The sequence below is a fragment of the Apium graveolens genome, chromosome 5 (assembly GCF_009905375.1).
Source record: "Apium graveolens cultivar Ventura chromosome 5, ASM990537v1, whole genome shotgun sequence".
Classification (NCBI taxonomy): Eukaryota; Viridiplantae; Streptophyta; class Magnoliopsida; order Apiales; family Apiaceae; genus Apium; species Apium graveolens.
The window spans coordinates 40,414,522-40,486,610 of record NC_133651.1 but is presented as its reverse complement, the minus strand read 5'-3'; the positions used below and the strand labels follow the sequence as shown (position 1 = coordinate 40,486,610).

Genomic DNA, 72,089 nt, shown 5'->3' with positions numbered 1-72,089 from the left:
AGCATATTTTGTAACATTCTCTGGCCATGACCTGATCACCTCTAATCTGTTGTGTCCCTCAGGGTTTTGGGAACTTGACAACTTGGTGAACAGTTGACGGTATCGCCCTCATGTTATGTATCCAAGCTCGCCCAGAATTATGTTGTAGGTTGAGCCTGCATCGATGACTAAGAACTTTTGAAGTAAATTAATTCCACCAGCATATGTGGGTAGGTGTATTTCTCCAATAGTCCTTTTCGTTTTTCCACTAAAAGCCACCAACGTCGTATATCGTTTCTCTATGTCAGTTTCTGATAATCCCATTTGCTATAGCGTATTAAACATCATTATGTTTGCAACACTTCCATTGTCCACCAAAATTCTCTTTATCAGACAATTTCCAATTGGTAAAGATATTACCAGTCCATCTTGCTGTGGTGACTGGACATGTTCCATGTCAGATGCGTCGAATTGTAACACTGAAGAGTCGTCAGTCACAACCTCAGCATGTGCAACTTGTATTCCCTTTCCTCTAGCCCGTCTTTTGGCTTGTGAGTACATTTCCCCACACATTTCTGATCCTCCAACAATAAAGTTTATGACTTTGTGATGAGGTGGAGGAGGAGGTAAGTTCGCAGGTGTCTTCTCTATTCGGACATGATTACTTCTATGTGATGATATGTACTCCGTCAAGTATCCCCTTTTGACCCTTTTTGACCAAAGCTTCAATTTCCCTTCTCAGATCCACGTAATCAATAGCTTTGTGAACATAATCTCCGTGGAACTCGCACCACAGCTTTGAATCTGGATTCGACTTTGGCTTGTTGGTTTTGGCTGGCCATTTCACCACATCGCCTAACTTAGCGAATTCCTTAACGAGAACTGTAGGGGTTACACTAAACCCATAGCTATCAAACATTGAGGGTAGATTTGGGTCTCTTATCCAATCTGGACGAATTTGTGATGAGTTGACATGTTGTTCATCTCTTATCATCCTAACGTATGGCTTGTTGTCGTTCTTGTAGTCTTTATTTCTTGTTGACGTGATTTTCCTGTTTGGCCGATAGTATTTGTCGTCGCCTTCTCTTTTGTCCTCCTCGAGACGTATTTGAGCCATTGCCTTGGCTTGCACATCGTCCATTGTTTTGCACGGATACATCGTCAATTCATCATAGAGTGGCGAATCTTTTTCCAATCCTCTTCTAAATGCTTTTATTACAGTTGGGATGTCACAGTTTGTGATTGTAACCTTTTCTCTGTTGAATCTGGTCAGGTAATCTCGTAATGGTTCTCGATACTTCTGATACACCTTATAGAGGTCACTTGTGGTTTTTTCAAACTGTCGGCTGTTGGCAAATTGTAGATTGAATGTGTCAACCAAGTCCGCAAACGTGGATATACTCCCATTTGGTAAAACCATGAACCATTATAGAGCAGGTCCTATTAGTGTTGATCCAAAGCCCTTACACATGCAAGGCTCTCGATATTCCCTTGGAATTGGCACCGTAAACATTCGTTGTTTATACTGAGCAATATGTTCTTGTGGATCAGACGATCCGTCATATTGCTTCATGTGTGGTACAGTGAATCTTTTTGAGATCTCGACTAAAGCAATGTCGTCAGCGAAGGGCGAATCAGCATAACTTGTGGGATTTGCCTTCTCCAATGGCTTTGGAACACCAAGGATACGTTGAATCATATCGTTTACCGCATGCAACTCTTTCCTTACTGACTCAGGAATTTCTGAACGTGACTTAGATTTTTTTGTGTCTGTGACTTCTTTTTCCGGTACTCTTCTCTGTTGTACCATCGTGTGTGCTTTCTCCATGTTGGTCTACGTTGGTGTGAGTCTCTAAGACATGTGCATCTTTTTATGTTATGATGATCTCGTTTTCATGCAGCTGTTCTTTCTCCTTTCCGTCATCGTCGAACAGTCATCGTGCAACGATCTTTGTTGCTTGTTTAGTTTTGCCCTTGTTGTTGGACTTGATCGTAGTTATTTCATTCTTCAAACTGTCGTTCTCAGACCGTAGAGTCTCCATGTCAGTCTGCAACTTCTTTATAGCTGCTAGTAAGTCACCATTGTCGCCTTGTTGAGACCCTTCTCTCTACTGTTGCGGGGTGTCGTCGTCCATAACTGTTAATCGAGTTAATTCTTAGAAAAATTCCCAAAGACGGCGCCAAACTGTTTTGGTAGAAAATTGTAGGTTTTAATTCTAAGAATAATTTAATCGATCAATAATATGGCACAAGTATAAAAGACTAAAGACACGAGAATTGTTGACACGGAAAACCTCCGTTAAGAAGTAAAAACCGCGGGTGGGACTTTCCCCAACCAAAAGTAGAGTTTCACTATGTAATAATTATGAGTACAAGAGCGTATATTCTATATTTTTCTGAGTAGATGTGGTGTATTTTATGTCTAACACTTAACTTGTATTTAGAGTACATATCAACAACTAAAATCCCTATTTTTACTCTATGCTCCATGTTCAAATTCCAACTGCATGCCCTCCTATTTTTTCGGGTTGGACTCCTTCTTCAAATATGTTTGTTATTTGACCCTTTCTTAATCCTTATCCTTATCTCTGTTATTTTGACAATTTCCCAGCTTGTTCCTATCTAAACCTTCTTGTCTTGCCTAGCTGTCGTCATGTCTTCACGTCTGAACTGGTTATCGTCAAGCCTTCACGTCTTAGAAGGTTGTCGTCAAGTTTTCTAGTTGTCGTCGTGTCTACAAAATCGTGGTCATAACTGTTAGTCCCTTAACAATGTAGCAAGAATTACAGAATGGGGTTTGAATGGAATTCTTGAAACTTTTTCACAAATAAAATTGTTCTAACTTAAATATGTATATATCAGTGTGAGTTAATTTGTAGAGTGCTGAATAATAACTTGAAGTGAATCAAAACACAAGTAATTAAAAACACATGTCTTTAAAAACTTTTTGGTGGATTTGAATGTATCCACCAGAGATATATAATATATATCGAGATAACTCTGTGTAGCAATTAGCTCACAGCTGCTTACAAATGAAAAACTAAGAATACAGAGAAATGCTAAGAATTCAGCTTACAAATGTTTCTCTCCTTGGTTGCTTAGTTTTTGTTAGTTGTTCTATTTGCTGCTTCTTGGTTTATATATCACCAAGATTACAAAGCAATAAGACAAGATAATAAAACAAAAACTATCAAGTCTAATACTATGTTACTTCATTACTCTATTCCAGCATCTTTGAATATCTTCATAATAGCATGGAAATGGCAATGCTTCTTTGTTCTCAAAAACCCAGTTGAATAGGCTACCACATTCCATTTGCATACACTCGACGCATGTGACTGTGTTGTCACTGTCAACAGATGTTTGAATTATTTATCCGTCGGGTTCATAATCATCCGTCGGGTTGTCTAGTTGATCATCCGTCGAATGACATTGTTGTTCATCCGTCGGTAGAGCTGTTCACGAACCGAGCCGAACCGAGTTTTGACCGAACCGAGCCGAGCTTTCATTTTTTTTCTGACGAGCCGAGCCGAGCCATGCTTTCTTAACGAACAAAAACTCATGTTCGAGCTCGAGCTGTTTAACGAACGAGCCGAACACGAGCTTTTATCGAAAAAAATCGAGCCGAGTCGAACCGAGCCGAACACGAGCCGAACACGAGCTTTCTCCATCAAAACGAGCCGAGTCGAGCCGAGCCGAGCTGAATTAAAAAAATCTGGTCAAAACATCGGTTGACTGTTAAAATAACGAACCAAATACTTTTATTTTTTTCGAAAAATTTTGTCATATCACTAAAATATATTGATCTTAACATCCGTACGGTTGGATCATTCATAAATATTTTTAAAAAAATCGAAACATTAATATGATACTAAACACTAGTTACAAGTACAGGTCAAAACACCGGTTGACTGTTAAAATAATAAATCAAATACATTTATTTTTTTTAAAATTTTTTGCCATATCACTAAAATATATAGATTTTAATATCCGTACGGTTGGATCATCTATAAATATTTTTAAAAAATCAAAACATGAATACGAGACTAAACACTAGTTACAAATATATGTCAAAACACCGGTTGACTGTTAAAATAACAAATCATATATATTTATTTTTTAAAAAAAAAATCATGTCACTAAAATATATATAGATATTAACATCCGTACGGTTGGATCATTCATAATTTTTTTAAAAAAAATTGAAACATTAATATGAGACTAAACACTAGTTACAAGTATTGTTCAAACAATTGGTTGATTGTCAATATAACAAACAAAATAAATTTATTTTTTTCTAAATTTTTTATCATGACACTAAAATATATAGATATTAACATCCGTGCGTTGGATCATCTATAAATATTTTAAAAAAATCAAAACATTAATACGAGACTAAACACTAGTTACAAATACAGGTCAAAACACCGGTTGAATGTTAAAATAATAAACCAAATACATTTATTTTTTTCTAAAAATTTTGTCATGTCACTAAAATATATAGATCTTAACATCCGTACGGTTGGATCATTCATAAATATTTTTTAAAAAATTGAAACATTAATACGAGACTAAACACTAGTTACAAGTAGTGTTCAAACAATTGGTTGATTGTCCAAATAACAAACAAAATAAATTTATTTTTTTCTAAAATTTTTATCATGTCACTAAAATATATAGATATTAACATCCGTACGGTTGGATCATTAATAAATATTTAATAAATTAAAACACCAATCAGGAAATAAATATTAGTTACAAGTAGTAGTTAAATCACTTGTTAATTATTAAAATATCAAATTAAAAAATTTATTTTTAATATCTGAATTTTATCAAAATATAGTTTGACATTCGTATAATTCAATAATTTAAAAATATTTATAAAAAATCTGAATAAAATTCATAATAATTAAATATATAAAAGATAATTGTTTTTTTAATTTTTTTTCGAGCCGAGCCGAGCCGAGCTCAAGCTCGTTTTCTTAACGAAAACATTTTTGTGTTCGAGCTCGAGCTCGAGCCCTTAACGAACCGAGCCCTAAACGAGCCGAGTCGAGCTTGTTCGCGAACAGCTCGGTTCGCGAACAGCTCTATCCGTCGGGTAGCAATCTGGCACTTGACTTCATTTCATTTATGCAGGATTACAAGATATCATCTATGTACAATTAATCAACCTATTCTGCATATCTAGTTAAAGTCAACATGACTTGAGTACTACTTACAAAATCTAAATAATATATATGCAGAAATGTGTTACAGACTTATTGTTACATAAGCTACTCACTCGATGGATAATAAATCATCATCCGTCGGGACTATATTGAGTCATCCGTCGGGACTATAATCCTTATCCGTCGAGTGCTACATTTTTTACTAAGTAAAATCAACCAAGGTATTTTGTTAATGAAATCATCAAGTTCACAACATATACACAATAATCTCCCCCAATTTATGTCTACTAGAATTGTAGCCATAAATTAAGAGAAACTTGATGATAATAAAACACCTTAAAAATACAACTTTGAAAGTAGATAGATAAAACTGTAAAGTGCTTCATTTAACAGAATGTACAAAGTTTAGCTCACAATCATTTTCAAGGTGCTCCTCTAGCCTGAGCAGATTTATCTAGTTCCTCGAAGGTCTGGATCACTTTCCAAGCTTTCTGTTGTTTTTTTCTATCTGTATTTGGAGTTGTTTGTGGAATTCCAGTTCATCAGATTCTGAGAGATTTAGCTTTTCTTGCATCTTCAAGAGAGTCTCATTGCTAGAGATGCTCAATTGGTCTTCTAATCTGAAGAATCTTCTCACTCCTTTGTCATCCATGAACTCCATCAACCAGTAGGGCCTTAGATGCACTCTTCTCCCTGTGTAAGGGATAATTAGAGTCTTTGGGAGTGCATCTTTAGCTCTAAAACTCCTGAGTTCTTCAATCTTCTTTAGAACCAATCTTCTTGCAGTTACATTGAACCCAAAGTTCTTCTTGAAAGATGAATAAACCTTAATCAGTACAACTTGGATTTCTTGAAGGATCCTGTGAAGTAGCCATTGAATCTCCTTTCCTCCCTTGTATTTGAAAACTAACCTTTCAGGTAGGTTTCTGTATGCATCAATCCCTCTCACTTCTTCTAGTTCATTTAGATAGATATTTAGATCATAGAATTTCTTGATGTCACATAAGTACATGTAATCTCCCTTATTGACTTTGAATTGAGTTTTGGCTAGAGATTTGGATTTGAGAGGTGACAACTTCACTTTCTTGACTGCTCTTGACTTTGTTCTTTTTGGATTGCTAAGGATTGGAAAATTGAAGTCAGGAATTGGTAGGCTCTCCCAGTCTATTAGTTCATCCTTAGGCATAATAGGTTCACCATGAATGTTCCTATAAGGATCCACCACCTTGATGTCTTCAAATACCACAGAGGGTTTTGATGCTTGAGTTGTAGTTGAAGTGGATTCCTTAGAAAACTGATCCTCCAATTTCTTATCAACAAAATCCAGTTTCCTTTTGGTTCTTTTGGCCAATTCCTTGTATCTTGGAGATTTCTTCTGTTCTGATTCAACTTGCTTCTTTGGATCTTGAGATTCAGTGATTCCAGATGGCTGAGAAGGAATTTGTTGTGTTGGTTTCACAACTTGTAGCTTGGCCAAGACAAAAGCTTGCTCTTTCTTTTGCTTAGCCTTTTTGGCATTTAGAATAGCTTGCTTCTTTTCCTGCTTCAATCTTGCCTTTTCTTCTCTCTCTTTGCTTGAGCAAATTGAGGATGTCCAGCCACCACACAAATTTCTTTCCCATTCCTGAAAACTTTAGCAATTCTTCTTTTTAAAGCTGAATCAGCTGGATCCTTGTAGAATGCAATTGACCTTGACAGAAGCTTCTTCTCATCAGGTTTAAGTGTCTCATACACTGTATCCAAAGGGTTCTTTAATGATGATTTTGGATAGTTCATCCTTGGCTTCAGAATAATTTCAGCTTTTGGAGATTTGATGGAGGATGGTTGTCCTCTTTCCAGATAGTTCATGCTCATTTCATTCATAGAGATCTGTTTGACTTTAGAGTGATGAATGTCTGACTTTACTGGCTCCTTTACTAGCCCAAACTTCCTTTGTATGTCCTCATCAATTTTCTCCCAGTTGATTGGCTTCAACTGCTCCTTTTTAGCTTCTCTTAAATTGGTTGTTGCTGCATTGATCAGATCTATACTATTTATTACTGGTGGCTTGGTGAAAGCAATTGTGGGCACAATTACTTTACTGATTTGAATTTGAAGCTTTTCCCCCTCACATGGTCCTTTCTTCCCCCTTTTGTTATCATCAAGTTGAGTAGAGGAGGAGCAGCCACCAGTTTCTGAAGTAAATCTGTCTGTTGGGCTTGATGAAGATGAATGGATGTTAAATAGGCTTCCATAGCTGACATTCTTGTATCCAAAGCATTTATCTTTGTTGCAAGATCATAATTGTTCCTTAGTTGCCTCTTGATGTCAAGCATTGTAGCTTCTGGAAGCTTAGAATCCATTTTGTCTGAAATGGCCTTCTTCATCTCATCAATATCACCCTTGATGGTGTTAACATCTCTAACATGTTGGAAGCCTTGAATCTATTGTAGTTACAGAGAAGCAAGATGTGCTTGAAGGAGCTTCTTGGTGTTGGCATTTGTAGTGGTTTGAAGGGCAGAATTTGTCTGATTGATTAGTTAAATCAGGGTTATCTTGAAGTAGTGCTCATCACAGTGCTTTGAAAATGCCCATATTGGCATGCCTGATCTTGAACTGGAACCTACTTCTCCCCCTATGTCCAATGCCTCTTCTTCACTATCTCCACCTTCATCACCAAAGAAATCTGCTGAACCACCAGTCTCATAATCCACATCACCAGCTGTAGAAGGCAAAGCTGTGATGGCATCCTTAGCTCTTAGCATTGACTGAGTGGTATGCACCAAATTGAGCATCCTTTCTACATTGTCATTGCCATGTTCAGCTAAAAGTTGATAAGCTGGAACAGGGTGAGTAAATGCCTCAGCATCAAGGGAGGTGGAATCTATGACAGCTTGAGGTTGCTGAGATAGTCCCTCCCTGTCTGCATCCTGGACATTCATTAACTCACTAGCAATGACATCCATCCTTATAGCTCCTGTACCTGCATTTCTCTCTTGTTCTCTCTTTTGTTACATCAGGGTCTCACCCTGGCTCCCCACCCTCACACCCTCACCTTCACCATCTAAGGTGGGACTCCTCTCACTCTCTTTTTCCAATCCTGAAGAAATGGATTGCATAGTTTCATTCTTTTCCTCTCCTTTTTCCTGGGAGCAACCCAGACTCTCACTCATAACACTCTCTTCCCTCAATCCTAAGAGTGACTGGACAACCACTAAGTCTTCTGCACTTGAAATAAATGGAGTTTAAAGCTGTGCAGAGACACTCGACGGATGAGTAATATCCATCGGGTTAGTGATTTTGCTAACCGACGGATAACTGCTGTTAAGCTTATCCGTCGGGATACAGTCACTACTCGACGGATGAGCAATATCCATCGAGAGAGTAGAAATGAATGAACTTGGAATAGAAACTATTGTGGACTCTGTGCTGATTGATGATATTTTGGGCACATATGATTTAACAGTTCCCGAAAGAATTGGCAAGTGAGCCAACAAATCATCTAAAATATGATGCTCACTTGTATTAGATTTTGGCTTCCCCAACAAAGTTAAAGAAGGGGAATCAGGAATTGATTTGTTGATCATATCCACATCCAAAGAATTTGTAGGAGAATTTGGTGTTTGAGGTGCTTCTATCACTAGAGATTTTGGCTGTGACTCCACATTTATTGGAGCCACATCAAGCTGAATTTGTGAAGGTGCAGTGACTGTGTCTTTAGCACCAGTTTGCACAGTGTGTGTACCCTGTGCATCCCCAAGGGTTTTGGATTTCTTCTTTCTGGCATAAGTTTGGGGTGAGCTTGTGTCCCTTACCCTCTTGTCTTGTTCTCTTGGTTGAGAGCTTTGTTAAATAGTTACATCCTTTTAGGAGGATGCAACTAGAAATGAGCTTTTATCCTTTTTAAGCACTGCAGTTTGTTGGGAAACTGCAGTGTGGCTAGGCTGGGAACCACTCAACTCTCCATCCTTATCCTTAGGGTTTCTTTTATGTTCACCCTTTCCCTCACCTACCTTGCCCACCTTCACGCTCCCCTATTTGGTTTTGGTGTATTTTGCAACTGGCATCTTTTGAGAGATACCAGAGGGGGCTTTCTTTGATTTGGATTTTGAAATTTTTTTTGGTTTGGTAGCTTGGTTAGGCAACTGTTGGGTCATTGACATAGTTGCCATAGCTACACTAGAACTCAAAGAAACTAGTTATGTTGGAATAGTAGTAGGGATAGATGAACTTACCTCACTTACCTGAGGTGCATCCATTACAGGGAAATAGAAAAGTGGCACTTCTCTATGATGATTTTCCCTGTTCAAATCTGCAATAATTCTTCTCTCTTGAACCCAACAATCTAATTTGTTATTTGGGTTCTCAAGCACAATTTCCTCAGAGAGGTGGTTAGCTAACATCATGAAAAATCTAGCATAATAAACACTTTTACCCCTCTTATTTAACTCTCCTAATTTAAAACCCAACTCAAACAAAACAAGGTCACTGAAATTAAAGTACTTATCTGTAACTAGCATGTAGAGCATGTTAAGCATGGAAATATTAACAGAATTAAAATTACTGATTTTACCAGAAAAGACCTTGGTCACTATATCACACATGAAACTCCATTCCTTCCTAAGACCCAATCTCCTAATGTCACTCAACTTGGAAGTAGAAAGAGCATAGTTCATGGAATTAAGCATATTAACTATATCAGTGTCTGTGTGTGGTGAGGTCACATTATTATCAGGAATCTTGAAACATGCTTTAATAACATCACTATGAATACATAATTCATTACCTTTGATAGTGAGTGTGATGGTCTTATCAGTTGAGTTGTATGTAGCAGTGGTCCACATCTCTTCAACAACTTCACAAAAGATGGTGGGTGATTCCAGCATGGCATAGCTAAGCTTGCAGTTCTTCAGAAAATCCATCATTTTGTGGTAGTCACCAGAATGCTGAATCCCCTTGTTCACTAACGTTGTGAAGTTTCTTTTCATAAATGAACCCAGTTTGAGACATAATCTTGATAACAGGCGCCATTGTTAGAGAATAAGAGCTTGCAGGGAGAGAGTAAGTGCTTTGAAAGAGAAAGAAATTGGAGCAGATAATTTGAGAATGATAAAAGAAAAGTAATGGAAATGAAATAGGCTTTTATACTATCTCAAAAATAACTGCCAAAAATAATAAAGTAAAATAAAGTAGCCAATTAAAATTGCCTAAAATAGCCGTTTAAAAATTAACTGTAAAAATTCCACCCATTATCCGTCGTGTTATGCTTACAAACTGTAAGTATACTCGATGTATAATGTTCAGAAAATTAACGGCTAAGACTAAGACAATTCGACGGATGAGGATAAACTGTTATCCGTCGAGTCATAAGGTATTTTATAAAAATAATTGATTTTTATTAGCAAATAGTATTCCGACGGATGATCAAACTCGATGGATAACGATCATCCGTCGAGATGTAAATTTTGACTTAGCCAAAATTTCATCCAAGACTGAAAAATTAATTAAATTTTTGGCTGCATTACAACTTGCAAATTATCTCATAAGGATTTAAGAATAATTAAACATACCTAACTCACTTACCAACCTTGAGAAGGTGGATTCATTCAGTGGCTTGGTAAAAATATCTGCAAGCTGCTTCTCACTTGGAACAAAATATAGTTCCACAGTACCATTCATTACATGTTCCCTTATGAAGTGGTACTTGATGTCTATGTACTTTGTCCTTGAATGTTGTACTGGATTTTCAGCGATGGCAATTGCACTTGTGTTATAACAGAAAATAGGAATCCTTTCAACTTGCAAACCATAGTCTAGCAATTGATTTTTCATCCACAAAATCTGTGCACAGCAACTGGCAGCAACAATATATTCAGCTTCAACTGTAGAAGTAGAAACTGAATTTTGCTTTTTACCGAACCAGGACACAAGCTTGTTTCCTAGAAATTGACAGGTTCTTGTTATACTTTTTCTATCAATTCTATAACCTGCATAGTCTGCATCTGAGTAACCAGTTAGATCAAAACCAGAATCTCTAGGGTATCAAATGCCAAGTTTTGGTGTTCTCTTGAGATATCTGAAAATTCTCTTAATAGCTACTAAGTGAGATTCTCTAGGGTCAGCCTGAAATCTAGCACACAAACATGTAGCAAACATTATATCTGGCGTACTTGCTGTTAAGTACAGAAGTGAGCCAACCATGCCCCTATAACTTGAAATATCCACAGACTTTTCAGTAGTGTTTAATTCAAGCTTAGTTGCAGTAGCCATGAGAGTTTTTGCAGATGTGCAATCCATTAGATCAAACTTCTTTAGAAGATCAAAAATGTGTTTAGTTTGACTAATGAATATTCCATCACTAACTTGCTTAACTTGCAAACCAAGAAAGTAAGTTAGTTCTCCCATCATACTCATTTCATACTTACTTTGCATCAATTTGGCAAACTTTTTGCAAAGTTTCTCATCTGTAGAGCCAAAAATAATATCATCTATATAAATTTGAAAAATTATGCTAGAGCCATTAACATTTCTAAAGAATAAAGTCTTATCTACAGTACCTCTTGTGAAGTGATTTTCCAAAAGAAACTTTGATAAAGTGTCATACCAGGCTCTAGGTGCTTGCTTTAGTCCATAAAGTGCTTTCAAAAGATAATAGACATGTTCTGGAAAATTTGGATCTTCAAAACCAGGAGGTTGACTGACATATACTTCCTCCTCCAAATCTCCATTCAGAAAGGCACTTTTGACATCCATTTGATAGACCTTGAAATTGGCATGCGCTGCATAGGCTAAGAAGATTCTGATGGCTTCAAGTCTTGCAACAGGAGCAAATGTTTCATCAAAATCTATTTCTTCTTGTTGACAATAGCCCTTAGCAACCAATCTAGCTTTATTCCTGACTACTATGCCATTTTCATCCATCTTGTTTCTGAATACCCATTTGGTGTCTATTGGATTCTTTCCTTTAGGCTTGGGCACCAGCTTCCATACATTATTCCTCTCAAATTGGTTTAGCTCCTCCTGCATAGCTAAAATCCAATCAGGATCCAACAAAGCTTCTTCTACCTTCTTTGGTTCTTCCTTGGAAAGAAAGCTGTTGTATAGACATTCTTCTTGAGTTGCTCTCCTGGTTTGAACTCTAGAAGAAACATCACCAATGATGAGCTCAAAGGGGTGATCCTTTGTCCATTTCCTTTATTGAGGTAGATTAGCTCTAGATGAAGAGGCCTCATTGCTGTCTTGATGTGTGATTGAGTTTTGATTATTAGGAACTCCCCCTGAGTTTGTGGATCTTTGATTTGAGAAAGGGGAACTTTTTATAGGTGATCTATTCTGATTTCCAACTTCTTTTGATAACCCGACAGATGGTGAATTTTGAGTTCCGACGGATGAGGCTGGTTATCTACCGATAGTTAACGTAGATTGCCTCCCGATGGATGAAGCATTATGTAACTCGACGGATGTTGAATTTTGTGCTTCATTGGTAGTGGCTTTTTTTGCATTATCTTTTGATACTGTTTCTTGATCACTTTCATCATCACTGTCATCACTAACCATCTCCACATTGTCAAATTTGAGGCTCTCATGGCAATCTCCATCTTGCAGTCCTTCAATCTTTTTATCATCAAATATAACATGTATTGATTCCACAGCAATGTTGGTTCTTAGATTGTAGACTCTATATGCTTTACCAACAACATATCCAACAAAAATTCCTTCATCTGCTTTAGCATCAAACTTCCCATTCTGATCAGTTTGATTTCTCAAGATATAACACTTACAGCCAAAGACATGAAGAAAATTTAGAGTTGGTTTCTTGTTCTTGAACAATTGATAAGGAGTCATGCATCTTGCCTGATTAACCAGGGAAATCTTCTGAGTGTAGCATGCAGTGTTTACAGCTTCAGCCCAGAAATATGTTGGCAATTTAGATTCTTCAAGCATTGTTCTAGCAGCTTCAATAAGTGATCTGTTCTTCCTTTCCACTACTCCATTCTGTTGTGGGGTTCTTGTTGCTGAAAACTCATGCAAAATTCCATTTTCTTCACAAAATGCTCTAATGACTGAATTCTTGAACTCAGTTCCATTGTCACTCCTGATCCTTCTAACTTTGAAATCAGGATGATTATTGACTTGCCTTATGTGATTGCTTATGATTTCACTAGCCTCATCTTTAGACTTTAGGAAATATGTCTAAGAGAACTTTGAGAAATCATCTACAATTACTAGGAAAAATCTTTTCCTTGAAATAGACAACACATTGACTGGTCCAAATAAATCCATTTGTAGCAGTTGCAAAGATTCTTCAATTGTTGAATCAAGTTTCTTTCTGAATGATGCTTTAATATGCTTTCCCTTTTGGCAGGCATCACAATCCATCCTTAGAAAACTCTACTAGAGGAATGCCTCTAACCAGTTCTTTCTTTACTAGCTCATTCATGACCTTGAAGTTTAAATTGGATAGCTTCTTGTGCCATAACCAACTTTCATCCTGACTTGCTTTGCTGAGAAGACAAGTAACAGATTCTGCATTAGATGAGTTGAAGTCAGCTAGGTACACATTTTCTTTTCTCACACCAGTGAAAACCACTTTGTTGATCCTCTTGTTAGTCACAACACAGGCTTCTGAGTTGAAGGTTACTGAATTGCCTTTATCACAAAGCTGGTTGATACTCAACAAATTGTGCTTGAGACCATCCACTAAGGCAACTTCTTCAATGATGACATTATCTTTTGAAATCAAGCCATATCCCAAAGTATAACCCTTGCTGTCATCTCCAAAAGTAATACTTGGGCCATCTCTCTTCTTGACCTCTGTGAGCAGGGTAGAATCACCAGTCATGTATATTGAACAACCACTATCCAAGTACCATAGATTCTTTCTGTTTCCCTTCACACATTAAAATCAAATCAAGTTGATTTTGGTACCCAAGTTTCCTTGGGTCCTGCCTTGTTAGCTTTCTTTTTCTGTTTCTTAGGCTTTATCTCATTTGACTTGGGGATATCAGATTCATCCTTAGTCATTTGAGTTGGGCCTTTGAAGCCATTCATCATAACAAAATTATCATGCATACTTTGATTAACAGGGAATGGCATGCTACTAGTGAACATGTTATTCCAGTAAGGCATGCTAAATGGCATTTGTGGCATACTAAATGCAGCATAATAAGGATTAGGTGCAAATGGCATATTAGCAAACTGTGCATTCATATTCTGTGTAGACATAACATTCATAGGCATAAGAGGCATGGCATTCATGTTGGGAAAGTGAGGTGGCACAGATATGGAAGTAGGCATGGCAGACTTGCAATTAACAGACAAATGATTTACACTACCACACTTGACACAGATTTTTCTAGGAGCATATTTATCAGGTGTATAGTTATTGTGTTTGTTAATCCCTACTTTACCATTTCTATTATTTTTCTTTTTAGCCTCTGTTTTAACCTCAATATTTTCAAGTCTGTCACTCAATTGCTTGACAGTCATATGACCAACATTAGCCTTTTTCCCTTTCTTAACTTGACTTGATTCTCTTGTAACAAAATTCTTGGAAACTGATCCATACTTTTCATTTAACTTAACAAGTTTGGCTTTACTGATAGGCTTGCTCACAGTCGACGGATGAGGATTTACATCACTCGATGGATAACCCTTTTTGTTATCCGATGGATGACCCTCATCATCCGTCGAGTCTACATTTGTTAGCACTCCTTCCACCAAATTTGGATCTAGCTTCTCCTTGTTCTTCTTCCAGGCTGCATCACAAAAGGACTTGATCCCTTGAACTTTGGCGATTTGAGCATGAACATCTCTAGATGTTTTCCATGCCTTAATCACCTCTTGTTCACGTTCAAGCTGCTTCTTCACAATTTCTTCTTTCTTCAAGGACTCAGTTAATTCCTCCTTGGCAATCTTACACTCAATTCTTAATTTTTCAAAACCAATGAACTGAGACTCTAACACATTATTCCTCTCACTTAATAATAAATTATTTTCTTTTATTTTAGAATTTTCTTTAGTAAGAGACTTAAGTGTAACACACAAATGATATAACTCTGTAGACATGTCAATTATAGCATCATTACACTCAGCTTTAGATAAATGTGCAAGGTTTATAGTAATTACCTGATTACTTGAAGAACTTCTCTCTGTTTCATCATACTTGGCCATTAGGGCTAGATTGACATAGCTGACATCTTCATCTTCATCCAGACCATCTACAGCCCAGTCATTTTCTTGTGTAATGAAAGCCCTTTCCTTTTGTTTGAGCAACTCAAAATATTTCTGTTTATAATCCACAGGCTCAAACTTCTTTTTGTTGGAATCTGATTTTCTACACTCACTGGCAAAGTGCCCTGCCAAGCCACATTTGAAACATTTGAATTTTGATTTATCCACCATGTTTCTGTTTGGCTTGGCTGCTCCAAAGTTCTTCTTGAACTTGATCTTGGAAAATCTTCTGGAAAGAAATGCTAGATGTTCATCAATATCTTCCATGTCATATTGGCTCAAAGAATCTTCAACCTTTGAAGTTGATTCAACAGCTTCCATCTTCATCTCCTTCTCTTTTTCTAACTCAGCAACTAGTGCAATGGATTCTCCTTTCTTCTTTCCTCTCTCCATCCTCTCATCTTGCTCTATTTCAAGCTCATTAGTCTTCAAGATGTCATACAGTCTCTCCAAAGTAAACTCCTTATAATCTTGAGAGTTTCTTAATGAGACTGTCATTGGTTTCCATTTCTTTGGAAGAGATCTAAGGAATTTCAGATTGGAGTCTTTTGTATGATAGACCCTTCCATGCAGCTTCAGAGCATTTAGTAGTTTTTGAAACCTACTAAAGATGTCAGTGAGAGACTCACTTTCTTCACTATGAAAATGCTCATATTGCTGAATCAGTAGCTGCATCTTGTTTTCTCTAACTTGCTCAGTGCCATCACATATAATATGTATAGTGTCCCAAACATCCTTGGCAGTTTTGCAATTGATGATGTTGTTAAACATATCACCATCAACTCCATTGAACAGGATATTCATGGCCTTCTTATCTTTCCTAACTTGTTCAATATCAGGATCAGACCATTCATGTCTTGGCTTGGGGACAGATGGCTCATTTCCAGTTGCAGCTCTCATTGGTACATGAGGACCTCTTTCTATGCAATCTACATAGGCCTCATCTTGAGAAAGTAAATGAAGATGCATCTTTACCTTCCAGTGATGGTAATTATCTTTATCCAGAAAAGGAATCTTGACTCCAACATCCTTCTTGTTCATCTTGCTGTGTTGTTGTGATCTTTAAACTCTTTATTTTTCAAGAGCTTGCTCTGATACCAATTGTTAGTCCCTTAACAATGCAGCAAGAATTACAGAAGGGGGTTGAATGGAATTCTTGAAACTTTTTCACAAATAAAATTGTTCTAACTTAAATATGTATATATCAGTGTGAGTTGATTTGTAGAGTGCGGAATAATAACTTGAAGTGAATCAAAACACAAGTAATTAAAAACACAGGTCTTTAAAAACTTTCTGGTGGATTTGAATTTATCCACCAGAGATATATAATATATATCGAGAGAACTCCGTGTAGCAATTAGCTCACAGCTGCTTACAAATAAACAACTAAGAATACAAAGAAATGCTAAGATTACAAAGTAATAAGACAAGATAATAAAATAAAAACTATCAAGTCTAATACTATGCTACTTCATTACTCTATTCCAGCATCTTTGAATATCTTCATAATAGCATGGAAATGGCAATGCTTCTTTGTTCTCGAAAACCCAGTTGAATAGGCTACCACATTCCATTTGCATACACTCGACGCATGTGACTGTGTTGTCACTGGCAACAGATGTTTGAATTCTTTATCCGTCGGGTTCATGATCATCCGTCGAGTTCATGATCATCCGTCGAGTTCATGATCATCCGCCGGGTTGTCTAGTTGATCATCCGTCGAATGGCATTGTTGTTCATCCGTTGGGTAGCAATCTGGCACTTGACTTCATTTCATTTATGCAGGATTACAAGACATCATCTATGTACAATTAATCAACCTATTCTGCATATTTAGTTAAAGTCAACATGACTTGAGTACTACTTACAGAATCTAAATAATGTATATGCAGAAATGTGCTACAGACTTATTGTTACATAAGCTACTCACTCGATGGATAATAAATCATCATCGGTCGGGACTATATTGAGTCATCCGTCGGGACTATAATCCTTACCCGTCGAGTGCTACATTTTTCACAACATATACACAACAATAACATATAATACTTAATTTGTTTTATTTTAATAAGGACGATGCCACTTTTATTATGGACCGACTTCAATGTTCTCTTGCGATGAATCCTCCCAATTTATGACATGGTTTATGAACTTATAGTAATCTTAATGATATCATAGTTGTTACTCTCTTCGTAACTCTTTTTAGTTGTAATATTTTTTTAATCAATCAAATTGATTAACTTTTTATTAAACCTCAAACATTATTTTTATATTATTTAAAAAAACTGAAAAATGTTATTTTTATAAATTAAATATATTTTAAATTTTTTATTATATTTAATTATAAATATTAATAAAATCTGGTCAAAATTTGACCAATTAAACTGTAAAAGATTACAAAAATTACAACTTAAAAGGTACGGATATTCAAATTTTGTTCGACGTGTAGAAGACCGGGGTCAACGATTAAGTTGAATGTTGAATCAAGAGTGGGCCACCTCTGTCCTCCATAACGGATCCGAGATCTTGTGTCTTTGTTGAGTACTACAGTATAAAGTTAGATACCTTTCTGCATTAATAAACCATGGCTTAAGGTTGTGGGGGTGCGTAACAACTGTCACCTTAATTACACTACGTAAGGGCAGCATTAACTAGACTTATGATCTATTTACTGTTAAAAATTGTTGTTCTGTTAGAAAGAGTGCTTCTGAAAAAAGTGCTGTTGTAAAAATCAAATGAATGTTTGGTAATTTTTTTGATACGTATATGTTTTGATGCAAAAAATTAAAAATAATGATGTTTTTGGTAAGGTTTGATAATAAAATCAGCATATGCTTCCCCAAACGGCTGAAAAGCAGTTTTTTCTAAAAGTATGGGCACTTACTTTCTCTAACATCAGTTTTTAGGGCAAAACCACTTTTTCCAAAATCAGCTTTTAAAATTACCAAACAATTTTTTAACTACTTTTCAGCGAAAAGCTGCTGTTACTTTTTGCAACAACAATACCAAACACAACATTAGTTATTACTCCCTCCGATTTTAATTAATCTCTCAGTTTTGTAAAATTAATCCATTTTTAACTGAAATTTCATATAAATCTAACTAAAAATACTTTAAAACATATATTATTAAAAAATAAAAACTGCACCTAACTATTTTTAAAATAAAATTATCAATTTCTTAAAATAATAGAAAGACTAGTTTTAATTTTTGGTCAAAAGCGGAATAATTTGACAACAGGAGAGTACAATAGAGGGAGGTGGATTAATTTGGTTCAGCTAATTATGATATCAAATATGAGTTTTGTTCCTTTTAAACTCATATCTCCCATTTGGTTGAGTGAAACTGATATCATTCTTTAATCATATGAAATCATATTCAATATCTCAGGGGTTTTGGGTTTAAAAGAGGGGTACAAATTATCAAATTAAATTTTAATATTTCATTAAGATAAATATAATATGAAAACATATATGTTGTTTAATTTTAAATAAATTGTGCTTATTTTAATTTAATACTAATTAGCAATATTTTATTTATTTTAAAAAATTACAAATTAATATTAAAATTTAAAAAATTTAATTTTTCAATCAATTCAATTTAATCTTTTTTGTTTGTAAGTCGTATAACGACTTAAATTCGATATATGTAATATATAATTCAATTAATGACTCAAAAATATTTAAATTAAACATATTTCATATCAGAATCCAACCAACGCATTCTATGAGTAATCATTATACAACCCTACCAAATTAACCCGATTTCTTATTTTAAATTCACAGTGTTTCGTGAACCAACCAACCCGAAGATAAACTTTGCTTTTTCTCCAAATGTAAATTCTTCTTTAACAAACTATTTACAGATTTGGACCAAACCTATCAAAATGGTAGAGATCAAGAGGAATAGAAGAGGCATGGAGTTTTTGTACAACTACTGAATCAAACAAAATATTAGCCCTCTTTTCTACATGTTTTCATACTTTCGTTTTTATTTGACTATATTTGTATGTATTAAAATTCACCAATTAATTGACCCCACCAAACAAAATGGTTTATGATTGTAAGTCAAGTTGTTTACGCCTTTTAAGGATAATTTCGAAGCTAATCGTGTTTATCTCGTATGTTATAATTTTGTATTTATTGAAGTTGTTTTTAAGGATGGATTATGATCCTCGTAAATTAGTTGTTCCCCTTAAAATTGGTTTTTAGGATGAATTATGATACTAAGTTTGTGTGCCAAAATATGAGTCATTTTATTTTTATTAGATAACTTGTAAGTTCTGTTCAAAATAAATGGATCCAGTTCTCAAACAAATTATTGTTGTAATTATTTATTAGCTATAATTTTTCTCAAACCAGTTTAATACTAAACTTTTTTATAAATTTAGGCTATTATATGTCATTTATCCATGCTTAACTAATTCCTTCTAATATTTTTATCTTTCCACGAAATTTTTTAGCATACAAAATAATTTAACAACAATTTCCAACTTCCAGAAAATACTCAATTCACATTATAGTTGTTTTGTGATTATATTTCCTTTGTCTTATTTGGAAGGCAACAGGAATACACGGAAGAAAGAAACATTTGTCATTGCCTTATTGGAATCTAAAAAGTAAAAAACTACCTAAATGAGGTGAAAATGTCAATATGCTCTTATAAATGTAGGTATCTATATTATTATGAATTAGCTTACTCATTTTGACTATTGAGAAGTGTAAATGTGAAAATTAACTTTGACCCTATATGTATAATATGGTCCTGGTTCCATATGTGTCTGATCATTAAGTCAATATTTACTAAACCAATAATAATTCTAAAAAATGTTTGTCATATACTTCATTTTCCTTACCATGCGTGTTCCATGTTTAGCTTCATTTTCACAATGCTCATGACAGTATCATGCAAATTCTTCCAGCAAACTTAGAATCTCGGTAAATTAATAATTAACAAGAAAATAATAATTTTCATCGATCAAGATAATGAAATAAAATAATTATTAATTTTTGATAAATAAATTTTAAATTTTGTCACATGGTATTATTATTTACCTATGATTAGTTGTAAAATGATTCCGGTGAATTAAATTCAAATAATAGTACTTTCTCTATCGCTATTTAATTGTTACATTTAATTTTTGTGTAGTCAAATTTAACAAAATCAAATATTTAAATATTTTAAATTTGAAAAAACAAAATTATTTCGGCACCAAATTTTCAAACTATATCTAATCTATTTTAATATACAATTTTTCAATTTTTTAAAATTAGGATAAGAATAAGTTTAATCTTTGGTTAAATTATGATCAATTCGACCTCTAAAAAATCAAACAAACCAACTAAAATGAGAGTTGGGAGTACCAAACAGGAGCATACATATCTGTTGGGCCGAGTAAGAGTAAAATCGAACCGAAAAATTAAATCGAATTCTACTAATTTGATTCGGTCTATTCAGTTTTAACCTGATTTTTCAGAAATTCTGTCTATTCAATTGTTCGGACCGAATGGATCAAAATAAAATTTGGTTCGATCCGACCAAATAGATAAAAAAATCTGGTTCGGTCTAATTTTTTTGAAAATTTTTACACTCGTGATCGAATAGACCAAATCATAAATATTACTACCTCCATCTCACTCAATTCTTTACATACTTTTTTTTTCTCGTGCTTGACAAAGACTACTATAAAGTATAGTTCTATAATTTATTTTTAAAAATTTCTTTTTATGTATAAAAATGTAAACATTATATTTTTATTTCAAAGAAAAAAAATTAAAATTATTTAGGAAACTATACTTACGGGAGTTTTAAAATGCGTGTCGATCCCCCGTTCCATAATGTAAAGAACCTGAAGTGAAGAGAGAGTATAATTAGGGAGTATAATTTTATATTATATACAATTTATATATATCTTAAAATTATAATTATAATTTTTAATTTGTAATTATATTATCCAGTCGTAATACTCTATTTATCACATCACTTAAATTAATTTTTAGATTTGAAATTTTTTGATTTGATTTTTAATACAATTTTGTTTATGAAAAAATTCAGTGCATTGTGTTCTATATCGGACCGAACCGAATTATTACGGTCCGGTCCATAATGTTATGCCCAAAAATTGGTATAAACAATATTCAGATTAAAATTGATAAAATAGGCAAAATCGAAGAAGAAACGCCTAAAATTTAGGAACAGATATGATTGTCTTTCCATAAAAGGAAAGACGGCGCGCCCTTTGCGTAGTCAGGACGCGCCCCATAGACTGAATGGTTGATTGACAGTTGTGGTTGACCATGCCTTAAAGGCGCGCCCTCAAGCATAGTGAGGAGGCGCGCCCAGTTGTTTAAGAAAGGGTGAGGAATTCCTTTCTATGGTGAGCCTTAGGGCGCGCCCTAAGTGAAAGAGATGGCTTGGATGGGACTTCAACAGGATTACTTGGATGGGTTCTGTGGAAGATTCAAGGAAGATGGAGATTATTATTACTAACTTATTTGGTGCAGGTACTCTATTGAAGAACTCCTTCCTGTAGCACATCTACAGGAAAGGCGGTGTCCATGGTCAGAGACCTCCAGGGGTATGCCTGGACTGAATGCCTCCTCCTGTAGTCAATGGGTGTCCTCATTGGGGATGTGGGGTGAAATCTGGTGTGTGCTTTGGGAGCTCTGTCTCTGTAGTCAACGGGTGTCCTCGTTGGGAGACTTTGGAGTATCCTGCACTTTGCACCCAAAAGCTTGGGATCACTTGTTGTGCAATCTGGTAGGGGCTTCTTATCGGGGGACAAGGATGCGCCCAACATTTGGGGTGAACCACGGCTATACCTGCGTCCGCGGACTAGAGAAACAGCTGGTAGCGGAGGGTTATCCTAGGCCAGGGAGATGCCTTATCCGTGAAGTCTCGAAGCCGCGGACGAGCCTTGGTCCTTTGTGGTTGGGCCTCATCGGCGGACATTCCTAAAGCTAGTAGAAGACGGTTTCCAGTGGGTTTCCTACTGGGCCTCGGGATAAGAAATCTAAGCCCATTAGGTTTCTTGTTTCCCAAGAACTACGTGGGCTTGATCCCCTATAAATAGGGGTACGTAGGCAAATTGTAAGGGGTCAAAAGCGAGAGCGCAAAAGAGCCACCACTAACCCTAAGCAATCTCAGCCCCCAATAATCATCACCACTAAACACTGTTCATCTTTTCCGACGAATACTGTTTATCGGATCCACCGATTACTGTTCACGTTTACGACGAAGAACCACCATCACAGATCTTGTTTTCCGGCTACGAATCTCAGATTTTGTTGTTCCCAAATTCCTCCGTCAACACATAACATAACTTCGATCCGATTCGGTCAAAAAATTGATATTTTAAATTTTCGGTTGTACCGAACCGACCGAATGTTCAATATTAGAAATATCCGAAAAATAATGAAGATGTATATTTTTACTCCGTATATATGGTTATTATTAGAAATTTTTTGGCCATGTGGGTCATCGGTTTGTGAATGGTAATTTTTACTTAAGTTATTTGAATATTAATTAGAATAATAATTACGAGAGAGAGCGTTGGAGCCAGATTCATAACTAAGTGCAGAAATAATTAAGGACACAATTGCAGAAAGCAGTGACAAATGCTTAAAAAGTCTTCATCAGTGGATTATCGAAATAAGCTAAATTATAGAACTGTTACTGCTACTTCTAATTATTCTGTATAGATTAATGCGTGACCTTTTTGTTTCATTTGTCGTTATTATTGCTTCACAAAGAGTGATAATTTTAAAAAAGAGGGAGTTGCAATAATATTATAATTTAATTAATCAAGAATTACTTGCTTTTTCAGCTGATCGAGAACCAGCGAGTCACATCCGATTGTTCGAGTCTTCGGATTTTGACTTCCGGGGTGACGGTGAAATAAGTCTTCGGACTCTACAAGTCGCAGCAGGAAAGTGACGTATTCAATTGAAATTAAATATTATATATATATCTATATAAAAATAAAGGGAAATATCAGTTGGCTATCTCTTTATTACAGAGACTTGGCTGATTTAAATGTTAGAAGTCAAACTTACGGTACATCAAGTGCAACTTAAGTGCAGTTGTTGACGCAAGTCTAGTTTCAGACGTTTACAAGTAATCTCCTCCTCGTCTAGTTCTGTTTTTTAATATTTGATGTTTGATTTTCAGGGTATTGGCCTTTTAATATGACAATTTTGGAGAAAAATGTCTAAAATTTCACAAATACTCGAATATGATCTTTTGTATCACTTAAAAAACAATTTTTTTTTATAAAACGCAATTATGTTTTGCGTTATTATTAATTTTCAAATATTTTATTTAAAAAAATATTTTTTTGAAAACGCATTTTAACAATATGTTGGTACTAGAAACACTATTCTTAAATGCGTTTACCTTGACGCATAAGAAGAATGCGTTGCAGAACAAAAACAAATGCGACCCTGGTCAAAGCCCAAAAAGAAGAAGTAATGGTTTTCATGTAAGCTAATAACGCATTATTCTGTTGCGTTTCTATGTGATATTAAAAACTATCTCGATATGTTGTGATATTTTGGACTATTTGCTCTCAAATTGGGATTAAGGCATATTTTTCTGATTTTTATACAGAAATATTAAAATATGTTAACCGTATAATAAAAATAATTTTTTAAATATATTTTCTGAATAAAAGTATATATCTTATACTAAAATTCATAATAATAATTTTATAAAATATTAATTTTATTATCTAGTTAAAACATTTTAAACTACGTGCATGTAATTTAAAAATAAAGGGAGTAATATTTCTTAAATATTTTCTACAATCAGTTTTTGTAGTCATTCAAAAATCTGGTAAAATTCATTTTTTTGGGTAATTAACCATATATGCATTCCTTTATAAATAATTTTTTGTTAAATAAATATTTTTTTTGTTAAACAAATATTTTTTAGTAATAAATTTTGGAATAAGCGGGAATTGAATTTCGAGAACGCCAAGAGATTTAATACTTTGTCAAAAAGCATTTTGTTTTGATATTCATTCGAAACATATATTGCATATTTGCAGTAGGTTTGTTTCAAGTATTTAGGTTTTTGTGTTTGTGTTTGTTTAATTTGACACGTACTTGGTCAACCAACAAATTGTTGGTTTACTGGTATGATATATTTTGTTTCAGACTGGTGATTACAAACTGGGAATCTAGCTAAGATAAAGCTGTAGTATTTCATTTATCCTTAAATATACATAATATATAGATTAATATTCACGTAAAGTGATAGCAAATTAGCAATAGCATCCATATCCATTCAAGAGAGTCGTGCAATTATAAAAACAGAAGCAACATTTTCCTAAACAATATTAGAAGACCTATAAAAATTTATTAATTAATTTATATTTCAATAATTACACGGTAAAATGTACTACCCGCAGCCGCTACCCTTCGGGTGCGCACTTGTAAACCCTACAGGCTCACGTAATAGCCTGCAAATCACGTGAATCAAGATAAATCGCATTTAAGTGATAAGTTCTAGCTCAAGAGGTATAATTATAAATTCTCATCGCGTGAGATTCGAACCTGTGAACAATAGAATAGTTATCCCTTTTTTACCACTGAGCGATGCACAATTTGTATTCTTTAGAATAATTAATATATGAAAAAATGGAAATGTCAGGTACAGTTGATATCAAGTAAAATTTGTGTGGAGTGCATATATTGTTTAGCATACAGCTGATTCAACAACATATCATGTATCAAGACTTCAAGTAGCTGAGTTGTGTAGAAATTCTTAATATCTCCCACTCCATAAATGAAACATATTCGTACATATACTTCTTTCAACGGTTGTCGTTTTTAATAAATTTTGGGACGAGTGGAATTGAATTCAAAAACTGTTTTCTTCAACGAAGAATCATCTTGATAAATTTAGAATCAAATGGAGGAACCGTTTTAAACATATTTTATACAATAGTAGTAGTTCTGGAGGCAACAAATAATACTACTAGCTGGTAATTAAATTAGTAACCAACAGTCAAACCTCACCAGCCCCCACTATTCCAATCACCTCCTGCACCACACCAACAATAATATTTATTACCCCCCCTCCTAGAAATAATACTCCTACACTCTTTGTTTTTATATTCTTAATTCTACTGCTCTCCTCCCCTTCTTCCCTTTCTCAGCTACATTAAAGATGGTGCAGTCATCTTGCTACGCCATTTCTCATAAATATACATAGTCTCTACACACTACATATCCCACACTAAACACTCTCTTAACTTATGCTCATTCACATGATGTCTCATAAACCTCCTCTTAATCCTACTCCTAACCCTAATTCTAACCAATCTCAAAACCCTACTACCAAAAATCTCTTCCCTTCTCCGGCTCTTTCCCTTAGTCTCGTATGTTTCTCTGCTTCTCATTATAATCTCCGTCTCATAATAAACGTCCTAATTTCTTTTAACTGGGCCGTTTGATAATAAACGTCTTAATGTTTTAAGAAATATATGTGTGTAGTAGTAGGTTACAAATATTTGTATGTTAGTATTTGTATTACTTTTTTATGATTATATAATGATTATGTTAAGCGTGATTAATATTGTGAAGGCTGGTATATTTCGACATGGCGATGGAACATCGAAAAATTACGCTGACGTTGAGGAAGGAGATGAAGCTAACGGTGGAGGAAACAGCGGTAGAAGAGAGGACATAACGGAGATTAGCAGTGAAAACTCTGCACTGGTGCGGTCTTATAATGATATCGCTGCTGATGACGATGATGATGATGCTGACGACAACAAGAAAAAGAAGAGAAAGAAATATCACAGACACACTCTTGATCAAATCCGAGAAATGGAAGCGTAAGTAATTTTTTTCCATTAATTTTGTTTAGCTTTTTTATTTTTCTGGATATATTCTAATTTGAACCTAACCGTGTTCGTCGTAAAATGGTTGCAACGTGTTATTATTAGTTAGTAATTGAGAAATGTTGTGTATTCATATTTACTATCAGAGTTAATGAAGATAATTACAGCTATTAATTGTTTTCTAATTATGTACTAATTGTATAATCTGCAATTATGTATTTTCAGATTATTTAAAGAATCACCTCATCCTGATGAGAAGCAGCGACAAGAGCTGAGCAAGAAATTAGGTCTCCATCCGAGACAAGTCAAGTTCTGGTTTCAAAATCGTCGAACCCAGATTAAGGTTGCCTACTTAATTTCTTCTTCCTTTCTGTTTAGTCGTCCCTGAAATTTTTATTTTTTTTATTACAGTGATTTAATCTACTTGGTTCGTTCTATATGAATATATATATATATATATATGAACACCGTAAATACTATGTGTTCTTGTAGGTTAAAAAATGTATGTATTTCTGATTTATAAGGGGATCTTGAACAGACCATAAGAGTGTAGAGTTCATTGCTTATATGATCATCAATTCATCTGCACCTCACGGTTTTTGTTCTTTGTTTTCTAAAACGATTTAATCAGCTTCATATAAATCACGAAGAGAGTTATGCATCTGCTATAAATTTCAGATGACAAAAGGCGTTAACACTTAACAGTGTGCTTCCCGTAATCTTCAAACTAGAAATGGCGTTAGCTATAAATTTCAAAATTATAACTAATTTCAACAATTCGCTAAGCAGTATGATGTATTATTAATGAGTGTTTACAGTTCACACAACCGTTATCTCTATAAATTACAAAGAGCGTTAGAAGTTAGAAGTTCGCTATCAATGTAAAAGAACCCCATCTCTAAAATATTAAGAAGAAATATTTCTACGAGGAAATTAATTAATTGCAGATGAGATATCTCTATGATCAGTGTTGGATGTGGATAAATTGTCAAGGCGAATCAAAGTGCACTTACTGAGACCAATTAAAAAATTGAAATTTTTCCGACTAATTTCTAATGAATACTTATTTCTTTCTCTTTTTCGTTAGTAATAAGAAGTTAGAGGGATTCATTACATACGAACACAAGAGTAAACCGCCAATAACCTCGTTCAGTCAGTCTCTGGCTATCAATGTGATAGATGCTTATTCACAATAATTTATGAGATATTACCTACTTTGAGCCTAAGTAAAAAATTAGGCAACTCATTTATCGTGCCTAGGTGGTTTGATTTACATAGTAATTATTGTCATTTTTGTATGAATGAATGAACTACCAGCATTTCTGAGTTTATTCTTGACTTGGAGTTGTGAAAAGTAACCATGTATATGTTTGTTTCTGGAATACAAGTAACATACTGTCTTACTAGTTTAGCAATACACTCTAATTTGAAATGATGACTCAAAATACTTGATGAACCACCCCCGGTATACATATATAGTATGTGCAGTATGCAAGTGGTCTTAGATATTGTCGAGCATTTATACAATATTAAAATGCTGGTATTGCAGGCTATTCAAGAGCGCCATGAAAATTCTTTGTTGAGAAGAGAAATGAATAGGCTCCGTGATGAAAACAAGGCTATGAGGGAGATAATCACGAAGGGTGCCTGTCCAAATTGTGGTGTCCCTGCTTCTGCCAATGGCACTATTATACCATCTGATGTACAACAGCTAAGGATAGAAAATGCTCGACTAAAATCCGAGGTTTGCTAATTCATCTGTAACTTCATGCTCATGAATTGGGAATTGTTGCTAATAGTGTTTTTTTAATATGTAGAATGAAAAGCTCCTAGCAGTTATTGGAAAGTATGCATCATCAGAATCACCACCAGCCAGGTCAACTTGTTCACCAGGAGAAGACCAAGCTGGCAATATGAAATGTTCTTTAGATTCATGCTGCAGCATTGTTGGGCTAGAAAGGTCACAAATTGTTGGGATCGTTAACAAGGCAACTGAAGAGTTGATAAAAATGGCAACCGGAGAGGACCCACTTTGGGTCAAAAGCTTTGAGACTGGCCGCGAGATACTCAATTATGACGAGTACCTGAAAGAGTTTTCTGTTGAAAACTTTACGAAAAACTGGCCAAATGGATCATCTGTTGAGGCTTCAAGGGACAGCGGAGTTGTGTTCATGGATCTTCCTACATTAGTTCACCATTTCATGGATGCGGTAATTAAATTTCATTTTGTAACTACTCCAGAAACTTTGCAGAATTAATTTTGAAATATACTGAACATGTATGTGTTTTGTAGAACCAATGGCAAGAAATGTTTCCATGCATGATCTCAAAGGCAGCCACTGTTGATGTTTTCAACACTGGTGAGGGAGTTAGTAAGAATGGGGCCATTCAACTGGTAATTAATTAAGTTATCGAGTTTCACTATAGATACCTTTACTTCTAATGCACTCTCCATTTACTGAACCATTCTTCTAATATTATTTTCATGACAGATGTTTGCAGAGCTTCAGATGCTAACACCAGTGGTGGCTACGCGGGAAGTTTATTTTGTGCGACATTGCAAGCAAATAACAGCTGATAAATGGGCAATTGTCGATGTCTCCATTGACAAACTTGAGAACAATATTGATGCAAGATGTTATAAGCGTCCATCTGGTTGCATTATTGAAGATAAGTCGAATGGTCATAGTAAGGTAACAATATACATATACATAATTTTCTTTTGATAATCCATGAATTGTCTACTTAATTATATGTGGATAAACTTTTCAGGTGATCTGGGTAGAGCACATGGAGTGCCAGAAAAGCTTAGTACCTAACTTGTATCGCACAATTGTTAATACTGGTTTAGCATTCGGGGCAGGCCACTGGATGAAAACATTGCAGCTGCAATGTGAACGCCTTGTGTTCTTCATGGCAACAAATGTTCCCTCAAAAGATTCATATGGTGAGGCCTAAATTTCAATTAACTCTCGATAATTGGTTTTTTAATATTTTATTGGACTGTAAAGTGTGAAACCATCATCTCCTGTAACTTAAATTAAATAGGTGTTGCCACATTGGCGGGAAGGAAAAGCATTTTAAAATTAGCTCAAAGAATGACAAGAAGTTTCTATCGAGCTCTTGGAGCATCAAACTATCATACATGGAACAAGGCTACAAGTAAAACTGGAGAAGACATAAGGATAGCTTGGAGGAAGAATTTGAATGACCCTGGAGAACCTCTTGGAGTTGTGTTGTGTGCAGTTTTATCAATCTGGTTGCCTGTACCTCATCAGAATCTCTTCGATTTTTTGAGAGATGAAACTCGAAGGAATGAGGTAAATTAGCAACTTGCTTCCGACTCCATTGAAACATTGAGTAAGAAAGCATGATCATTAGACCAGAGAGCTAGTTACTAGTTACAACTTACAACCAAATCTAGCTAATCATACAAGAGATGAAACAACAAGTCCTGGGAACTTGAAACTTTCTTCTTCATCCAGTTTGTTGCGTGGAGCCTACATTTTATTTTCATTGAATAATTTAATATAATCCTGAGTGTTTTTTTTCATATCTAACATGTAATGCTCGCCTTTATTTAGTGGGAGATCATTGCAAACGAAGGACCAGTGCAAAACATAGCAAACTTGGTAAAAGGGCAGGACCATGGAAATGCAGTTACTATTCAGGTGAGCTTCTTAATAGAGAAATCCGTGAACTTAATTGACCTCCATCCATCCCTTAGAATTTGGTCTACTAACATTCTTCAAATAAATTAGGCCATGAAACAGAAAGAAAAAAGTGTATGGATACTCCAAGACAGCTGCACGAATGCCTACGAGTCAACAGTAGTGTATGCACCAGTAGACATCAATAGCATGCAATCTGCAATGACAGGCTGTGATCCTAGTGACATAGCTATATTACCTTCTGGTTTTTCAATTCTTCCAGATGGAGTCGAATCAAGGCCTTCGTTGATCTCGTCCAGGTCAGAAGACAAGAGCACAGAAGGTGGATCTTTGCTAACAATCGCCTTTCAAATCCTTACAAGTAACTCTCCAGCAGAAAGACTTAGTATGGAATCTTTTGAGTCCGTGAACACATTAGTATCGTGTACATTGCAAAATATCAAGACGGCGTTGAAGTGTGAAGATGACTGATGGCTCTTACACAACTATTATAGTAACATATGCAGCACAAGTACTATAGGTTTATACTAGCATTCAGGTACTGTTTTCTAATTTACTACCGCTATGTTTGGCAACTCAATTCAAAATCTTGTAGTGTGATCGAAAACTGGGCAAAAATATGGTGCTCAAGACAGTGTACATGATTTGAATTGAGCCGTCAAACGTAGCTTAAATTATAGATGTTAATTTGTCTTGGTGGACGTATTCAAGAACTTTGTAATGTAATTGGTATCCAGTTGTCTAGAGGGTCTATAATGTGTAACCATTTCAGTTATCCTGCAGTTCTTTCTATAGTTACATCTCATAAAAATGTTCAAACAGAGATAAGAACACCAATGCGAAGTCCTACACAAATTACTCGAAACAATTTTGTGACACCTTTAGCAACTCGCTTGTGATTTTTTACGCAGAAAGTCGAAACAATGTTTGGAAAGTTAAGACAGAAAAAAAATAAATTTTTGATCGGATTTGGATAGTGTTTGTGTAAGATGTATGGATAATTTACGTTAGTTATCTTTTCTGAATAGGGGAACAGAAGCAGTACTATCAACTTCCTGATATGATGTAGCCTCAGGTACAATATCAAGATGCATGGGGCTAACATCATCCACTTGTACCCAGTCCGATTTCACAATATCGCTAAAATTCCACAATTTTACAAAATTTATAGGTTAAAGTGTGCATCACAGTACTTGCATATAGTTGCATTTTATTGTTATTTTCTTTAATGAATAAGTGACAGACGGCCTTTTATATTGATGTGATTCAAGGATACTCGGAGTAAGTAGTGCAACCATACTCCTCAAGTATCACCTGAAAGAGGGGAAAAGCGAAGGCTGATTGTAATACCATACAGAGACGACGTGATCAATTACGTTTAATAGTACTTACTGCGTCTTACAACATTGGTTGCAATTTCGGATTTCAAATCCCATACGTGTTTGTAAACAAGTTAATTTTGGATCAAGCTGAAATCACTTAAAATTGAGTAAGTTAATATCTAAGAGTAAGATAATGAAATTCTAAAACCGGATCAGGGATGGATTATGTCAAATTCGAGTTGAATTTCAATTTGCACATGATATTGACACCCTTGATCTGCAGCATCGGAAATAGATTCACCAAACAAATCCACTCAAAATACTGTTGCAAAATAATGTACGATATGCTTAGTTGTTAAATTTGAAATGCGAGCAACGAGGTCTAAAATACCAAGGTTCAAAATACAATTAAAATATGAATTGAAGTGCTTCCGCCTGCCAATCAAATGAAAAATAAACACAAATAAATGAAAGTTCCGGAATGAAAGCAAAAGAAGACTTGAATGTCAAAAACTTTTATATCAATACATCAGCTTTTGTTAAATATTACAAACTACAATTATAAATGAGCTCTAGAGTTTATTCAAGTTCTTGAAACATAATGTTAATACATCCTCTTCAGAGAACGAAAACTTTTTTACTTACAACCACAAACCTATACAAGTAAATCATACAAACTAATAGACTTTTCGAAATCAGAACTCAAAACAATAAAAATAAAAATTCTAACTCTTCTAATCTACTTTGGATCAAAGGTAGCTCTCCGTAACAGTCAATCATAACCTGGCATGAAAGAATAAGGCAAAAGTCAAATGTATACTTCAGATACCTAATTATTAATAATGCACGTGAATATTTGATACGCATATTTTCCAATACAATTTTGTCAGCAGAGAGAGTGGGGTACTCCCTCATATTTTTGTTAAACAGAACCAACCTCTCAGGTCACGTATATATCCAAGACATATCGGCATCATACTTGCAAGGCATGTAACATGACTGATGCAGAACATTGAAAAACTATGGTATGGAAGTAAAAATAACAATGAAAAGAATGTTACCTCTTTATCAGAATAACCCATCAGTTTGTATATGCGGGCCAACTGAAGAAGAAAATAAGTTGATACAAGTTAAAAGTAGCACATTAGGGCTAGCTTGCCACTTGTAAGAGATAATGAAAGATGCAGAAAATACAGAGGATAAAGTGTTTGTATGGAAAAGCTTGTTAAGTCTTATTGATTGGTAATACTTATACAGGAAAATAAGTAAACACATGGAAACAGTGAAGGGGTGATTGTAGGGGCATCAGATGGGGTACAACAATCACAGTATGTATTGATTGGGAGATTTTTGACTGAGAAAAACATAAACTTTCAGGCCATGCAGAATGTTTTAGCATCCATTTGGAGACCAAAAGAGGGTATGGAGATTAATGATTTGGGGGATAGTCGGTACTCGTTTGTTTTTTATCATGCACTTGATTTACAATAGGTGATTGATGGAGGGCCATGGACCTTCGAACAGAGTCTTCTTGTGTATCGTAGAATGGAGGCACATGATGATGCTCGTTTGATCAAGCTGAATAGCATGGAGATATGGGTTCAGATTTATGACTTACCAACAGGTATGTTGTCAAGTAAATTAATGGAAAGTGTAGGCAATTACGTGGGAGTTTTTGTGAAAGCTGATCCGCAAAGCCTTAATGGGGATGGAAGATGTATTATCGTATTCGTGTGCTGATGGATATCGATAAACCATTGAAAAGGAGGATGAAGGTTAAAAGGGAAGGAGGTGAGTGGACATGGATAAACTTTAAGTATGAACGATTAAGTACTTTTTGCTTTGTGTGTGGCTTAATGGGACATTCTGATCGAGATTGTGCAATAGTTTATGCCAATGCTGATAAGAATATTGAGAGGGCGTACGGAACGTGGTTACGAGCTCCTGGTAGAAGTGTTAAGAGCCAGAATATTGGAGCAAGGTGGCTGCGTAATGGAGGGGAAGGAGGGCAAAACTGGAGGTTGAATTCAGGTAGTTCTCAAACATCAGGCACTGCAAATCCGAGGACAGTTACGGAAGAGAGATTCATGGAGGTTGATGGGCGCATAACCGAGATTATAGGAGAAACGGGGGCAATTCGATTTAATCAAGGATATCAGGGGAGTGATCCACAAAGTTTAAATGCAAAAGATGGGGATATGATAGAAGTGAGCGGGAAAATGATTGAAAAGGAAACTATTATCACGGATGCAAAGCGTAAGGGGGGAATGAGGACGTTAATGTGATAACAAACGTGGATTTAGATGTGGAATTAAATGGGCTGGATAGTCAAATTGTTGGGCCAAAAAACTTGCTAGAGGCGGGACCTGTTTTACAGGCCCGCCTAAACCAATGAGTCTATTATCTTGGAATTGTCGTGGGCTGGGTAAACCACGTACAATTCGCTTCCTAAAAGAGATTACCCAACAATTAAATCCTAGTGTTATTTTTCTTTCTGAAACTCTTTCAAAACAAAATAAAATAGAAGAAGTTTATAGATCGTTTAATTATGCAAGTTGCTGGTCAGTTGATGCTCGAGGGCATAGTGGTGGCTTGGCTTTAATTTGGAAAAATGAAGGTGGGTGTGAGATAAAAGCTGGAGATACTCACTATATTGATTTTGAAGTCGTAAATGAGCAAGTTGGGAGATGGCGTTATACTGGTTTTTATGGTTGTCCGGAACGACAAAGAAGACAAGAATCGTGGAATCTGTTGAAGGACTTGGCAACTAGGTCCAATCTTCCATGGTGTATTATTGGGGACTTTAATGACATGATGAGTTCTGATGAAAAAAGGGGGGGACGACCTCAGCCATTCCACTTACTTCAAGGTTTTGCTGATGTGGTTAATGAATGTGGTTTGAAGGATTTAGGTTTTGTGGGCGAAAAGTTTACTTGGGAAAAGTCACGAGGGAAGCCGAATTGGATACAAGAAAGACTGGACAGGGGTTTAGCGAATCAGCTATGGTGTAATCTGTTTTCACAGGCAGAGGTACAAGTGTTGGAAGTTGCGACTTCTGATCATTTACCTTTATATTTACACCTTAAAAGACTAGTGTATCGTCCTAAGGAACGCCGGTTTAAGTTTGAAAATTCATGGATTAGAGAGAAGGAGTGCGAAGTGGTGATTCGCAATGGGTGGAATGAAGCTTTGGGTCTGAGTATTATGGATAAGATAAAGGTTTGTGGGCTTTGCTTGCAGGAGTGGGGAGGTGGTTTAACAGCTGAATATAAACAGCAAGGCAAGATGTACAGAGCCAGATTGCGAAAATTACGTTCTCGAAGGGATGAGGGCGGAATAAACTTGTACAATGAGGTTAGATGGCAGTACATGAATCTCCTTGAGAAACAGGAAGTTTATTGGAAGCAACGGGCAAAAAATTTCTGGTTACGTGAAGGGGATAATAATACACGATTTTTTCATAGCTTTGCCTCTAGGAGAAGAAGATCAAACCAGGTTCAGAGAATTAAGGACATAAATGGGGAATGGAAGGAAACGACGCAGGAAATTCAGATGGTGGCGGATAGGGCTGTCAAACGGATAATTCGGATACGGATCTGCCTATATCCGGATCCGGATCCGAATCCGAAAAACCGTATCCGTATCCGTATCCGAATCCGGAAATATTTAAAGAATAATATACGAATCCGGATCCGACGGATACTATCCGGATACGGATAATATCCGGATCCGAATCCGATTTTCAATCAGATTTTTTTTATTTTATATTAAAAATTAAAAAAATTAAAAGAAAATTAAAAAAATATAGTTAAAAATAAAAATTCATTTTTAAAAATTAAAATAAGTGATAAAGTGATTTAATTATATTTTAATTTTTAAAAAAATAATTTTATTTTTCTTTTCAATATAATCGTTATCTTTAAATTGTTGAACTCAAATGATTTTTTCTATATGTCTATAAAATTTTTATAAAAATAATATTTAATATATATATATATTTGTATGTGTGTGTCTACATTCACACACTATAAATTTAATATAATATATTTTCAAATTATTTAAATATTTAAATATAAAATATATTTATTTGGATTCAGATATTATCGGATACGGAAATATTTAATATATATATATATATATATTTGTATGTGTGTGTGTATACATTAACACACTATAAATTTAATATAATATATTTTCAAATTATTTAAATATTTAAATATAAAATATATTTATTCGGATTCAGATATTATCGGATACGAATATGCCTATATCCGTATCCGTATCCGCAATCGTCGGATTCGAATACGGATAATATCCGCTTTGTGTCGGATACGGATAATATCCGCTTTATTTCGGATACGAATGCGGATTTTTCGGACGAATATCGGATTTTTCGAATATTTTTGACAGCCCTAGTGGCGGAAGAGTATTTTAACCAACTGTTTAAGACGTCAAGTCAAGATGGAAAGTTATCGGATGGGGAAACGGTAAAGCAAGTGCCAGAACAGGAGAATAATGATTTGATAGCAAAGATTACAACAAAGGAGGTGAAGAGTGCAGTTTTTTCTATGCACCCGGACAAGTCACCTGGTCCGGATGGACTTAACCCCGCTTTCTTTCAATCATTTTGGCATGTGGTGAGTAACGATGTGGTTCGGTTTTGTCAACATTACATGGATTCGGGTGAGCACCCTGAAGATATAAATCATTCTCTTATTTGTTTGATTCCGAAAATTAAAGTGCCTCAAACCATGTCTGATTTAAGACCAATATCGTTATGTAACATTTTGGTTAGAATTCTCTCAAAGGTGATGTCTAACAGATTGAAAGCGTGCTTAGGGTCAATTATATCTGATAGGCAGAGTGCTTTTATAGAAGGTCGATTGCTCACGGATAATGCGATGTTAGCGTTCGAGCTTAATCACTACATGAAAAAGAAAACACAGGGAATAAAGGGGCTGGCTGCACTGAAGATAGACATATCAAAAGCATATGATCGATTGGAGTGGGATTTCATTCGTAATATGATGATAAAGTTTGGTTTTCATGATTTATGGATATCTCGTGTTATGACATTCATCCAATCTGTTTCGTATAGTTTTTTACATAAAGACGGGGAGTTTGGACATATTGTTCCTCAACGGGGAGTACGGCAAGGAGACCCTATTTCACCATATATTTATATAATGTGTGCAGAAGGGTTAAGTGCGATGATTCGAAGGAGTGAACAGGTAGGTTTGTTACATGGGATCACGGTTGCATGAGGGGCACCTACAATCTCTCATCTGCTATTCGCAGATGACTGTTACCTTTTCTTTCGAGCAAATGCAGCTGAAGCAGATATAATGAGAAGAATTTTGGATCAATATGAGCAGAAGTCGGGGCAGATGGTAAATTACAATAAGTCAGTTATTAATTTTTCGCCTAATACTTCTGATGCTTGTAGGCAAGAAGTATGTAATGAGCTGGGTGTTAGGGAGACAGTAACTCCAGGGCGCTATCTGGGCATCCCAATGTGTGTAGGAAGAAATAAGGTGCATGTCTTTGACTTCTTAGTGGAAAAAGTGGATACGAAGCTGCAGAATTGGAATAACCAGAAGATATCAAGGCATGGGAAGGCTACATTACTTAAAACAGCAGCGCAATCTATACCGAATTTCTGGATGCAACTCTTTTTGATTCCTAGTACAGTTTGTGATAAAATTGAAAAAAGAATGAATGCATTTTGGTGGGGGACAGGAGGAACAAATGGGGGGATCAAATGGTTATCTTGGGATAGAGTTTGTATGGTCAAGGAAGCAGGGGGGTGGGTTTTAGGAAGTTAACGGAGTTCAATATAGCAATGTTGGCTAAACAATCGTGGAGATTAATGGTGGAAAGTAACCCTCTGGTTAGTGAATTCATGAAGGCACGCTACTATCCAAAAACAGATTTTATGAATGCTTCGCTTGGTCCGAATCCGAGTTACCTTTGGAGGAGTCTTTTACAAACTCAAGATGTGTTGAAACAGGGAATGAAAAAGAAAATTGGTAATGGTTTATCAACAATGGCGTGGAAGGTACCGTGGCTTTCTGATTTAGAAGATGGATTTATTGAAACGGAAGCATACGAGCAATTGCAGCATGCAAAGGTTCAAGCTTTACTGGATGAAAGTCAAAAAGTATGGGACGTAGAGATTATATCAGACTTGTTCAATGAGCGTGATAAAAATCTAATTTTGCAGATACCAATTCCTGTTAGAGAAAAAGAGGATTCGTGGTACTGGGCGCTGGAGGATAAGGGAGAATTTTCTGTTAAAAGCTGTTATAGAAAGCTTCGAGGGAATTATGATTGTGTGAATCGTTTGTTATGGAGGAAGATTTGGAATTTGAAATTACCGGGGAAAATAATAAATTTTTTGTGGAGAGCTTGTGTGAATGTCTTGCCAACGACAGTTGCCTTGCAAAGTAGAAGAGTCATAATTTCTACAAATTGCCCCTGGTGCCATGAAGCTGCAGAGGATGCGGTGCATGTGTTGTTTCAATGTAGTATTGCTAAGGAGGTCTGGTGCTCCGTTGGGCTCTATGATGTAATCAGAAGTGTGACTAATGAGTCTGTCATGACAATTATCCATGGGGTAAGTAATGTCTGTACTAACGAGCAGTTCCTTATGATAGGATTAATTTGTTGGAGCTTATGGTCGAGGAGAAACAAATGGGTGTGGGAGAGAGTAAATATGTCAGTGTTTGGGATTAAAGCAATGGCTCTTAATTTACTGGCAGATTGGAATCGGGCTCAACTTACAGAGGGCAAGCATCACAGTAGTACTAATGGGTGTAGCAGAACATGGGTGAAGCCACCGGAGGAATGGATTAAAATCAACATTGATGCATCTTATCATTCAGGAGGTAATAAAATTGGAGTTGGTTGTGTGATCAGAGACAGTAGGGGGCTGTTTCTTCGGGCTAGAACAAACTGTCGTCGTGGTACTACGCAGGTGAGAGAAGCAGAGGCGTATAGTCTCTGGGAAGCTATAGAATGGGTGAAGAATTGGCGAACAACAAAGTGCATTTTTGAAACAGATTCCACGTTACTGGTGGATGCATTTCAGAGGGATCGAGGACGATCGAACTTCGACACTATTGTTGAAGCGTGTAGTGATAGTCTTAAACACTTTGAGGAAGTGCTAATCGTGTTTGCTAGTAGATCTGCGAATAGGGTAGCTCATAGCTTGGCTCAGGTTTTCAATTCTATGCCAGGTCCTATGGAGTGGCTTAGTGCAGCTCCGGATTTTATTTCATGTAACCTTGATTTGGATATAATTTAATTCAAGCAAGTACGTTTTATTCAAAAAAAAAGTCCTGATTCTTCTCAATCAAGTCCTATTCTTCTCCTAATTATTCTCCAATCCCACACTCCTAAACATACGCTGAGATCACATATCACGAAGTAACAATCTTCGTTTATTCCAAAACAAAACAAATCAAATAAACTAGATATGTTTAGATTATAAAATAATCCCAACATACTTCCCCTTAATCTAAACATCATTGAGCCTCTTGACTCCTAATAGACTTCTCATTTTTTCGAACTTTGCAGCTCCCATCGCCTTTGTCAGGATATCTGCACGCTGTTCGCTGGTTCTCACATGTCTTATGATGATCAGACCTTTTTCAACACAATCACGGATGAAATGGTATCTCAAATCACTATGTTTGCTTCTCCTATGAAAGACTGGGTTTCGAGCAAGGTCCACTGCTGACCTGTTGTCGACATACAATATAACTGGACCAGGTTTTATATCAGAGATGCAACTTAGAACTCGTTGAAGCCAAATAGCTTGACACGCAGCAGCAGTAGCGGCCATGAATTCTGCTTCGCATGAAGACAGAGCAACGCAGCGTTGCTTTTGTGAAACCCAAGTGATCAAATTTTCATCAAGGTAGAATGCCATACCTCCCGTACTCTTTCTGTCATCCAAACTTCCTGCCAGATCACTGTCAGAGAACCCAGCTAGAATGTAGTTTCCCAGTCCTTTTGTATACACCAAGCCATAATTTATGGTTCCCTTTACATAGCGACAAATTCATTTTACTGCATCTAGATGTAGCTCGGTTGGTCTCTCCATATAACGGCTGACTATTCCAACAGCAAAAGCAATGTCTGGGCGTGTGTGCACCAGATATCGCAGTCCACCAACAATACTCTTATACTGAGTAGAATTCACAGCTTTACCAGTTTCATCCGCGTGAATTTGCAGGTTGTGATCCATGGGGAACTTGACAGTATTGCATTCAGCAAGACTTGCTTTCTCAAGTACTTTTCTAGCATAACTTGCTTGCTTCACCTCAATAAAACCGTTTCCTTGAGTTACCTCCAAACCCAAATAATAAGAGAGCTTACCAAGGTCAGACATATCAAATTCTACACTCATGTCCCCCTTGAATTTGATAATATGTGACATACTGGTGCCTGTGATGATCAAGTCGTCTACGTAAACACCCACGATTAATGAATCAACTCCGATTTTCTTAGTGTAGACGGCATGTTCAAACGGACACTTTACGAAACCTAGCTGCAGCAAGTAATGATTTAGGCGTGAGTACCAGGCCCGAGGGGCTTGTCGTAAGCCGTACAAGGCCTTTAGGAGTTTGTAGACCTTGTCCTCATGCCCCTTTCGAACAAAACCCTGGGGTTGCCGGACGTAGACCTCTTCAAGTAAAATACCATTGAGGAAGGCAGACTTGACGTCCAAATGATGGATCTCCCAGTTATTATAAGTTGCCAGTGCTAGGAGTAAACGAACAGTCTCTAACCTCGTCACAGGGGCAAACACCTCGTCGTAGTCAACACCTTGACGTTGCACATAGCATTTGGCTACGAGTCGAGCTTTATGCTTAGTTACTTCACCATTTTGATCTTTCTTGACTTTGAAAACCCATTTCAAACCAATAGCCGTGTGGCCCTTTGGCAGAGTCGTGAGCTCCCACGTCTGGTTTTTTTCAATGGAACTGATCTCACTTTGCATTGCTTCCTTCCACACATCATCTGTAACAGCTTGTTCAAAGCACACAGGTTCATCAATCCCCATCAGAAACAGACCTTCTTCGAGTTCAACTGAAACTGAATCAGCATAAATATCATCGAGAAGCCGGGTGCGTCTAGGTTGTTTACTGGAATCACTGGCAGTGCTGGTGTCTGTGCTCTCGTCCTGAGGAGTCGTGGCGGGGTTCTGAGGCGTCACAGGCGTAGTCGGCTCGGGATGAGCACTGTGTTCATGGTCATCAGAGGAATCTGAGATAAGTCCTTCGATAACCAGCTGGTCTCCTGTATGTGCAGGTGCAGTATTGACATCTGTTTCCCAGTCCCAACCATTATTTTCATCGAAGATGACATCTCTGCTTATATGCACATCCCCAGAAAGTGGATCGAACAGTCTGTAGGCTTTTGTCCCCGGTTCTCGACCAATGTGAATCAGCCTTTTACTTCTTGCATCAAGTTTTCATGTATGTGCAGCGGGCACTTTCATGTAAGCTATACAACCAAAATTTTTCAAATAACTCACATTCGGTTTTCTGTCAAACCAAGCTGCATACGGAGTGGTTTCATACATCGATCTTGTTGGGAGTTTATTAAGGACGTAGACGGCATAACGAACCGCTTCCCCCCAATATTTTGCTGGCATATTCCTTTCACCCAACATGCTTCTCGCCATGGCAGCCACGGTGCGATTACGGCGCTCCACAACACCATTTTGTTGGGGTGTATAAGGCGCCGTAAAATGTCTTAGTATGCCTTGGTCATCACAGAATGCTTAAAATTTCTTGGAACAAAATTCTCCGCCCCGATCCGTTCGTAATACCTGAATACTTTATTTGTTTCCATTCTCAACAAATAACTTAAATTTCTTGAAGTGTGTTAAAGCCTCATCTTTTGTTTTCAGAAAGTAGACCCACATCATACGGGTATGATCATCCACCAACAACATAAAGTATCGATTTCCCGCTGGTGTAGGGGGAGACAAAGGTCCACAAAGATCTAGATGTATCAATTCAAGTTTATCTTTAGCAATAAAATTTGTATGGGACGGGAAAGGCTTACGTGTTTGTTTAGACATGAGACATCCACTGCAGATTTTCCCAGGTTGAGTGATAGGAGGAAGTCCGTGTGCCATCTGATTTTTGGACATCAAATGCAAGGCTTTGAAATTTACGTGGCCGAGACGTTGATGCCACAGCCAAGCTTCCTCTTCACCTTTTGTCAGTAGGCATGTTGGTTGTGCTTCTTCAATCTGAATTTTATACAGACGATTGCTAGACCTCCTGACCCGCTACAGTAAACGACCACTTTTTTCATATACCCAGAGATGCTCACCATCTATAACAACCCGATTTCCTTCCTCAGAAAGCTGTCCTAAGCTAATAATGTTGCTTCGTAAAGTGGGAATGAAATACACATTACTTAAAACTCTGGTTTCTCCAGTTTTGCAAGCGATTTTGATAGATCCTTTTCCTTTGATTTCTACTAGTGCACCATCCCCGAATTTTACTTTGCCCCTTTCCGTCATGTCCAATTTCTCAAACTTATCACGCCGACCTGTCATGTGGTTACTAGCACCATTGTCAAGGTACCAGGTTTGCTCTTCAGTTGCTTTGACATTGCTTGTTTTTCCTCTTTCACTGCAAGCAATCTCCCCCTCCACATTGTTTACAAAAAATGCCATCAGTAACGCAGGTTCATTGTCATACAATTGTGTTAAATTTGCCTCACCCTTTTGCTGCCTATTTCTTCCAGATTTTCGACACTCAGCAGCGTAATGACCGTATCCACCACAGCTGAAACATTTCGCCTGACTCCTGTCTCGAGCGACTCTATTCTCTCTTCTCCTGTAGTCTCCTCCATCAGATTAGTTACCTTTGCCTGATCTCTTCAACCACTCTTTCCGAGTGAGTAGTAACTGACCTTCTTTGATCTCTTTCTTTTGCCATTCGTCTGCTGTCAATAATAGTTGTTGTTCCTCACCGCTTTCTGTAGGTTCTTTCAAGCGCTCCTCATGAGCTCGAAGAGATCCAATCACTTCCTCTACATACATTGAATCCAAGTTCCCCGAATTGCTCAATTGCTGATGCTATTTGCAAAAACTTGGTTAGAACGGCCCTCAACAATTTCTTTACAACATAGTTCTCTTCGATTGCTTCTCCTAACGCCCTGATGTTTGTAACCAAACCATTCAGTCTCATACAAAAATCATCCAGTTTCTCCGTGTCTTTCATCTTCAGTGACTCAAACTCCATTCTAAGGGTCTGGGCCTTTGCTTTCTTTACCTTGTCCGCTCCCTGGCACATTGTTTTGAGTGATTCCCACGCTTCTTTGGATGTTTTCTTTTCCACCACTGCTAGCAGAATATCATCGGGAATTCCTTGGTAAATCATGGCCAGTGCTCGCTTGTCCGTCTTCACATCAGGTGCTACCTTGGGATCTTTTGGCTCGATTGCTTCCCCACACCATATGTGCTTCCATAAGGACTTTCATTTTTATGGCCCATGTGGTATAGTTTGCTCTGGTAAGTATTGGGATACTTAATCCGATGGATCCTTCCTTAGACTTGCCTGCCTCCATCCTTCGGAGTGAAACGATAAGGGCTCTGATACCAGATGTAAGAGATAATGAAAGATGCAGAAAATACAGAGGATAAAGTGTTTGTATGGAAAAGCTTGTTAAGTCTTATTGATTTGTAATACTTATACAGGAAAATAAGTAAACACATGGAAACAACTAGCAAGCTAACAACTAGAGAATTAAGTCCTGATTCTTCTCAATCAAGTCCTGATTCTTCTCCTAATTATTCTCCAATCCCACACTCCTAAACATACGCTGAGATCACATATCACGAAGTAACAATCTTCGTTTATTCCAAAACAAAACAAATCAAATAAACTAGATATGTTTAGATTATAAAATAATCCCAACACCACTGCCATATTAAAAAAAACTGATTTGTTAAGTTAATCCAATCTTGCCTCGCCAAAAACCATATTAAGCTGAATCGGGATAGCATTATCAGCTCTGACACGGATCAATTCCATAGGAATCTTATCCCGTATTATTTAAAAAAACTAATACAACAACTTCAACATTATCCCGTATTATTTAAAAAAGCTAATACAACCAGGGTAAAAATAATTAATGATCCAAATTGGGAGAGATTTTTGTACAAGCCATATATAAAATTATCTTGACAATTTCAAGTATAAGTTGTATGATAATTGAATTGTATTATGTAATTGTATTTTTTGAGTCTATAAAAATGTTAAGTAGATTAGACTCGAGAATTTTTCTACGAACAACCATCAAGCTATAAATTTTAAAAGAAGATCAATCATGATCATGACTCAGAGAGAACTGTAGAAGTTTGGAGTTGAATGATGTTGTTCTAGTAAAAATGTTTTAAGTCAGATATCGACAAATCACGGAATAAAAAATGTAGAGAAGTATGTCGAGAGTCTAAAATGACTTGTAGAGAAGTCCCAAGTGATATCAACAAGTCAATCTGCATGTAGAGAACCGGAGATATCGACAAGTCAAATCCTCATGTAGAGAACTTGAGATATCGACAAGTCAAAAACTTATATAGAGAACTAGATATATCGATAAGTCATTCTACTAGTAGAAAACTGGGGAACTCGATAAGTCAAAAACCTATGTAGAGAACTTGAGATATTGATAAGTCATTTTACTTATCGATATGTGACATCTCTACACAACAAAAGAGATCTCGACAAACAACTTCAGAATTCAGGATACAGACAACTTGAAGATCCAACATTATCGGTTAACAAAAAATTATATCATTAAATTGGAAAGCCTACAAATGCAGTTTGAAGAATAAAAGATCAAGAGTAAAGATGAAATGGACAAAGGAGAATCACAGACCTAATAGATTCTACATAGATGTGTTGCACCAGGAATGAAAATAGACAAAGGAGCTTTGGAAAGGGTGTTAGTCCATTTTAGTGCAAGTTCTGTAAACCGTACATGTTGATCTATAAATCATGTCACGGGTGCTTTGTTTTAAATTAACAAATAGATCTAGGAGATCTTGTAATTCTCTCAAGAGAGGTAACTGAGTTCTTATTTCCAAGAATTATTTCCAAGAACATAGATTTGTAGTAAGACAAATTTGATTTATTATGAATCAAGTGAGTTTTTGATAAAATTATTTATGTGTTTACATTAGTATTTTTGGGTACGTAAACTAACACTATGCGCAACAATGAGGCAGTTATATATAATCAGGATTAAGTAAGAACATGCAATTAAACCAGATAACGAAACAAAATACGAAGGTAAAAATAACAAGATAAATCAGTAACTGAATTGACAAAGATCGAATAGAACACTTAACTCTAACAGAAGTTTTAACAAATCTGAAAGAACTATGAACAACTGAGGCGCCTAGCCTTCGAGAAGTTTAGACTGTTCTTGAAGAGATTATTGCCCACTTACGCTGTGTTAGGTTGCAGCAATATCACTTCCAGGACACAACAGCTCAGAGTACCATATCCACATATACGTAGCACTCAACAACGACCCGTACCTCAGTTCGCTCAGAAAGCCTATGCTAAGATCTGTATGTTATGGAGGAGAGAAAAATAGATTGATAGCAGCTAGGGTTTCACACGTATATGATTGACGTATATCTCTTTCAAGCATTTTAGTCTGTATGCAATACAAAATAAAAATATAACTAAAGATATGTATTAACTAAAATAAATATTCTGACTTAATATGTATTTAATAGAATATTTCCAGAAACTGAACGTAACAGTCAGCATTTATTACAGCAAATCCTGTCTAGCTAGCCATCAGGATCTACCAGCCACAACAAATCTTGACCAGCGTCAGGATTTATCAGCCATAGTAAATCCTGATCCAGAGGCGTCATGATCAGTCCATCAACGGATAATGCACATTGTACTTCAACAGATAAATCCATCAACAGATACTGAGTTTTATGCATCAACGGATATTGCTTAACAAATCCTTACTGTTATACATATTCAATATTCATAATAAAATAGTATAATAAGTCAATAAATATTATGATTAAACAGGAAGTAAAATTCCTCGCCCAGTTTCAAACTACTAACTTCACCTCAATTTCTATATGAATTACACTAAGAAAATGATTTAGATCCAAACATGAAAGTTTAAGTCCTCATTACAAGGAACAACCTCCAATAATTAGTTTTAGGAAATTACATCAAGAACATGTCTAAATCATGCCTCAACTTTCCATTTTCTAACAATCCCCCTTAAATCCATACAGAAATGCATATCATATTTTATCATGACTTGCTTTTCAGAGTCGGTACGCTTTCGGGTTTGAACCCTCTTAAGTCCCTTACTTCGATGGCTACCAGATATAGATGAAATGTTTCACCTTGAATCTCTATCCGTTTGGTGTAACCACACTCCATAGACGATGATAAGTCAAAAGGCTTGGTATAGATCTACGGCTTTGAGATGTTATGGTCGTGTCTCGATCCTGTTCGTCGAATGCTTTAAGGAATAACTTTTTTCTCTAATTGCAACCTCACAATTGCATTCGCTTAGCTGGGCATCTCCAAAGATGTACTGCCAATATCTCGTCTTACGACTTGACCCCATTCAGAGTTTATACTGACACAATATTTGGTCCATTAGTATTTATCAAATCCTGATCCAAAATTATTTCCATCAGAGTTTATTAAAACTCTTGTTAACTATCAATTCAAGTACCTCTTAAAGTTTACAGGGGATAGACTTAAATACATAAGTATAATGTATATGGTAGAGGTACTACCAATTCATCCTTACAACTTGTTATTACCATATTGAATACACTTCGAGGGATCTCCTCTCAAGTGTATTGAGTTCCGCTGTTGATGAATTATGATGGGTTATAAGTCTCATCCCCAACCTCGACTTAAGGATTACATCATGCTCAAGCCCCTCAGTCAGCGGATCAGCTATATTTTCTTGAGTTCCAATGAACTCTATAGCAATAATCCTATCAGACACAAGACCCCTTATAGAATTCAGTCTAACTTGGATGTGTCTCTATGTCTTAACATTATACTTCACACTTCTGATCTTTTTGATAGTTGTACGACTACCACAATGAACATAAATGACAGCTTGTTTACTACATATAACATTGACATGAGTCCATGTAACCATTCAGCCTCCGTCCATGTGGCATCAAGTGCACACAACTCAACTTCAAAAATAGACCAAGTAATCAAAGTCCGTCTAGAAGACTTCCAGGACACTACTCCACCCGCTAGGGTAAACACATATCTAGTCACTCCATTTAAACCGGATTTCTTAGCTATCCAACTTGCATCACTATACCCCTCGAGTACCCCCGGAAATCTCCGATAATGCAAGTCAAGGGAAATAGTTCCCTTGAGATATCTAAGAACTCTATCGAGTGCCTCCCAATGAGTCTTATTTGGAGAGCTTGTATATCTAGCTAACTTAGACACAAAATATGAAATATTTGGTCTAGTCACATTAGAAAGATATTACAAACTCCCAATAATCCGAGAATACCTTAACAGAGACATAAGAACCCCCGAACTATTCTTGACTATGACAACTTTTAAATCATATGGTGTACTAGCGATTCTACAATTTGAATAACCGTACTTCTCAAGTATAGATTTCTCTATATAATGAGACTGTGACAAAGTTATTCCATCAATTGGTTGAGTCAACTTGATCCCAAGAATCACACTAGCCTCACCCATATCCTTTATTTTAAAGTGCCTCTTCAAGAAACTATGTGTCTCGTTAATAATCTCAATATTGTAGCAAACAATAAAATATCATCTACATACAATCATACAATCACACAATCATTACTTATAACCTTATAGTAGACACACTTGTCACTTTCATTAACTAAAAATTTGAAGTCTACAATAGTTTGATCAAACTTTTTATGCCAGTCTATTGGTGCTTGTTTAAGGCCATAGATGGACTTGACTAGTCTTCATACTTTCCTCTCATTACCAGAAGCAACAAATCCCTCAAACCGATCCATATAAATCTCTTCTTCAAGGTTATCATGAAGAAAAATAGTCTTTACATCCATTTGATGGATGATAAGACTATGTATGGAAGCCAATGCAATAAGCATTCTGATTGTTGTCATTCGGGCAACAAAATAGTATGTATCAAAATAGTCAATGCCTTCCCTTTTCCTAAAGCCCTTAGCAACTAGCCTAGACTTGTACTTATCTATTGATCCATCAGGATTTAGCTTCCTCTTGAAGATCCATTTACATCCAAAAGTAGAATCCCCAGGAGGGAGATCAACTAACTCCCATATTCCGTTAGAAACAATTGAGTCAATTTCACTCTTCACGGAGCCTTTCCAATTTCTTGACTCCGAATAATCCATGGCTTGACGGAAAAGGCTCATCCTCGACATTGTAAGTGATAAAATCACTTCCAAAGTCCTTGACTACCTTTGCATGTTTGATCCTTCTAGGTTCTTCTATTTCATTAGGAGTAGAGCTACTACTAGGATCCACCCCCATATTTGTCATCTTTTCCACATGATCAGGAATAGAACTCGATGTGCGAGTGAGATCATCCTCAGAATTACCCAAAGGTATACCAGTTTTCATAGGGAACACTTCCTCAAAGAAAGTTGCATCACGAAACTCAACTATCGTATTCGCCACATTACCATCTATGTCAGATTTTAATACTAAAAATCTCATAGCATTAGTGGTTTCAAGATAGCCCAAAAAGATACAATTAACAGTTTTCAGACCTAGTTTCTTTCTCTTGTGTTCAGGGACAAACACCTTAGCAAGGCAGCCCCACACACGAAGATAACTCAAACTTGTCTTACGCTTTCTCCATAATTCATAAGGTGTCTTGCCCATATGTTTCAGAGGGACACTATTCAGAATATGGAAAGCCGTATTTAGATCCTCTCCTCACATGTACTTAGGTAACCCAGAATTAATTAGCATACTGTTAATTATGTCTTTAAAAGTTCTATTCTTTCGCTTTGCCACCCCATTAGACTCAGGTGTGTATGGTGGAATAACCTCATGAACTATACCATTGCTTGCGCAAAATTCATTAAACAAGGTACTCGTATACTCACCACCTATATCAGATCTTAGACGTTTAAGGACATTGCCAGTTTGTGTTTCAGCTTCATTTTTATACATAATGAATTTATCTAGTACTTCATCCTTATGTTTAAGCAAATAAACATAACAATATCTACTACAATCATCTATAAAGGTAATAAAATATCTACAGTGATCTTTAGTCAACACACCGCCAAATTCACATATGTCCAAATGAACTAAATCTAACAAGTCTGAATCCCTAACAACATTATGAAAATGTTTCCTTATTTATTTAACAGTTACACACACTTGACACTTAAATTTCTTATCAATGGCATGCTTTGGAATTAACTCTAAATTTATCATGTTCTTTAGAGCACCAAAATTTAAATGACCAAGTCATAAGTACCATAAATCAGATGATTCGACACAATTAACAGAAGTTGCAACACTATCATTAATAAAATCACCCAAAACGGGTTTAACATTTATTAAAAATAATCCATCATACAAGTATCCCTTGCCAAAAAATGTACCAGTATGAGTAATAACTACTTTATTACACTTCAAAAAAAGTTCAAAGCCGTTCTTAACTAAATAACTTCCACTTATTATATTTCTACGAATGAAGGGAACATGATGCACTCTAGTGAGAGATAGAATCTGCCTAGAAGAAAACTTCAGGTCCACGTTTCCTATTCCAAGCACTTGTGCAATACTAGCATTCCCCATCGTCACTGTCACTCCATGACTCTGTTGATAAGATACAGATAAACTAATATCAGCACAAATATGCACATTAGCTTCAATATCAATCAACCACTCACGTGACAGATAAGTGGAAAGTAGTACATGGTTGTTTAACATACCCATCATTGGTTCCAGAGGCAACAACCTCACCAACGACCATGTTAGCTACAGGCCCACTCGTGATTCTAAGTCCAAGCACAGTATTTTCTTGAACTACCACTCCAGCTTTCTTAACTTTCTTACTTGGACAGTCCTTACTCCAATGACCAATATGTCCACAAGACTAACATGGTTTGTCTGTCTTTGGTTTCTTGACCTTGTTCTTGTCAGGTTTAGTGTTAGCCTTCTTAGTGACTATCTTTCTTTTCTTTCCTGCAATCACTACATTCACCTTCGAGCTCCCATGTTCAGCAGGCATCACATGTCCTTGTTTGGACTTGTGCTGCTCCTGCACAGAGATGTCCAACATCAAGTTAGTCCACATAATCTCTCCTTTCTGTCTTTTCAGGGAGAGAGCAAACTCTTCCCAAGACTTAGGGAGTTTTTCAATCACAGACATGACTCAAAACTTCTTAGGCAAGACCATACCGGACTCACCTAAAGCATGAACCAACATCTCAAACTCATGAACCCGTCCAGTCATGGATTTTCCATCCACCAGCTTGAAATCAAGAAACCTAACCACATAATACTTCTCAAGTTCTTGAGAATCAGTATTGTGGGTTTGGTCCAGCTTATCCCATAAGACCTTAGTAGTATAGGTGTCTGATGAATAAATATCGAACAAGGTGTTCACCAAGGCTGCCAAAATGGTTGCACTAGCCACCACATCCTTCTCAGACCATAAAATATAAGCCTTAACAGATTCAGCCTTCTCTTGATCCAATACAGGAGGATCATACTTTACCACTGGCCATAGACCCTTAACCGTTAACCAGAGCTTCATCTTTTTCAACCAACGAGAAAAATAAGCTCCACCACTGAATTTATCAGGCATACCCGATAAATCAATTGGATGAGGAAAACGATACGTAGTCCAGTCAATGGTAGAAGTAACACCAGACCCAGAATCGATCTCAACAGTTTTCTGAACATCAGCAGTTTCGTTAACCATCTTGCTAATTACATAATATAACAAATAATCTCTTCAAGATTGTTGGGTACGTAAAATAATACTACGCGCAACAATGAGGTTTTTTATATATAATCAGGATTAAGTAAGAACATGCAATTAAACAAGATAACGAAACAAAACACGAAGGCAAAAATAACAAGATAAATCAGTAACTTAATTGACAAAGATCGAATAGAACACTTAGCTCTAACAATAATTGCATATCTACACTCCAGGGAGTATATAACAATAAAAAAAGAAAAAGTAGGAGCACTTCTCACAAAAAAGAGAGCAGGAGCAGTGCCCCTGAGCCACTTACATTAGCATCAAAGGTAAATAATATAATAAAACTAAAAAAGAATTCACTAATTAGTCGAATCTTAGTTAGGTCAGCTATTTAAATTACAACTTCATAATCATAATCATAATCATTCATCCATCAACTACTATACTCATTTTTCAATAAGTGTACGGCTAATAATTTATAATATAACACATTTTTAGGTGCTTAAAGAATATATATTCTATTTGATTCCTAAAATCGAAATATGATCCTCACAATTTAATTAAATAACCAACTACAAATTGAGTTTCGAGAATTGCTTTTTTACGATTAGTGCCAGGATCAAAAATTTTACTCAGGAAATACTCTCAAATAACATTATAAGAATTACTTGACAACATCAAATATAATTAATATGAATATAGCATATCTATTTGATTTATCAGTTTTAGAATCAATCACAACAAAATAAGTGAGATGTTCAAGTCATGCATATATATGAATAACACTAATAAAAACATAGCAAAATTTCATGTGTTAATTGAAAACATTTTTGAAATTATAATAAATACTTCAAAACCTATCCTTTCATATCGATTTTTTTGTGTATTGTTGGCCGACAATTATAATGCACAGGCTGGGAATGAGGTTCGGAAGTAGCCTTTGGCTGTGAATCCTTCATAGCCCTTCCGAACCTCCCTGCCCTGGCCCTGCTCATGCAAAGCTTACCTACAAAACAAAACCCCACTCTTTCTTGCCTTTATTTTCATGCCCACTAAAGATAATGCTCATGTGATTTATACACACATTTACAGAAGTATTTGTACTTAACTGTCGGTTTGGTTCATCTCTTCAAGTTAACTTATGTTCTTTTTGCTGATTTCTTAGCTACTATTACTATTTATAGTTCTTGACATTATGGTTGTGTATTATTATGTTCTTTAAGTTGAGTTTAGTAGTTTAAAGCTTAAATTATTCAAATTCAAGAAAATTCTTGATTTCACAACAATTCTTAGCTTGTTTGTCTTGTTAACTACTTAAGTTCAGTTGTTTGATTCTTGTTTTGTTAAGTTACCGGTTGTCCTAAAACCTCGAGTTCTTGAATTATGTAGCATTAATTTTTTGGCAAAAGAAAGTTAGTTTAGCTTTGTTTGCAGCTTCTAGTTCATTAAAGTTTGTGTCTTGTTCATTTAGTTATAGTGTTTCTTGTTGAAAAATGTTGCATACGAAGTCTGAGTCTGATGTTACTAGTCTAGCAACATCATCACCATCAAGGTCATCACCGAAAAGGCCAGTGTACTTCGTGCAAAGTCCTTCAAGGGATTCTCATGATGGGGATAAGTCCTCATCAATGCAACCAACTCCCAACTTTAATAGTCCAATGGAGTCACCTTCCCACCCTTCCTACGGGCGTCACTCGAGGAATTCTTCATCTAGTCGATTTTCAGGGATATTTAGATCGTCTTCGGGGAGGAAAGGGGGCAGGAAAAGGAATGATAAAGGGTGGCCAGAGTGTAATGTGATCGTAGAAGAGGGTGATTATGATGATGAAAATAGATTTACAAGAAGGTATCAGGCTCTGATTGCTCTGTTAGGCTTTATTGTCCTGTTTACGGTGTTTTGCCTGATTATATGGGGCGCAGCTAGGCCTTTTAAAGCAGAGGTTACTGTGAAGGTATGTCTCTGATACATTGTTTTCTAATCAAAAGCTTCATAACACGCAAAGTAGCTAACTCCTTTAAATGTATTGATATTTTCACACACGCAAGGTATATGGTTAATACCGTCCTGTTCTTGCAAGAGATTCCCCTTTGGGTAGATATTAACATGTTGGAAATTCATTAGCCCCCAAAGATAGGATTTGTAAGACAAGAATATAGTTACCTCTAACTATAGAACAAAGAGGTATAAAAATTCAAGTTATTATGTGCAACACTGCTTGCTATTATCGCAATTGCTGCTTCTTTGAAGTATACAGCAGTTGTCGATACAGATTGCAAGTTTGCATTTTAGCACTGAAATTCTACTATGTTCAGCTAAGAATTTTTTGAAAGTCGAATCTCTTGAATTGCCACCCTCTTTCTATTATCGAAGAAGCTTTTCTTTTGCATTTGTTATAGATGTTTTTGTTTCAATAAGCTTTGTGATGGATAATATGATTGACAGAGCTTGACTGTTAACAACATCTTCGTGGGAATGGGTCCAGACTTTACTGGGGTTCCAACAAATATGCTCACAGTGAACGGAACATTGAGGTTGAGCATATACAATCCTGCTACATTCTTTGGTATTCGTGTTAGCTCCACACCTGTCAACCTGATCTACTCAGATGTCGTTGTGGCAACTGGTCAGGTGAGACGGTTCTACTCATATCTTTGCTTGCTAAGCATCATATCCAGAAAATAATTGAATATCACAGGATAGTTCAGTATTTTCATTATAAAACAATATTAAGAGGTATGATGAGTTCAAGATACACAACAATCTCATAAATTTATAAAAGGAATGTTAGCTTCTAAGATGCTGAATGAGACATAGCAAGTAGCTACAAAGACAATACAAAGCATCTTTAGTCGTATGTTATACCTTATACATTTAATCATGAATGCACCTTTTCTATTGTTCTTGTGGTCTCTGCTCAGGTGCTTTCCAAACTTAATGTAAAAGGAGTCCTTAATACATCAACTGTGCTAGTTGTTGCGCGAATTATAAGTTTAAGGCCCTTGTTTAATTTCTAAGTTGTTAACGATACGTTAATCTCACGTGACTGCAGTTAAATAAATATTTTCAACCAAGAAAGAGCCATCGGATTGCATTGGTGAACCTGCAAGGACTCAGAGTTCCTTTATATGGAGCTGGATCAGCCATAAACGAGACTAAAACTGGTTACCAAGTTCCATTGGAACTAAAGCTCGAGATAAGGTCACGTGGAGATGTGGTAGGGAAACTGGTAACAACAAGGCATCGGAAACATATTTCGTGCTCTTTGATCATCGATACTGGCAAGTCTAAACCCATAAAATTTAAAAAGAATTCATGCGAGTATCTTTGATGTCCACACAATGCTGCTGGATATCTTCCTTGATGGCTTGCTGAGTGTGCAGGGTTTGTTGTGTCTTGTATATATAAAACGGTCTGCTTCTTTCAGTAATGAAAACTGATTTTTGTTGAAATGCTCCAAATTTCTCAAATGTATTGATAGGCTATGAGATAGACGTTTGCGGGAGTTTTTTGTATTGGGTTCAGATTTGTCAACAACTTGTGATTTTTTGTCATCTTTCAAGGCGTGCAACTTGTAAGATATGTTGAAATAATCATAAATGTAATCAATGATTTGAATATTTCTGTGATTCTCAAAATTTTTAGTTCAAGAAATCAGTATCGGTATTGATAGCCGTTGTTGGTCATCTCCTACCAGACTTGCCCCAGTGTTGGGCATTTCAAAAATAAGGAAAAAAGTGCAAAAGCTCTTGTTCAAATATTTCGTGCCAAAAACGTGTAAAACATTTCCCAAATAGGATGCATGCCAAAGATGCCCTGTTTACACATCTCATAGCAAAAACTAAAAAGTCTGCATATTTTTCTTTCTTGCACCGTGTTGGTTTTCATTTTCTCTGCTGAGGTGCCTCAGGCCTCAGCCATATTATGCATCGTCCATCGATTATTCGGACTTAAGAACTATGATTAGAAGCCTCATGAGGATAAACAAATGACGCAAACGGGGAAACGACTATCTCTTAGTACCTCGCAACAAAGCAAAATTATTGTTAACGCCAAAAGTTCGAATGTCATAATCAAACTACTGCATGGTGCTTAGGGGATTAACGTTTATTTATCAACATCAAAAGTTCAAAAATTCAAGTTGAACTACATAAGTAAACTACATATTGGTGTTTGGGGCCTCGTTGCAAGTTTTCGATCAAACATTAGCTTCCCTATCAAGGTTTGTATGCACATATATCTTCAAACCCCATGTACTCATTTCTCTCCATCCTGTCAATCATGTTTAATATGCCAATCCCACCTGTTTTCACAAAACAAATAGGTTGGTTAGTATACAGCACATATATCTAAATCACAACGAGTTTTTGGTTAAATTGTCATGGCAACCAGTAAAAGGGCCAGAATACTTGCCTAACGAGATTGCGCTTACAAAGATTGTGAAGGACAATATGAATATAATCAAAGATGCCCTCCCCAGAAAGTTGATTATCTTTCTTACCACATGTTGCCCTGTCAGGGCAGCTACCATGGACACAGCAACAAAGTACAGAGCTGCAAAACAAGTTCAAAATATTATACCAGATCTACCATATAAACCTACGGGAATGAGTAGCAGGTACACATTGAAGAGTAACTTACCATATGGAACTGGAAAACGCTTCAAAAGGTAATACTCTACAACTGACATGGAGGCAGAGAATGTCATTGCAAAGGTTGCAGTTGCACTTGATACCTAAATTAAAAGCCCTTACTGATCAATTTAGCTATATATAAATATATTGAAATGCATTCTAAGAACTGATAGAAGATTGTACTGCAGTGATAGAAGATTGTACTGCAGACTGCAGTACTAGTACTTGAAAAAATTGTTACAATCTATAAATAATATTGACACCAGTTTTATTATATTGGTAGCCCGTGTCTTAACATTAAGCTGATGAAGTGAGCTTAGCTAAGAAATCTATATTGCTGTTAGGAAATACTCCCTCTGTTTTTTAATATTTAACGCTTTGACTTTTGGCACACATATTTAGGTGATTTGACTTTATAGCTAAAATTAATTATTTTTTTGTAAATTAAGGTATATAATCAAAATTTTAATTCACAAAAAGAAAGAAAATTCGAAAATATTAATTTTAGTTATCCGGTCAAAGCACCTAAACATGTGTGCCAAAAGTCAAAACGTCAAATAATAAAAAACAGAGGGAGTATATGATTGTACCTGCGGAGGAATTCCCAGCTCAAGAAACAACGGCCCTAAAATGAATCCACCACCAAGACCAAGCAGCCCACCCACCATACCGGCTACAACTCCGTAACAGCAATAAAGAACAAGCTGGTGCCATTTAAAATTTGTTCCTGCTTCACCCTTGGAAGCTATTACTCTTCTTCCAGTGTATAAGCAGACAGCCTCATATCCAGATGCCCCAACAGCCACAGGAATCTGAAGGTACAGTAAGAGTCTTCAATACCAAAGACAAAACAAAGATCTCGGTATGTATATATACACATGTATGAGAGGACCATCATAGATGATACAACCACATAAATTAGCAAATTTAGTGAAGTTTCTGCCATTCTGCGACAACAATATCAAACTCAGCCACCCCCTGAAGATCTAAACCATTAGAAAACCTTCAGAGGGTTCCACATATATACATTCGCAGGAAAGGACAGCAACAACAGTACCTGCAATAGATTCCACACCCAGTATATTGGAGAGCAAGGTTCCATACGGTTCTGCATTTAATATTCAAAAGCTTCTTCATAAGTGAGTTCGTAGATCAGTAGATGGACTAATCAATAATTATTTCAAAACATGATAAAACATCAAATGATTTTAGAACCTTTGCTAATTGTAGTGCAAGAATGATGACCCAGACAGCAACAAGAATACCAAGCTCTTTCCAACAGATGTTTCCAAAAAGAGAAATCTGGAATCATATGGACGTCAGCTTTGGAAATCAAGTCTCCCATCTGCATTTATAAAAGTTAAAGTATAGCTTCACCTCAGATGTTTTAGATTCGTTGGATGCAGTGGTTGAATTATTACTTGGGCCTCCAGGTAGAGGTGTGTATGCCACTGCTTCACCATCACCTTCATTACCTGATCATAAAGATGTGAATCATGTGATTAGTTCTTTCTTGTAAATATGAATATAATAAACCATAAACCTGCTTTTTCCCAACTCACCGTTAGAAGCCAAATGTTTCAAAGCCTCCTGAAAATGGAAGCAAGACAAAAGAAGAATAGTTTAAATGATCAATAATTACAACATCCACACAAAACAATTTGAGACCCATTTATAACCACCTTTTTAACCATAGTCTCCAATTTCCATGTCTCAACACCCTTGAGAAATGCCTTGGTTGATGTTACTGCAGATCAGCTCAACCAATCAGATCAATTCATAGAAATTTCATACAGGGAAAATTACAAATGAAAAAATTATTACCTATGAAAAGAACAATCAATAACACGGTAACCATCCAGTCAGCAAACATAACATTTAATGCAACTCCAATGCTGATCCCCAGCACTAGCATTGGTTGAAATAGAAGGGCTAAATCATAGTCAATGATAGGCAGGTTAAGTGTAGGATGCCTCAGCTTAAGGTTGTAATAAACAGTTGCACCAGCTGCACCAGTGATCATACCTAAACAATGAAACAAAGTTCAAACTGCACTTAATGCAACAAACTCGACAAGCAGTGATACAAACTATAAGAATTAAGAACTTCCCAGCTTATAACATTTTCCAGTTCGAGCACAGACTCTATAAAGATGAAACTTTAATCAACATCTTACAAGCATGCACGGAAATGAGGGAGAAATATAAGTTTGCAGGGATTACATGAACAAACCAAACATAGCCAACGTCTCCCACTCATAAAAAGGATCCAGGGAGGGATAGAGGTACATTGAACCTACCCTTACTACTCCTAAAGAGGCTGTTCCGGAAAAGAACCCCCACTTTTAAGCAAACTCAACATAAAGAGTAATCCAACAAAACTAGGTGCGCCAAGTACCAATGTAATATACGTGTTTAGAATATAGGTTTGCAGTCAATGGAAATTAGAATCCAGTCTTCTGTCAAAAGCTTGCATCATTGTCAGAGAAAAATACTTATAGTTTACTGAAAAAGAAATCTGCATAGACTCCCATGCCTCCATGAAGGAGATCCAGCTGCTAAAACTATTGTAAAATGAAAGAATAGCTTATCACGATTATTAGAGAGTAATCCGAGTTATGTTACATTTTGAAAGTGCTGTTGATGATTTAGCATCAAATCCAACGATAAGAGTAAGCATGGGGACATATATGCCACCACCACCCACACCACCAACACTTCCCAAAGCAGCGCCAAGGAATCCAATTATACTACCAACAATGATCCTCCAGCCAAGTTTCATTTCCTGTGAAGACAAATTGCAGATATTAGAGTCTGCAAATTCATATAAACTGATGGACAAATAAAAAACTATCTTAATTAACCCTTGTAATAACAGTGTGCATCCACGGATAAAGCAAAAACGGAAAACTGTACATAAATGGTTAGAACTGGTCAAAAGACTTCAAAAATATTACAAAGGTAGCTGACAAAAGATTTTAAGAAAAACTTACAGGCCAAACATGCACATAACCTTGCTGGCCACCTTGCCATAAAAAATTAACTACTCTAAGCAGGTAGTTGGTTTCTGCGATTTGTTCAGGGGTCTGGCTGTAATTGGCTGTTTCTTGTTTAAGTCCTCGTTCTGCAGAGACAATCACAGAAGCTATAAGAAGAAATCCAGAAGCAATCGATCGTAAAACTACGATTTTCCTTCCAGCCCTAGCCATCAGATAGACCTAATCCTTTCTCTAGAATATATATATATATTCTATTTAATAATTCAATGGTCGAATTATAAATCTAAAGGATTACAATATTTAAATAAAGATAAATATGCACCTGAACAACTTAAATAGACTAGAAGGATGGAGCAGCATGCTTCATCATCCTTCATCTCTGCTGCTTCCTCGCACTTTCGCACCTTCCGCTCTGTATCAGCTTGTTTGTCTTCATAAGGCCAATAAATGCTTCAACATTTAATGCACTGACTAACAAAATCCAAAAAGAAGAAGCTGCATAACTCCTGCTCTTTAAAAAGAAGCCACTCCAGAATTCTAAAAGAAAATTAATCAACAGAAACAAAATGCCATCCCTTATCACAATAAGTGACACCATAAGCTCATGGAATCAACTGATCACGATACCACTAAATTAAAATATCATAATTTCTATGTTTACGTCATAATATTCTACTTTTTAAAACATAAATATCAATTACCGTATATATCTAATTCAAATTCAAGAAGACACAATAGTTGTAATTTTCCTGCAAAGCCTTAACAAGTGTTCTTCTAACATGCTAACATGCAAGCCTGCACTCAAAACTCCAGTTAACTTCGAAATCAAGTTTCTTTTGGGCAAAGACACTTACCTGTACAAACCATAATCAAAAATATTTTTTGGAAACGCCAATGAAAAAATCTCAAGTTTCATCAAATCTTAACAATTACAAATGGAACTGAAAGGTAATAACAGCCAGAGAACTAACACAACTTGGAAAAAGCACTACTTAATATATAATCCAAAACCAACAGCATCTCTAACAAAGCTTGACTGCAATTTCATATTCTTACATATATATAAATCAGCATATATAACTTAAAAGTGGCCTATGATTCAAAGTCTACTCAAGCTCGCAAATCAAGTTACTTTTTTCTAGCAAAGCACTCCATCAGTACAAACTATACATGAGAAAGAATTCAAGAAACACCAATAAACATAATTCCAAATCCATCACATTTTTTAATAATCAGATAAAACTAAACAAAGTAATCACAACCAGATGATCATCTATAATACCCAATTCAATTCGGAAAAAACCACTACTTTATTCATTATTCACAAACATCTCATACAAAGTTCTACTGCAATTTCACACCCTTACATATATATACATACATCTCAAGCATAACCTTCAGTAAAAATCAACCTATTGCTCTCTTTCTGAGTCATTTTTCTTCTTCGACTTCTCTCCGATTTTCAAACCTTTGAATTCCTCAACACACACTATCTCACTCACACCACCACCTCCAACAACTTTATTACCCTTCGCTGTAAAGCTATAGCCAAATATCAATTTGAAACAAGTTCATAACATTTTTAACAATTGGATAAAAGTAAAAAAAATAGTAATCACAATCAGATGATCATATATTACCAACACAGTTTGAAAAACAAAGTACTGCTTTATTCATTATTTATGCACGACAACATGAGCAGCTCTTACAGAGTTCTACAACAGATCTACAATTACACAAAAATATAAAGCATACCTTCAGTTAAAATCATCCTACCACTCTCTTTAGCATCATTCTTCTTTTTCGTCTTCTCTCCCATCTTCAAACCTTTCAATTCTACAATTCGAAGTCCAGTTTAGCTGTCCAAACTACACTTGAGAATAATTGCACGCAAAGCCAATAAATATAGTCATGAATTCATCACATCTTTAACAATCATATATAAATAATGAACGTAATCACAACACAATTCGGGGTAAAACACAACTTTATTAATTATTCACAATCAAACAACATCTGCAATGAAATCAAACTAATACAAACTAATACACCAATTTTACATCAATACATCGAAAATCAAGCGTAACCTTCAGTTAAAATCGGCCTATCACTCTCTTCCTCATCGCATTTCTTCTCCGTCTTCTCTCTGATCTTCAAACCTTTCAATTCCTCAACACAGCACTCTCCTCCCTCACTCACCTCACCACCTCCAACCACCACATCACCCTTCACCACGTCATAATCACTCAAACCTTCCACAACCTTATCTCCCAACCTCTCCGGCACATCTCCGCCTTTCTTCCCGGCGCAACTTCCCGGAGCTTCATTTTCCGGCGTAATTCCGACGAGCGCATCGGAAGATTCGTCGGCGCTCGGCCACGGATCATGAACACACGTGGATTCATCGTCGTCGTCGGAGAGAAGTGAAGATCGGACTGCGTAAGCGGCTTTGAGAAAAGCTTGTTTGATTGATTCCGGCGGGAGTGCACAGTCTTCGAGACCGGCGTCTTCGATACGCGGCGGACGAATCTTTTCGAATATTCCCTCAGTTGCTTCCATTGATTTACAAAAATCAAACTCAAACCCTAACCCTAGCTTTATTCATTTATTTAATTAACCCAACGGCCTGTGACGTTAGCGATTGGCCTTGTAATTATTTCATCTTATGCCCCCTTTCGGATGAAGTTTTTAGGAAGTGAAATGTAAAGTCCCGATCATCGTTTAAATTGCTGATGCCATATATTTCATAACATAATTGATAAAAGTCGGAAATCGGCATTGTTAGGTGGAGATTTTTTTTAATAATTAATTAGATAATCGGTAATTAAATTTCATTAACCTTTCATAAATTTTATAGAAATAATATCACGTATCATTAGTTCATATTCGGTATTTAAATGTTTTATACATTTTTCTGATAGTTGATTTATGTATAATAATTAATTTTAATTATTTAGTAGTAAGAAAGTTACTAACTACTATATATAAATTCGTAATTCGCTAAAATTAGTTATATACAAAATCAACTACCGGAGATTGTGAAAGATGAATAAGAGTAATTTAATTGAAAAAACTTGTTCAATTATTAAAGATTAGGATTTAGGGGCATATGATAGTCAATATTAGTCAATATTTTATTATTAAATTTTAATTACTATTTTTTATTTCAATTTTTCTTAAAAAAATAATTTTTTATTAATTTTCACCATTAGACCGAAATAACCGATTTTTGACCGAATCAACCGACTTTTGAACGATTTTTAAAAAAACACACTTTGACATGATTTTCGATTTATCGAGTCGGGACCCATCCAAACTCCGATTAATCGGTCGAATAATCGGTTAGTCGGCCGATTTTTAGAACTTTGAGTAAAATCACTAATCAACAATTACACGTCTGACCCTTGTCAATATTAAATAACCTAAGTTAGTTCATCAAATGGAATTATTTTGTAAATCTTAAAATAAGTAATTTAGAGCATTTTCAATGTTTATTGGCTAAAATGATTGGTTAAATAGTGTGAAATGCTGATTATCTAAAATTTACTAAATCTTTAAGGAATTTTTCTTGAATGGAGTTAGGACATAACAATTAGCTATATTTTGAAAATATATTATTATCATTATTTCAAGTTGTTATAAATAGAATAATTTATTTTGATATGGTAACATCAGATGTGGCATTTGACTACAAGTCTGTAAAGATTCAACAAATATGGTCAACATTAGGAGGTTGATTATATTTTTAGCTAACATGAATGTACCACCTATTTTTTAAACTAAGGCGTTTTTAGCATTGAAGATGCTCGTACTGTGGCGCCCTCCAAACCCGGGTCAGAAGTTTGGGGTCCACACACACACCTTAATTATAACATGCTTATAACAATAATAAAGATAATAATTATAAATGCAGTGACCCTACTTACCAAACACCACGGACCGCAACAGGTTAAAGTATGCACACAAGCCAAACACACTAATATATTACAAACCGTTCAAATCCCAACTATTTCAAACTCAAACTGAGTATTAAACATTATTACAAACTTTTACAAATTTAAATTATTCCAAAAGAAGCCTACTAGCTCAGCTTTCTCAACCTGAACCCCTAGCTCTCGCGCTGGACTGGGGATCCTCTTTACCAACTGGTTCCTTTTTAACTGGAAAAAATATAAACAACATCGCACAAATGAGCTAACTAGCTCAGCAAGTCACAATGACAAAACTGAGAATAATGATCATCAGGTGAATATGGTTATGATATCTGTAATATCCGGGATATATCGTGTAATTATTTTTGCTATTATATAATTATTATGTGTGTTCAGTATCTATTCTGTGAGCTAATTGTTAAGTGTTATCTGTACTTGAATATTCAAAAATAATATTAAATGAGTATTTTAATTTTTATATGTCCAAAATAAAATATAGATAATTGTCATATCTTCCTAATTATTTTTATGTTGGTTTATGGATTTATAAGAATCATATGAAATTTCTAAAATCTTTTTCCGGGTAATTAAAGTCTATTTTATAAAAACGGGAACCAACCGACGTCACCCGTTGTTACATTTTTGGAACCCGAAACTCTTCCGAGAACTCCTTCCTAACCTAATTGTAATATTCCAAGCATTTTCCATGTTTCGACTTTTTGATCCGGCGTACGGTTTGTCATGCGTGGGTCCCGGTGCAACATTTTTGATACAATATTCGTTTCGGTAAATTAATAAAACCCGTATTTTCGATAAACGGGAGCTTTTTATTAAACTATCCCAATTATCACTTCGTAATACGTGTAACCAGGCGCTGAGACCAAGACCGCAGTACAAATTGTACTGATCTGGATAATTATCCCGAAAACCGATACCGTTTGGATCAGTTTTTATAAATAAACGTACCATTTTATATCCGGAATGATCCAACGGGATACTAATTTTCCGTAATTATAAATAGCCTTTTACCGTATTTTATTTCGTATCAAAATCATTTGCAGATAGTTAATTATATAATTTTCAGAGAAAAACCCTAATTTCTTAAAACTGTTCTAAGAATCAAACAGCAAAACGAAGTGAAAGGCATATGTCATAGCCTACTCGTTTATTCGAGTATTTAACTCAACTCAAATAAGAATGTAATAAGTAAATAGTGGATCAAGCATCAGAGAGATCTCACAAAATAACATCTGTCAAAGAATAAAGGAACATTGTTCATCTGCAGACTTGAAGATTCACTGGAAGAAGTTCAAGAATTTGATCATGCCTCAGTGATATAAATCAAGATCGTGGATTTAATCAAGTGACAGAGATCTCGTCAAGGTATCATTTATTACAAGGATTCAATCATAACAACAAAGTCAAGACATGAAGAAACGTCACGAAAGTTAGTCACTCATGAACCAGACAGTACATCGAGTGTCAGCATTAAAGTGACGGAATTGATTCATAAGTCTCAGAGACTTTCAGAAGATTGCCAGAAGAATGGATGCTGCTCAGGGATAGTATTAATTCTCTATTAATTAATTAAGTCATATAATTTAATTAAGAGAATAAATTATATCTGCAAGGATTAATTTATTGATTAATTGAATTAAATTGATTAATTAATTTAGAATTAATAAATGAGGATTTTCAGAATGTTAATTGATTAAAATCTGTGATAATTCTAAAAAAGACAACTGATTGTACTAGTATGACAATCGGTATGACAATTGATAGTCATACCGAATGTCATGCTAATTCAGTTGATTGTATTGATAGAATTATTATTTAGATTAAAATCAATTATTAATTCAGTAAAACAATTTCATTTGAACTAATATGACAATCGGTATGACAATCAATAGTCATACCGAAAGTCTTGCTAGTTCATTTTAATTGTCTTGCTAGCTCTAATAGATTGTCTCACCGAAAGTCTTTCAAGCTAAAAAGGATTGTCATTCCAGTTTTTTTTTCTCTCGGTTGGATTGTTAAATAGAAGAAGAAGCAGCAATTCAAAATATCAATCAATCAAACAGAACACAACATACAGAAGAACAAAAGAGAAAAAGAAGCAGAAAAATATTACATCTATTCTGCAACTTCAAGATCAATTTTCTAGATTGTAAAGTTAAATCCAATCAACTAGAAATACTTATCTTGTTCTTGTGTATCTATCTAGCGGATTAAAATCCCTAGAACTTAATCTCAAATCGCTTTTAACATTTGATCTTTTAATTACAAAAATAGAAAAAGTTCATGTCGAATTTATTCTAAATTTGTAATAATTGATTTGAGATTAATCCCTTGTAACCGATACCGTAGTTGTAACACCTTTCAAGTTTAATAAAAGTTTTATTTAACTTGAATTTTGTTTCACAATTTTATTCCGCATTTTATTCGACGAAACGGTATTGTTTGCATTCAACCCCCCCTTCTACAAACAAATTGGGACCTAACAATTGGTATCCGAGCCTTCTGATTAACGTACAAATCAAGATCCTAGACTTTTGTGTTTCTTTCACTTCTTGAATTTTTATTCACTCAAAAATTCATAATGACTACACAAAAAGTTGGAACCGTTAAAATTCCACTTTTCGATAAAGAAAATTATGTGATGTGGAAGAAGAAGATGCTACTGTTTTTACAGGTTGCTAATCCCAAATATTTGCAAGTGTTGAAGAAGGGTCCAAAAATTCCTATGGTTATTGAACCAGAGGTAATAGAGAATGATGTGGTGATCACCAAAGCGAGAACTTATGTGAAGGATCCTGAGGACTTCTCTCCTGCTGAAATAGAAGAAGCTTCCCTGGATGCTAGCCTTCAATTAATCTTAGTAGATTCCCTTAATCCCCTAATGAACAGACATGTGATGAATTGTAAAGATTCTAAACATATCTGGGAAACTATTGAGATTATTAATGAAGGCACAGAGGAAGTTAGGGAGAACAAACTAGAAATCCTAACCTCTGAGTATGAATACTTTAAATCCAATCCAGGAGAAGGAATCACTGAAGTGTTTGAGAGGTACAATGCATTGATCAACAACCTGAACATTAATGGTAAATACTATTCCATCAGGGAGGTCAATAAAAAGTTCCTTTTAACACTGCCAACTCATCTCGAACATAGAATCACTGCCATAAGAGAAGCAAGAGATCTGAGTGAGATTTCTTTGGAAAGGCTATATGGTGTGTTAAAGACTTATGAGTTGGAGCAGATTCAGCAGAAGGAAGTTTACGGGAAAGGAAGAGTGGTCAGCACGTCTACTGCTCTGGTAGCTGATGAACAACAACAACAACCACTATATCAACAACAATCTCAACAGTCAGATAGAATGGTACAGTCTTCCAAGGTTGAAGATAATGTGATAGTAGCAGAATTTGATTCTCCTACTACAAATCAATCAGGAGATTATTATTCCTTGGAAGAACTGGAGCAATTGGAGGATGAGTCAATGGCCCTGATTGTCAAGAGATTCTCAAATGTCAGATTCAAAAGGAATCCCAAGTTCAAGTACAAGTCCAACTACAACAGATTCCAGAAAGGTGGATCTTCATCCTCTAACACCAGCAGTGGTGGGTATAAAACAGGGATGGTTGATCGAAGCACCATTCGATGCTTCAACTGTAATGAGTTGGGACACTTTGCCACAGAATGCAGGAAGCCAAAACAAGCAAGGAAGAACTCTTACGATTCTAATCAGAAGAGTAAATCTGAAAGGGCGTACCTGGCAAAGGGAAGAAGCTGGGATGATACTGACAGTGAAGATGAAGAAGTTGGGAATCTTGCTCTCATGGCTAGTGATGCAAGCACCTCATCGTCAAGAAAAGAGGTAAAACTTTCTGATGCTGAAATGGTTTATCATCTAAGAGGTAACTTAGATTGTGCTCGTCGTGATAATGAATTGTTAAATCAACAAATCAAAGACCTTGAGAAAGAGGTCAATGAATTAAGACTTGTGCACATTAATCAAGATAAACTTAAAGACCAAGTATCTTTTCTAGAGAATAGAGTAGACTGTTATAGACAACTCGAAACTATTCTCAAAGACAAGATCACCGGTCTTGAGGCTAAGGTTAAAGCTTACTTTAATTCTTGTTCGAAGTCCAAAGAGTTTTACAATAAGCAAGCTGTTAATCAAACACATGGAATAGGTTATGATTACAATGCTGCTATTGGAAAATTAGGCATAAACTCCCCTCCTCATGTATGTGCTAAAGGCAGGGAAGTACCACATGTGCTTAAGGGTGTTGATGAACCCCTCTATAAGGAATCAATTGCTGAACCATTTGATGAGACCTCTTTTATTATTCAAGAAGAAATCCGTGCTGAAGATAATGCTAATGGGAAAGCTGTCTCCAAGTCAAGTGTGTCAAAAGTTCCAGTCAAGGTTGTGAAAGCAACTGAGACCAACTCAGACACACATGAGTTGGATAACACAAATGCCATGTCTACCATGCATAAGTTGCCTATTGTTAATCCTTCTCATAAAGCATGTGGTGTTCCTGATTGTATGTCTTGTGCTTTTAATCTGTTGTTTGCTTATTTTAATGGTAAGCATGCTTCTAATGATAAGACTACTCCTCGTCAGCATGTGAATAATAGAAAGCATGATAGGTCTAAGACTGCTAGTCCTCCTAAAGCTAGAAAGGAGACATTTGTGCCTAAGCCTAAACATAAATCTGATAAGGCTGTTTTAAAGGTCAAATGTTCAGTCATTGAGAATGTTGAGAATAGTGAAATTAAGAATGTTGTTTTGCCTGATAAAGGCCAATTTTACAAGTATGCCGGACCCAGCCAAGCTTGGGTTCCGAAGAAGTTCTAATCCATTTGTATTGCAGGGCATTAAACAGGTACAACCGGTAGTGTGGATTCTTGACAGTGGATCGTCAAGACATATGACCGGAGATAGAGCCCTGCTATCAAATGTGGTTGAGAAAGCTGGCCCAGTGGTTACCTTTGGAGATAACAGCAAAGGTTTAACGGAGGGATATGGCTGTTTGCAAGCTGGAAATGTTATCATTGAAAATGTATATCTTGTGCAAGGACTTGAACACAATCTGCTTAGCATTAGTCAGTTCTGTGACAACGGCTACAATGTTTTATTCGACAAGCTGAAGTGTCAGATTCTGCACAAGAAAAGTGAAAAACCCTCCTTAATGGGAATACGGAAAGGAAATCTGTTCGTAGCTGACATGAACTCTGGAAGCAATCTTGAAGTCAATTGTTTCTATGCAAAAGCATCGTCAAATGAGAGTTGGCTATGGCACAAGAGACTTTCCCATCTCAATTTCAAGACAATGAATTCTCTTGTCAAAAGAGAATTGGTAAGAGGTCTGCCTCAGCTGGAATTCTCTCCAGAAGGACTATGTGAGGCTTGCCAGAAAGGAAAGTCAAAGAAAGCAAGTCACAAAGGCACTGACACATCTTCCATAACTGGTGTTCTGCAATTATTGCACATGGATTTATTTGGTCCAGTTAATATCCTTTCTATGTCAAAGAAGTGTTACTGTCTTGTGATAGTTGATGACTATTCCAAGTATACGTGGGTTTTATTTCTTCACTCTAAGGATGAAACACCACAAGTTGTGATTGATCATATCAAGATGATTGAGTTAGATTCTAACGTCCCTGTTAGAGCAATAAGGTCAGATAATGGAACAGAATTCAAGAATGCACTTCTAAATGGATTCTGTACAGACAAAGGGATTACCAGACAATTTTCAGCTCCTAGAACCCCTCAGCAAAATGGAGTGGTAGAAAGGAAGAATCGTACATTGATTGAAGCTGCAAGAACGATGTTAAATGAATCAGGTCTTCCAATGTACTTTTGGGCTGAAGCTGTCAATACTGCATGTTATACTCAGAATCGAACTCTAATCAACAAAGACTTCATGAAAACTCCTTATGAGATTTTGAATGAACAGAAACCTTCTATCAAATACTTTCATGTATTTGGTGCCAGATGCTTCGTGCTCAAGGATGGAGATGATCGTCGTGGTAAGTTCGAGGCAAAGGCATATGAGGGTATTTTTGTTGGATATGGAAGAAGATCATATAGAGTGTATATCATTGATCAACACAAAGTAACTGAAAGTGTCAATGTTACATTTGATGACACTAAACTCCCTAGTATCCAAACTGAAGATCCTTCTGAGAAACTGAAGTTTGATGATACGTCAGATTCAGAGTCAGAACATGGTCAAGAACCTGAGGTTGTTGCTGTTGAAGAACCTGTTAATCCTGATAATACTCAAGGTAATAGTGATGGAAACTCTGGAAACAATGGAGATACCACTGCTACTGACGGAGAATCTTCAAGTCAACATGGCAACAACTCAGGGGGAGATGCTGAAGGATCATCTAGTAGGACACAACATCACAATGAATTTCAAGGCGAATCATCAAGATCAAATCTTCCAAGACAGACTGTCTGGAATAAAGCTCACCCTTTTGAGTTGATTATTGGTGATCCAGATGTTGGAGTCAGAACTAGACGTGCTACTCAAAATGAGTGTCTGTTCTCAGGATTTCTTTCTGAGATGGAACCTAAGAAAATTGAAGAAGCACTGACTGATCCAGATTGGGTGATTGCTATGCAAGATGAACTCAATCAGTTTGAAAGTCAACAAGTCTGGAAACTGGTACCTAGGCCTGTACACAAGAAAGCTGTTGGTACAAGGTGGGTATTCAGGAATAAACTAGATGAAGATGGTGTGGTTACAAGAAACAAGGCAAGACTGGTAGCTAAAGGGTATTCTCAAGCTGAAGGTATTGATTATGATGAAACCTATGCTCCAGTGGCTAGACTTGAGGCCATCAGGATATTTCTGGCATTCGCAGCATTTTCAAACTTTAAAGTTTATCAAATGGATGTCAAGAGCGCCTTTCTGAATGGAAAGCTGGATGAAGAGGTATATGTAGAGCAACCTCCTGGTTTTGAAGATCCAGATCATATGGATTTTGTCTTCTTTCTTTTCAAGGCTATCTATGGGCTAAAACAGTCACCAAGAAAATGGTATGACACTCTCTCTGAATTTCTTATTGAAAATAGCTTTATTAGAGGTGTCATAGACAAAACTCTCTTTTCTAAAAAACATAAGAATGATACTATATTAGTCCAAGTCTATGTGGATGATATAATATTTGGGTCTACTAATGATAATCTCTGTAAGAGATTTGCTAAGTTAATGCACAGCAAGTTTGAAATGAGCATGATGGGAGAGCTGAAGTTCTTTCTTGGATTACAAGTAAATCAAAGGTTAGATGGAACATTTATTTGTCAATCCAAGTATCTCAAGGAACTCCTCAAAAAATACAATCTAGAGGATTCTGCATCAGCAAGGACTCCGTCAACTACAGCTGTCAAGCTTGGACCATGTGAAAACTCCATTAAGGTAGATGTCACAAGCTACAGAGGTATGATTGGCTCGTTACTCTATCTTACTGCAAGTAGACCAGATATTATGTATGCTACATGTTTATGTGCAAGGTTCCAAGCGGATCCTAGAGATATTCATCTCGTTGCTGTTAAACGAATCTTAAGATATCTTAAGGGAACACCAAATCTAGGTATTTGGTACCCTAAAGAATCTGGTTTTAACCTTGTCGGATATACAGATTCAGATTATGCAGGAAGTGTTGTTGATAGGAAAAGCACCTCAGGAAGTTGTCAATTCTTAGGAAGCAGGCTAGTCTCATGGTACAGCAAGAAACAGCAAACAGTTTCCAACTCAACGGCCGAGGCTGAATATATTGCTGCTGGAAGCTGCTGTGCTCAAATCTTGTGGATTAGGAACCAACTACGAGACTATGGCTCTGTATTGAACAAGATTCCTATTTTATGTGACAATACAAGTGCAATAGCCATCACCAACAACCCTGTGCAGCACTCGAGGACAAAGCACATTGACATCAGGTATCATTTTATTAGAGAGCACGTCATGAATGGTACTGTTGAACTATTTTTTGTTCCAACAGAAGAACAAATAGCAGATATTTTCACTAAACCACTTGACGAATCCACATTTACCAGATTAGTTGGTAAATTGGGCATGTTAAATAGTTTTAGTGATTAATTTAATTAATATCTGGAATCTGTTCTTGAATGAATTTACAAATGAATTTTTCATAAATGAAAAATTCATTTGCAAATTTATTTTATCATTTTATCATATTTCTTGCTTATTTCTATGTAATATATATTATCTTATCTATGTTATTTACTCTACTTGTTAATTTAAAATATCTCAGAATATTTTATTTCCTCTAAAGATATTTTTCTATGAATTTTATTTGCTAAAATTCAACAGAAATCTATTTTTGGAATAAAAATAATTAATTCTGAAATATTGTCTTTGTCTCTGTGAAAATTTTAAGTGTTTATTTCAGTTGTACTATTTTGAAATATAGCTTCAGTACATAATTAGAGGTCTGTACATATTTATTTTGTTTTTCTACTGCAAAGACAATCGGCAAGACAATTAAAATTGTCTTGCTGAAAATCATTTCAGTACACATGTAAATATAAATCTGTTAATGCTTATTTTATCTTATTCTAGAAAGACAATCGGCAAGACAATTGAAATTGTCTTGCTGAAAGTCATTTTAGTAATAATGATTGCTTATTTTAAAATCAGATTAATTTTATAACTGGCAAGACAATCGGTATGACTATTGATTGTCATGCCAGTAATAAAATTAATATCAGAATTGTTAGGTCCCAATTTGTTTGTAGAAGGGGGGGTTGAATGCAAACAATACCGTTTCGTCGAATAAAATGCGGAATAAAATTGTGAAACAAAATTCAAGTTAAATAAAACTTTTATTAAACTTGAAAGGTGTTACAACTACGGTATCGGTTACAAGGGATTAATCTCAAATCAATTATTACAAATTTAGAATAAATTCGACATGAACTTTTTCTATTTTTGTAATTAAAAGATCAAATGCTAAAAGCGATTTGAGATTAAGTTCTAGGGATTTTAATCCGCTAGATAGATACACAAGAACAAGATAAGTATTTCTAGTTGATTGGATTTAACTTTACAATCTAGAAAATTGATCTTGAAGTTGCAGAATAGATGTAATATTTTTCTGCTTCTTTTTCTCTTTTGTTCTTCTGTATGTTGTGTTCTGTTTGATTGATTGATATTTTGAATTGCTGCTTCTGCTTCTATTTAACAATCCAACCGAGAGAAAAAGAACTGGAATGACAATCCTTTTTAGCTTGAAAGACTTTCGGTGAGACAATCTATTAGAGCTAGCAAGACAATTAAAATGAACTAGCAAGACTTTCGGTATGACTATTGATTGTCATACCGATTGTCATATTAGTTCAAATGAAATTATTTTACTGAATTAATAATTGATTTTAATCTAAATAATAATTCTATCAATACAATCAACTGAATTAACATGACATTCGGTATGACTATCAATTGTCATACCGATTGTCATACTAGTACAATCAGTTGTCTTTTTTTAGAATTATCACAGATTTTAATCAATTAACATTCTGAAAATCCTCATTTATTAATTCTAAATTAATTAATCAATTTAATTCAATTAATCAATAAATTAATCCTTGCAGATATAATTTATTCTCTTAATTAAATTATATGACTTAATTAATTAATAGAGAATTAATACTATCCCTGAGCAGCATCCATTCTTCTGACAATCTTCTGAAAGTCTCTGAGACTTATGAATCAATTCCGTCACTTTAATGCTGACACTCGATGTACTGTCTGGTTCATGAGTGACTAACTTTCGTGACGTTTCTTCATGTCTTGACTTTGTTGTTATGATTGAATCCTTGTAATAAATGATACCTTGACGAGATCTCTGTCACTTGATTAAATCCACGATCTTGATTTATATCACTGAGGCATGATCAAATTCTTGAACTTCTTCCAGTGAATCTTCAAGTCTGCAGATGAACAATGTTCCTTTATTCTTTGACAGATGTTACTTTGTGAGATCTCTCTGATGCTTGATCCACTATTTACTTATTACATTCTTATTTGAGTTGAGTTAAATACTCGAATAAACGAGTAGGCTATGACATATGCCTTTCAATCTCCCCCTATTTGCTTGTTAGACAATAACAGCAAATACCTAGAGGATAACTCAACTAACAAATAAGAAAAAGATATAAACAGTAATGTAAAGTAAATAGCAGAAAAGTTCTGGATTATATTTAACATTTTCCAGATTCCAAATGAAATTTACAAGTGAATACAAGATAGATGTTCCTCTAGCCTGAACATATAACTACATTAGTCTATCT

General features: G+C 35.8%; 5 protein-coding genes across 6 annotated transcripts; 3 read left to right on the top strand and 2 right to left on the bottom strand.

Annotated features, from left to right (window-relative positions):
* Nucleotides 1-646: 646 nt before the first annotated feature.
* On the bottom strand, nucleotides 647-1,399 carry LOC141659994 (uncharacterized). Its single transcript, XM_074466948.1, has one exon. The coding sequence runs from the start codon at nucleotides 1,397-1,399 to the stop codon at nucleotides 647-649; it is 753 nt and encodes a 250-aa protein (XP_074323049.1).
* A 23,983-nt stretch (nucleotides 1,400-25,382) lies between these two features.
* LOC141723879 (homeobox-leucine zipper protein GLABRA 2-like) lies at nucleotides 25,383-30,820 on the top strand. The gene is made up of 11 exons (XM_074525815.1): nucleotides 25,383-25,743; nucleotides 25,949-26,202; nucleotides 26,434-26,551; nucleotides 27,758-27,952; nucleotides 28,026-28,418; nucleotides 28,502-28,603; nucleotides 28,701-28,901; nucleotides 28,981-29,155; nucleotides 29,257-29,528; nucleotides 29,793-29,879; nucleotides 29,970-30,820. The coding sequence occupies exons 1-11, from the start codon at nucleotides 25,621-25,623 to the stop codon at nucleotides 30,348-30,350; spliced, it is 2,301 nt and encodes a 766-aa protein (XP_074381916.1). The 5' UTR covers nucleotides 25,383-25,620; the 3' UTR covers nucleotides 30,351-30,820.
* A 6,223-nt stretch (nucleotides 30,821-37,043) lies between these two features.
* On the top strand, nucleotides 37,044-38,507 carry LOC141659993 (uncharacterized). Its single transcript, XM_074466947.1, has one exon. It carries the CDS (start codon nucleotides 37,044-37,046, stop codon nucleotides 38,505-38,507), a length of 1,464 nt encoding a protein of 487 aa, XP_074323048.1.
* Nucleotides 38,508-51,250: 12,743 nt separating this feature from the next.
* LOC141723878 (uncharacterized) lies at nucleotides 51,251-53,809 on the top strand. Its single transcript, XM_074525814.1, has 3 exons — nucleotides 51,251-52,143; nucleotides 52,635-52,820; nucleotides 53,242-53,809. The coding sequence occupies exons 1-3, from the start codon at nucleotides 51,685-51,687 to the stop codon at nucleotides 53,518-53,520; spliced, it is 924 nt and encodes a 307-aa protein (XP_074381915.1). The 5' UTR covers nucleotides 51,251-51,684; the 3' UTR covers nucleotides 53,521-53,809.
* A 447-nt stretch (nucleotides 53,810-54,256) lies between these two features.
* On the bottom strand, nucleotides 54,257-60,555 carry LOC141723876 (sulfite exporter TauE/SafE family protein 3-like). 2 transcript variants are annotated; one of them, XM_074525812.1, is made up of 15 exons: nucleotides 59,909-60,555; nucleotides 59,577-59,657; nucleotides 58,144-58,251; nucleotides 57,816-57,946; nucleotides 57,448-57,607; nucleotides 56,648-56,848; nucleotides 56,506-56,570; nucleotides 56,386-56,413; nucleotides 56,201-56,298; nucleotides 56,039-56,125; nucleotides 55,881-55,931; nucleotides 55,414-55,635; nucleotides 54,831-54,924; nucleotides 54,603-54,743; nucleotides 54,257-54,492 (listed from the first exon to the last, which is right to left on the bottom strand). In XM_074525812.1, the coding sequence occupies exons 1-15, from the start codon at nucleotides 60,378-60,380 to the stop codon at nucleotides 54,407-54,409; spliced, it is 2,025 nt and encodes a 674-aa protein (XP_074381913.1). In that variant the 5' UTR covers nucleotides 60,381-60,555; the 3' UTR covers nucleotides 54,257-54,406. The 2 variants fall into 2 exon arrangements, with proteins under 2 accessions (XP_074381913.1, XP_074381914.1); XM_074525813.1 differs by having other exon boundaries at nucleotides 58,144-58,233.
* Nucleotides 60,556-72,089: the final 11,534 nt, after the last annotated feature.

Excerpts from the sequence above, each read along its gene's own strand:
- LOC141659994 (XM_074466948.1), bottom strand. The coding sequence starts at position 1,399 with ATGGTTTTACCAAATGGGAGTATATCCACGTTTGCGGACTTGGTTGAC.
- LOC141723879 (XM_074525815.1), top strand. The coding sequence starts at position 25,621 with ATGCTCATTCACATGATGTCTCATAAACCTCCTCTTAATCCTACTCCT. Across the intron at positions 28,604-28,700 it reads AGAATGGGGCCATTCAACTG|ATGTTTGCAGAGCTTCAGAT; the intron begins GTAATTAATTAA and ends TTTTCATGACAG. Across the intron at positions 28,902-28,980 it reads AGTCGAATGGTCATAGTAAG|GTGATCTGGGTAGAGCACAT; the intron begins GTAACAATATAC and ends TAAACTTTTCAG.
- LOC141659993 (XM_074466947.1), top strand. The coding sequence starts at position 37,044 with ATGTTGGCTAAACAATCGTGGAGATTAATGGTGGAAAGTAACCCTCTG.
- LOC141723878 (XM_074525814.1), top strand. The coding sequence starts at position 51,685 with ATGTTGCATACGAAGTCTGAGTCTGATGTTACTAGTCTAGCAACATCA. Across the intron at positions 52,144-52,634 it reads AAGCAGAGGTTACTGTGAAG|AGCTTGACTGTTAACAACAT; the intron begins GTATGTCTCTGA and ends TATGATTGACAG. Across the intron at positions 52,821-53,241 it reads TCGTTGTGGCAACTGGTCAG|TTAAATAAATATTTTCAACC; the intron begins GTGAGACGGTTC and ends ACGTGACTGCAG.
- LOC141723876 (XM_074525812.1), bottom strand. The coding sequence starts at position 60,380 with ATGGAAGCAACTGAGGGAATATTCGAAAAGATTCGTCCGCCGCGTATC. Across the intron at positions 59,658-59,908 it reads TAGGCCGATTTTAACTGAAG|AATTGAAAGGTTTGAAGATG; the intron begins GTTACGCTTGAT and ends TTCGAATTGTAG. Across the intron at positions 57,608-57,815 it reads GTTATGTGCATGTTTGGCCT|GAAATGAAACTTGGCTGGAG; the intron begins GTAAGTTTTTCT and ends TTGTCTTCACAG.